This window comes from Erpetoichthys calabaricus, chromosome 15 (assembly GCF_900747795.2).
Source record: "Erpetoichthys calabaricus chromosome 15, fErpCal1.3, whole genome shotgun sequence".
Lineage (NCBI taxonomy): Eukaryota > Metazoa > Chordata > Cladistia > Polypteriformes > Polypteridae > Erpetoichthys > Erpetoichthys calabaricus.
In genome coordinates, this window is record NC_041408.2 from 80,588,344 (window position 1) to 80,660,432 (window position 72,089).

The following is a 72,089-nucleotide window of genomic DNA, read 5'->3' on the forward strand; positions in this document are numbered from 1 at the left end:
ATAACTAATCCTCAGCTCTGTGGAGACTAGAGCCTATCCAAGCAGCTTTAGGCTGAAGGCAGGAAGCAGTCCATTTCATGGCACACTTGGACCATTTAACACACAGTTCTTTGGGATGTGGGAAGGAAAGCCATGTTGCCCCTGCACAGGCTGGGATTTGAACCAAGAACTTTGGGACTGGGGACCACCGCAGTGGCGATACATTAATTTAGTTTGCATTTCATGCCTGATTTAGATTAAGAGGGTTTAGGAATTTTATGTACATTTCAAATATTATTATGCAATGGTATGATGGATGTAGTAGTAATAGTACATAGTACAGTGAAAGGCAAGTTCCATCAAAATGTAACACGACGCCACTCTCTGGTGCCATGATAAGCAAGAAAGTATTAAAATATAGAACTTTAAACCCAAATCAGCATACCTGATGTATTCACTTCCATTACCTGAAACCTTTTGGAAAAAAAAGCTTATTTTGTCATACACTCTTCCTTTTTCCTTATCCAGTGCAGGGTCACAGGGCAGCTGGAGCCTATCCCAGCAAGTATTGGCACAAGGCAGGAGCAACACTTGGATCGAGCAGCAGTCTATTGCAGGCTGAACAAGCTCCCTTTTAGCAACTGTGAGTGGAAAGCCATGCAGAACGGAGAGAATATGAGACTCCATGCAGGGAGAACCCAGGACTTGAATCCCAGTCTCCTTACAATGAGGCATGGCTCTGAGGCTAGGGATCTGCACTGACAATCGGAAGGTTGCAGTTCGAATCCCGTAAATGCCAATATGGACTCTGCTCTGTTGGGCCCTTAAGCAAGGCCCTTAACCTGCAATTGCTAAGCGCTTTGAGTAGTGAGAAAAGCGCTATATAAATGCAAAAAAATTATTATTATTATTAACAGTGCCAATGTGCCACTGTGCCACCAGCATATACTTTGTCATGTCATGTTAGGTTGATATAATGTCCTGATATATGTTTTCCATGGTAAATAACATCTAAAACTACTTACTGATGTAATGTATGCTTTCTATATTTCTGCAGTGTTTTAATCTCCCACATTTACGTCAGTGTTGATTGATCCATATGATTTTATATAGTGCCTTTGACAGCAGGCACAATTCTAGGCACAGTGTGAGTGATTCCATTTTTCTCCCTTTTGAGCACTGGCAGGTAAGGCGTCTCGCTCATGGTGGCACCCTGAGTCAGTGCAGGTGCTTGATTTTATGATTTTATTAGACCAGGGTTTACCTTCTGGGTCCTCCCTGAACGGATTTTGCATGCTCTTCCCATATCTGCGCTCTGGTTTTCTCCCATAATCCAAAGACATGCAGGTTAGGTGGATTGGTAATGCTAATTTGACCCCAGTGTGTGTGTGCGTGTGTGTGTGTGTGTGTGTGTGTAGTGCTCACCCTGTAATGGACTGGTGCCCTAACCAGAGATTGCTCCTGCCCTGAACCCTATGCTTGCTGGGATGGGCTCTGGCTTCCTTGCGACCCTGCTCAGGATAAAGTTTGTTTGGAAGTTGGATGGATGGATCATATAGTAGTGTCTTTAGTTGGAAAAAGAGCAGCATCCAGGTATAGTGTAATCCATTCATTTACTGAGCATGTCCAATTCAATTTTTGGGTCACAGTTGGCTTGATCATCTCTCAGCAGCCCATTATATGTAAGGTTCATCAGGACACATGTAGACTTATTCAGACTGGGTAAATATAGAGCTACCAGTTAAGTTAAATTACATGTTTTGGGATTACAAGTCGGGTCCTCCCTGCATGGAGTTTGCATGTTCTCCCCGTGTCTGTGTGGGTTCAAAGACATGCAGGTTAGGTGCATTGGTGATCCTAAATTGTCCCTAGTGTGTGCTTGGTGTGTGTGTGTTTGTGTTTGCCCTGCAGTGGGCTGGTGACCCGCCCAGGGTTTGTTTCCTGCCATGCGCCCTGTGTTGGCTGGGATTGGCTCCAGCAGACCCCATGACCCTGTGGTTAGGATATAGCGGGCTGGATAATGGATGGATGGATGGGATTACAAGTCATGGAATACAAGTCAAAGTGAATTTTGAAATTGCTATTTTCTGCTTTCATTTGCATTTTCTAGTTGGGGCTGTAGTTGTACAGTATGTGCCAATCAACATGTCTGAGTCAATTGTGAGGACTGGCCCTTATGGTTTAAGCAAACACCATTTTGTGACTCTTTACGTGAATACTATCAGTGTTATACCTGTACTTCTACGCCTGCGGAATAAGCAAAGGGACGTTTTGTGATTTAACTGAGCACATGTAACAGTGGGGCTCAAGCTATGTGACTTTATAGGAACGATATATAAATCACAAATTACAGTTCTCCCCATGTCTGCAGTACAGTACAGTACTCCGATTTCTTCCCAGATCCTCAAGATAAACGTATTAGATTACTCAGAGACTCCAAGCCAGCCTGGTGTTGTGTATGTGAACCTGCTCTGTGACTGCTGGATCTGTCTCTCTGTGACTCAGTACGTGCTGCCCTGACAGAGGAGCTCACACTGTCCACTGTGTTCACAAGCACATTCAGTTCAGGTCAACAGTGTAACATGCTTCTGAGGACACCTACTGGAGACTCTAAGAAATTGCAGTCATAGAGAAACAAGGAAGCACATCTTTAAACATTTTTAGCTCAGATTCAAGTCAAGTTTGGGAGCATGCACTGGTCCAGCGCATTGCTGCACTCACCACAAGACGAAACAACTCGGGATCCCGGTTGGCAACCCCCCAGACAGACATGCGGTCCAGTCCCACCCACCAGAAATGACCCTCTATCTGCCGCAGCCAGGTGTTACGTGGCCTGGTCCAGCCACTCGGGTCCCCAACAATGAGGATCTTACGAGTTGGATCACCCTCTGGGAAACACGCCACATGGCCGTAGTGCCGTAACTGACGTTCCCTCACAATGCAGGTAATGTGCCTCATTCGGGACTCCATGAGCAACACAAAGTCAAACCAGCGGTACCAAAGGATTTTCCGGAGAGACCCAGTACCAAAGGAGTCCAATCTTCATCTCAGGTCACTGGATAGTATCAATGTCTCATAACCGTATAGCAAGACAGGAAGCACCAGGACTCTAAAGATTTGGACCTTCATCCTTTTGCATAGATATCAGGAGCGCCACACAACCCTTTTCAGTGACCTCATGACCCCCCCATGCTCTCGCAATCCGTCTACTGACTTCATAGGAAGAGGTCACCAGAGACATGAATGTCACTGCCGAGGTAAGTAAACCTCTCGACAAGGTCGACACTCTCTCTGCAGACAGACACACTGCTGATGGCCGTGCCCAAGAGGTGATTACAGGCCTGGATCTTTGGTTTTTATCAGGACACTCACAAGCCCAGACACTCAGACTTCTCACTCAGTCTCTCAAGAGCCCCAATCAGAGCCTCCATTGACTCTGTGAAGATCACAGCATCGTCAGCAAAGTCAAGATCCGTGAACGTTTCTTCACCAACAGATGCCCCACAGCCGCTGAACCCCATGACCTTGCCCAACACCTAGTCTATACAAGCATTGAACAGAGTAGGAGCAGAACACACCGCTGACGAACCCCAGAATCAACGGGGGAAAAAACACAGAGGTTCTGCCTCCACTCTGCACAGCACTCACAGTACCAGTGTACAGGCCGGCCATGATAGCCAGCAACCTCAAGGGGACCCCGCAAACCCTCAAGATGTCCCACAGGGCACCTCGATCAACTGAGTCGAAGGCTTTACAAAAATTGACAAAAACATAAATGTCCAGGATCAAACAGTAGTAGAGATGCAGACCTTAATCTGGTCTTTTTCCATACAAGCTCATTAACTATTTAGACACGTTATAAACACAAAATCATCCATTTCTGAATCTCTGTTTTTTTGTTTTTTTTTAATTTCAGGATCAGGGGGAGAAATGAAAGCCCAGTGCAATGCAGGAAGCACAGCTTGTCCAGTCTACACAAGTCCCCTCCATCTGTGACCCTTGAAAAGTGGCATAACCTGCCATGACTCTAAGAGCACAAATAGGAAACAACTGTACCTGTTAATTGGCCAGCTGAGGCTGTTCATGATGAAAGGCACTATATAGAAAATAACAAGTCTGTTTGGTTCCCTGCCTTGTGCCCTGTGTTGGCTGGGATTGGCTCCAGCAGACCCCTGTGACCCTGTGTTCGGATTCAGCGGGTTGGATAATGGATGGATGGATGTTTAATCTCAGTTATTAATTCATTATGTGAATCTTCACATACATATCCTGTCATGATTCAAATGCAAGAAGTTAACAGAAAACTGTGTAACAGATATTTAACAAATGGAGGCTATTCATTGAGACAGGCCAGACATCACAGTCAGTAGGTGGTTTGTTCTGTCAATGAGTGGATGCTAGGTGGCACCATTGCCCCTTTTAAATCCACCAGACAGACACTCTGGACACAGGTTGAAAGCACTAAGAAGACTTTTAATATTTTTTTCTTCTTCAAAAACAGTGCCTCCAAAGCACCACAGCCACAATAAACACAACAATAAAGCAATAAACACAATATGCTTTCTCCTCCACACCTCCCGGCAAGCATTGTCCACCTCCTCTCGACTAAGGCTCACTTGCTGGGTTCACAGCAGTCCTTTAAATAGTCCTTGACCCGGAAGTGCTTCTTTCCTTCAGTCCACATGACTTGTAAGCACTTCCGGGTCAGGTGAAGAACTTTCATTTTCTTCAGCCTGGAAGTACTTCTGTGCCTCCGTCCCCGTGACTTTGGAGTACAGTGGAACCTCGGTTCACGAACGTCTTGGTACACGTACAAATCGGTTTATGACCAAAAAGTTCGACAAACTTTTACCTCGGTTCACGACCACACACTCGGTATACGAACAAGCCAGTTTCCCTTTCGGTTTGTTCGTATATTCTCTACATGTTCAGTCTCTCTCTGTGCATTTCCTGTGCAGCAAGCAAGAGAGAGAGCGAGAGAGCGTGACACACACACACACACACACACACACACACACACAGAGGCAGCGCGAGAGAGAGAGCTGGACGCTGTGAAAGGCACTATATAGCACCCGACCCGGCACAGACTGAGGCAGAGGCACGTGCTTAAATAAAACACACTTTAATTTTTCTTCAGCCGTGGGGCACGCCTTCCCCGTGTCCCACAGGCCCAACACAGTCCCAGAAGCACTTAAATATAGCACACCAAACAACACTTTCCTTCCACTTTGGCACCACCACTCCTCCCAGGCAACCTCGTCCTCTTTCTCCCGATTCTGGCTCTCGAGTGGTGGTGGCTGGCCTTTTTTATACCCCAACCGGAAGCATTCCAGGTGTTTGATCACCTGTCCCTAATTGCATTTCCGGGTGGAGCTGAAGATTCGTCCAGCCAGGCTGCTGACTCCATGCAGCTCCCCCTAGCAGCCATCTGAGCCCCCAACCAGGCTGTGAAGGACTCCATCTTCCATGGAGCCATGCACCAGGTTGGGGAATCATCGTCTGCCAGGGAGGCTGCCACCAAGCGTCCCGGGGAAGGTATTGAGCTGTCCATGGTAGCTCTCCCGGAACAGATGCAGTAGGGGTGTCCCTGCCGGGCATGGAACCCGGCTATCCATTACAACGCATAAGGTAGAGAAGGCAGTTAAAGAATGCACCGGCCTCGATTTTGTTTTCACTTCTGTTTACAGCGATCGGTTCGTAGCGTGCATTGTTGCAATGTTACTTTTCTTGGTGGTTTATTAAATTACGGATTTTTTCAAATATTCATTTTTTTCCCTGTGCTTAAAACTCATTAAAAAAAGTGTTTTTAGCCAGCGGTTGGTAGTGCTATAGCGCGAACTATTGCAGTGTTAGTTTTCTCTGTTGTTCAAGGTTTTCTCAGTGTTATTCAATGTTTTTACATTTAGTTTGCTATTACGCTGTGCATTCTGTGGTTTATTTAACTATATTTGTGCTTAAAATCTTAAAAAATATATATATTTACATACAGTTCATATGGTTTACGACCAGAGTTTTGGGACAAATTATGGTTGTGAACCGAGGTTCCACTGTACTTCCGGACTATGCAGACAGTAGGGACTCCCCAGTCTCCCTGCAGCATCTCCTGGCGGCACCCATGGTACCCAACAGGGCTGTGAAGCCGAACTCCAGATCCCATGGTGCCCTGCAGGAATCCGGGGTACGGCTATGTTGCAAGGAAGCTGCCAACTAGCATCCTGGGGGAGGCAGTGGCCCAAAGCAGCTGCCTTCCCCCCATTCCTTCCATTTCAGGGGCGTCCCGGCCGGATTCAGACTGCATTTTTATCTCTCTGCGTTCTCTTGAGAAAATCGCTTGACTTGGCAAAGGGTATAATGGGACAAACGTGTCATAAACTCTCTGCATTCTGTCCTGTGTGTCAGTGGTGGTGAATGAACTAACATCCTTGTGATTGGGTCTCCTACTCAGACATTTATTCCCTCTTTCTACACTCTAAGCACTGGCAGATAAAGCTATCTGCTCCAGTTTACACAGTGATCTTGTAATAGCACCTTTCATAGTGAATGCCACTCCGGAACAGTTATTTTCATATTTCTTCACTTTGGGCCCTGCCCAGCTTTGTGACTTGCTTAAGAACTGAATTATAAGCCTTTATGATTTTTATAACACAGTTTATAATTAACCTCTCCCTGAGATACTCCAAGTATCTTCATATTTCTCACTTTGGAGCATTGCCAGCCTGTGGGACTCACTCAGGATGACACAGGATGATCACTTACCAACTAGGCCACACTGCCTGCCACAACATGACATGGCCGACATAGACAGTGATCTAGAATGTGTGCCTTCCTTCTGTCAAAACAAGAGAAACCAAGGACAAAAAAAAGTGAGGGAGTAGAGGGCAGGTTCCCAGTTGTGTTTAAAAATGGATGAGCCACGTGGCGAAATGGTGGCTGGCGGTCTATGCACTCGCCCGGCTGCCCACAGCAGACATCTGATCTGGCACGGCAGCACGATTTCTTGTCTAAATTATTAATAAACAGCCCAGGTGGTGATGAAGCGCTCCCTGCCGTAGTTATTCCTCACAGTAATTACATCCCCAGAGCAGCAGGCCTGCATGTCAGTTAATCTTAAGCAGGACTTGAGACACCAAGGCTTGGCACGTTTGTTTAATTAGCAGATGTGCCCCATAGATGCACATGGCCAAGTATTTTCAGTGTAAGGGAGCTTTTTTTTTTTTTTTTGCATGACTTGGGCAGAAAGGAATAAGCATTGTGTAGAGAGCAAACACTGTATAACTGTCCCAAGGTGGGCACAGTACTTGTATGGAGTGGCACCATTAGCATAACAAATTCAAACTTCAAGAGAGTGGGCGGCACGATGGCACAGTGGTAGCATTGCTGCCTCGCAGTAAGGAGACCTGGGTTCGCTTCCCAGGTCCTCTCCGCGTGGAGTTTCCATGTTCTCACCTTGTCTGATGGGTTTCCTCCGGGTGCTACGGTTTCCTCCCACAATCCAAAGACATGCATCTTAGGTGCATTGGTGATCCTAAATTATCCTTGGTGTGTATCCTGTGGTGGGCTGGCGCCCTGCCCGGGGTTTGTTCCTGCCTTGCGCCCTGTGCTGGCTGGGATTGGCTCCAGCAGAACTCCGTGACTCTGTGATAGGATATACAGTAGTGGGCTGGATGATGACTAACTGACTGACATTCAAGAGACAAGGTGGAATGTGGCTTAGTGCTGATTCCAGGCGACTGAATTCAAATCCCAGTCAGGTCAAGGGCATTATGGAGTTTCCATTTGGATTTTCTCCAGGTAATCCAGTTTCTTTCCCTAGTAAAATACATTTTAAGTCACTTGGCATCTTTAATCAGGCACTATATGAGTGGATTTAGAAAGTATTTAAACTTCCTTCACTTTCTACACACTTTGTAATGTTACACATTTCATTTTAAATGGTGTAAGAAGTAGCCCAGCCACAGACAGACACAACAATGCCGTGTCCATAACACACACGTTTATTTACAAGAATATGTACAACACTATTTACAGTTCACAGTCCTTGGTTCTCTCGGCCGCCTCCACTCCTGCCACGCAAGCTCCGTCCTTCTTCCACTCCGACTCTGGCTCCCTGATTAGAGTGAGATGGCCCCTTTTATCCCGTCCCGGATTTGCTCCAGGTGCCTGGCGATGAACTTCCGGCAGCACTCCCCATGGAGTTACTGGAATGAGATGAGTCTCTGGTCCTGCATCTCCTGGTATAGATTTCCTGCAGAGACAGTAGATCAGATCTGATGCATCATTCCGTCACCTGGATCACTCTCCGTAGTTCCTTAATGTTCCGTATACAGCTGTTCACAAACCAGGAGATGATGTTCTGAGTCAAGACACTTTCTGCAACACCAGAGTTAAAGGTCCTTAGGATCACTGGAGAAACCCGAAAACTTCCTCAACTGTCTCAGATGGTAAAGACACTGCCTCATCTTTTTGGACTCGGCTTGAATATGTTCAGTCAATGTCATAGTTTCAGTGATGTGAATGCCCAGATATTTGAAGCTGTTCACCCTCTCCATTGCATTGATATTAAGGGGGGTTTAGGACCAGTGCTGTCTCCTACCGAAGTTCACCACCAGCTCGTTGGCTTTGCTGACATTCAGTTGCAGGCAGTTCTTCTGACACCAAAATGCCAGGTTCTCCACTTCCTCCATGGATGCTGTCTCATATTTGTTGGAGATGAAGTCCAGTAGCACTTTGTCATCAGCAAATTTGAAGATAGAGTTGGAGGTGTGTGTGGCCATGCAGTTGTGACTATAGAGATTGTAGAGAGCAGGGGGCTGAGTACACAGCCTTGTGGAGCTCCTATATTGAGTGTGATGATGCTGGAGGCACAACTACCAACTCTCACCACTTGTGGTCTCCCTGTTAGAAAGTTGACACAGATGGCTGTTCAGTCCCAGATCCCTCAGCAATCCCAAATCCCTCTCCATTTCATAACAATAGCAAATAGAGTTTAGCCTGGAGCATTGTGGTCCATGTATATACTACGTGTTAAAATGCTGTGGCCATATTCTGGCAGTGCATGTTTGTATTTCCAATTACAAAGAAGTGTGAGCTTACTTTAATAATTTGTTTAGACGTGTAGTTAGAAGGTGAACGTTGTGCCACCTCATCTGTGGTTCTGGAGGAGTGGTGTCGTCAATAGTACATTTACTGCTTCAGGTGTTCTGAATACCAAAATCTACATCTTCTGCGGTTCTTCACTATCAATGCAGTGGCAGTCATTTTCACCTCCTTTTGATGAGGTGTGACTGTGAACAACAGAAAGCTCACCCAGCTCCTGTGATTATGTGAATGTAGATAGTTTATTGAATCAGAAGCTTGTTGTTTGTCGGCCCAGGTTTACAAGAGCACAGCTGCTTTTTGCAATACAAAATATCTGCCCCTGCTTTGAGCGCCGCCTTCATGAGGTGCTCGGTTGGTTTAGAAATGTGATACTCAGTGAGATGTCTAATTGTCCCACCTACTGTTAAGGCAAAATCATACATGGTTGTCTCCAGACATATGTATTATGTGGCTGGTTCTGTAAGACTAATCCAACGAAAGTCATCATATAAAATAGAAGATTGCCCTTTTCGTCTCTATTACTGATTTATTATTTGACCCTCAATGAGCTGCTAAACCGATCTCTTAGCGCCCAATGCACCAGCGTGGGAGGAACTAAGTCTAAGTGAAAAGAGCTGCTAAACCTGCCAATATCCCTAGTTCAGAAATATGGAAAATAATATAGTACTAGGGGGCTCTGCCCCCTGCTCGCTTCGCTTGCCAACCCCCAGGTATGGGTAACCGGATGTGCAATTTAAAGCGATTGTTATTTTCATGGGAACTGTTACATATGCATAATAGAACTATTTTACATTACAGCGAGTAAATAACCATAGTAAAAAATAGTAAAACGTAATAAATTGAAAGAAAATTATGATTCATGTTGTGTTGGAGGTATTTGTTGAGTTATATATTTTCGTTCTGTTTGGCTTTGAAATTAAAACGCAAATACTTTTTAAACTTACACTTTTACTGCAACACTTCAGTAAAAACAATATTTGGAATTAACTTTTCGTCAATATCGCATTGAATTTTGATTCCGTGTTTGGAGTTACATCGTGATAACGCAACGTATAACTGCCCGTAAGTGAATATCGTTTCCTTCTCTCTAATAAATAAACCGACTTTTTACATTACAGCGAGTAATTAACCATAGTAAAAAATAGTAAAACACAATAAATTGAAAGAAAATTATGTTGCATGTTGTGTTAGAGGTATTCTTTGAGTTATATGTTTTCGTTCTGTTTGGCTTTGAAATTAACACGTAAATACTTTTTAAACTTACACTTTTACTGTAACACTTCAGTAAAAACATATGCCAAACAACAAATCTTTTAATTCTCATGAATACTCCTCTTCATTGGGAAGAAACCCTACTTTTCCCTGATGGCAACACGAATTTGACAATCTACAAGTCTCCGACTTAATCTTTAAAGCCAAACAATATCTACATACTTCTGTCATATCACCTATGTCCATATATTTGATCTCTTTTCGCTGTTCCGTTAATTCACCGAGTAATAATTTGTTAGCACTAATGCAACCTTTACTATCAGTTTTTCGTGCCTTTCGAATTTTTCTATTATTTTCCGAATTTGCACTTAGATTATTATTGTTCTTTCTTGAATTCTTTTCTCTCCAACGCTTTTGGGCCTCTTTTCGACACACTGCCTTTACTTCTTCGTTTAGTCATCGACGTGTCATCTAGAACATATAGAATTATTGTCCACAAATGGACTATTATGAATGAAAAGAATAGATTGTAACAATACTGTCCAGAAAAACTTCTTTAAAGGATGAAACAGAGGACATTTCATGAACAAATTAAAATGAGGAAAACATAAACATTTATAAGAGCTGAGAGCGCTGGAAGTGTGTCTGACAAAAGCATTCACACAAATGAGAGGTGATTGGATCTTGTGCGTGGTTGAATATGGTTGAGAGGAGTGCGGGACTTCTCCTAGCACAGTGGCTATAATAATCTCCTAGCAAAAGTCTTGTCTCGTGGGACTTGAAAGTATCTCTTTGAAAAAGTCCCGTCCCAGGATTTTCTTTTATAATAGTGATAACTGGGATGAATTAACATCTCTGTGATGGAAAGGCAGCCTGTCCAGGAATTGTTCTTGCCTAGCACCCAATACTTTTCTCTGCGACCCTGCCCTGGATAAGTAATTTAATAAAACTGATAAATGGATGAATCAACCTCTGAAAAGTGCTACTGTATATAAAATTAAACATTTGCCAGTTCAATCATGTCACACCTAACAAGCTAGTAAATCAGCCAGAATTATGATGCCGTTCACTCTGAAAGGCATTATATAAAACTGTAAAGTTGTTAGTTCAGTACCTGCTGCTGACACACTACTACATGTCACCCACTATGTGACTTTAATTTAGGCCACACGTCAGCTGTCAGATTCTTCAAGCAGCTTCGTAGTGAAGTCTAATATGACTTGACAAGTGCTATTTGTTGATGTGAGTCCTGCACACAGATGTGAGAGACCGACCTCAGAGCAGGGCTACACATGTCGCTGACATACCATTCATACTTTATAGACAGAATTAATCTGGAAACAGTAAACATCAGCGCTGAATCACAGATCACGCCCGTGCCTTTTATTCAGCGATTTAAAACCACAGCCAGACAGCACAGTGCCACAATCCAGGCCAAGCACAATAATGTCCTTACTGCCACCCAACTGAAGTCACGGCCAACTTAATCTGCAGGGTGGATTTGAGCCTGTATGGTGTGGCTTAGCTGCTACAACACTGGACTGGTAGTTGATGTCAGTTCAGAACCCACAACTGACATACTGTGTTACCCAAGTCAGTCACTTCCACTGGCAACATCTGTGAAGTGAATAGAGGCTGCATTTACTGTGAAAGGTGCTATATAAAAACACAAAGGTGCTGGTTCAAGCATCAGAATGGATCCTGAGCAAGTTATTAATCTGCTAGGGCACAAAATGTAGCAAAATGGAAACAACTGGACTGTACCATGAAAGAGGCTAGAGATTGTACCCACTGCAGAAGGTGCTATATAACAGCAGAAAGTTGCTCACCATTGACCGTGTCATCTTGAATGAATCAATTAACTTTGTCATGTTCATAAAGTACAAATATGGAAACGGCTATAGTTTAATTGTAAAATGAATATGGACAGAGCTCATTGTGAAAAATGCTTTTTAAAAATAGTTGAAATGCCCTCCACTGACTTGCTGTGTGAAACTGAGTGAGTTACAGAACCTGCCAGCAGTCACAATGCAGGCATTTGGGGACAAATAACGAATACTACAGTATATAACTGTAAAGTGACTAAGGGATTGTGCTCACTGTGAAAGGTACTATTTAAAAAAAATCCAGGGTGCAGTCTCCAGCGCTCAGTATGTGTGACTAAGCAACTCAATTGACTGGCTAGTGGTCACAGTCTATAGGTGTTAGAACAATCCAGAAAATGACAAGCAGCTGTGCTTAGCGTGAAAGGAGCTATATGGTATCATAGGATTGCTGCTTCAAAGACCGCTTGACCTGAGTGAGTTACTGTACTAGGCAGTACTGACAGTATGGCCATGTGAAAACAACAATACTATAATTCAACTAGACCGCACAGAGAAAGGTGTGATATAAAATCACGGAGTTGCTAGTTCAGTCATCAGCCCCCACCGTCTGACCCTGAGTGAGTTAATTAACCTGTCAGTGGTGATGCTGCAGGAATATGAAAATCCATCCATCCATCCATCCATTTTCCAACCCGCTGAATCCGAACACAGGGTCACGGGGGTCTGCTGGAGCCAATCCCAGCCAACACAGGGCACAAGGCAGGAAGCAATCCTGGGCAGGGTGCCAACCCACCGCAGGACACACACAAACACACCCACACACCAAGCACACACTAGGGCCAATTTTAGAATCGCCAATTCACCTAACCAGCATGTCTTTGGACTGTGGGAGGAAACCGGAGCACCCGGAGGAAACCCACGCAGACACGGGGAGAACATGCAAACTCCACGCAGGGAGGACCCGGGAATCGAACCCAGGTCCCCAGGTTACCCAACTGCGAGGCAGCAGCGCTACCCACTGCGCCACTGTGCCGCCCCTATATGAAAATCCCTGTACTGTAATTATAAAATGTCCCTCACTATGAATGTTGCCCCATGGAATGACTTGCCCTGATGATGTTCACAGAGCAGGATCACTGGGATCACCAGGAGCTAGTTGATTTTCCCCATTTGTCCCCCACTGTCTCTAAGCTCAGTGAGCATTTTGGCTCACAATGCTTTTAAACTCTGCCCCATGAACACTTAATGGTCTGGGGCAGCTTTACTGTTATATAGTGCCTTCAACACCATCCAACCACTGCTTCTCAGGGACAAGCTGGCAGAGATGGGAGTAGATTCATACCTGGTGGCATGGATTATGGACTATCTTAAAGACAGACCTCAGTATGTGTGTCTCGGGAACTGCAGGTCTGACATTGTGGTCAGCAACACAGGAGCGCCACAGGGGACTGTACTTTCTCCAGTCCTGTTCAGCCTATATACATCAGACTTCCAATACAACTCGGAGTCCTGCCACGTGCAAAAGTTCGCTGATGACACTGCTATCATGGGCTGCATCAGGAGTGGGCAGGAGGAGGAGTACAGGAACCTAATCAAGGACTTTGTTAAATGGTGCGACTCAAAGCACCTACAACTGAACACCAGCAAAACCAAGAAGCTGGTGGTGGATTTTAGGAGGACCAGACCCCTCATGGACCCCATGATCATCAGAGGTGACTGTGTGCAGAGGGTGCAGACCTATAAATACCTGGGAGTGCAGCTGGATGATAAATTGGACTGGACTGCCAATACTGATGTTCTGTGTAAGAAAGGACAGAGCCGACTATACTTCCTTAGAAGGCTGGCGTCCTTCAACATCTGCAATAAGATGCTGCAGATGTTCTATCAGACGGTTGTGGCGAGCGCCCTCTTCTACGCGGTGGTGTGCTGGGGAGGCAGCATAAAGAAGAAGGACGCCTCACGACTGGACAAACTGGTGAGGAAGGCAGGCTCTATTGTAGGCACGGAGCTGGACAGTTTGACATCCGTGGCAGAGCGACGGGCGCTGAGCAGACTCCTGTCAATCATGGAGAATCCACTGCATCCACTAAACAGTATCATCTCCAGACAGAGGAGCAGCTTCAGCGACAGACTGCTGTCACCGTCCTGCTCCACTGACAGACTGAGGAGATCGTTCCTCCCCCACACTATGCGACTCTTCAATTCCACCAGGGGGGGTAAACGTTAACATTGTACAAAGTTATTGTCTGTCTGTATACCTGCATTGTTATCACTCTTTAATTTAATATTGTTTTTTATTAGTATGCTGCTGCTGGAGTATGTGAATTTCCCCTTGGGATTAATAAAGTATCTATCTATCTATCTATCTATCTATCTATCTATCTATCTATCTATCTATCTATCTATCTATCTACAGTAAAAGGGACATCAGGTTGGAGCTCCCTCTAGTGGCCTGTGGTGCTCCTGCCCTCTTGTCCCATCTATTCCCTTCAGAGGGCTATGATACCATGAAGGGGCACCACTGCCATCCTAGCCTGATCCTGTGTGCAGCCTTCTGCTGGCCAGGAGGTCTTTCAACTATGCTATTGTTCTGGCTTCACTCTTTCTCACACTTTCATTATAAGGAGGGTTAGACTTCCATGTCACTTGCTGAGTTGCCTCCCCTCTAGTGCCCAGTGGGAGTATTGCCTTTTTCTTCCCTTCTCTCTCTTTGTGTTCCCCCATGTGACCCTGCCTATAACCTTCCTATTGTATGTTCAGTCCTTTCAAAAAGGATTCAGACCCCATCACTTTTAAACATTTTGTTATGTTGCAGCCTGGAGCTAAAATCATTTAAATTCATTTTTTTCACCTTAACAAACAACTCTCGATACTCCAGAATAACATAAACACGAGCAGGCTTTTAGACGTTTTTGTAAATGTATTAAAAATAAAAAAAAACTGAAATATCCCATTGACACAAGTATTCAGATCCTTTACTCAGTACTTGAAGATGCAGCCCCTTTGGCAGCGATTCCAGCCTGGAGTCTTCTTGCGTTTGATGTGACAAGCTTGACACATATGGATTTGAGGATTTTCTGCTGTTCTTCAGAACCTCTCAAACTCTGTCAGATGGGATGGAGACCATCAGAGGACAGCTGTTTTCAGGTGTCTCCAGAGATGTTCGATTGGGTTCGAGCCAGGGCTCTGGCTGAGCCACTCAAGGATATTCCCAGACTTGTCCCTACGTCACTCCTGTGTTTTGTTTGCTTTGTGTCCTGTTGGAAAGTGAACCTTCATCCCAGTTCAAGTTCCACAGTGTTCTGGCGCAGGTTTTCATTAAGAATACCTCTGTACTTTGTCCTTTTCAGCTTTCCCTCAGTCCTGATTAGTCTTCCTTCCACCATGCTTCACTGTTGCAATGGCATTTCACAGGTGATGAGAGGTGCTTGGTTTCCTCCAGACATAACTCTAATCTTGGTTTCATCAGACCAGAGAATCGGGTTTCTCACAGTCTGAGAGTCCTTTAGGTGCCTTTTCGCAAACTACGAGTGGGCTTACATGTGTCGTCTAGCCACCCTGCCATAAAACCCAGATTAGTGGAGTGTTGCAGTGATGAAAACCATCAGGTTCTTGGTCACCTTATCTACCAAGGCCAATCTCCCATGATTTTTCAGTTTGGCCTAATGGTCAGCTCAAGGAAGAGTTGTAGCTGTTCCAAGCTTCTTCCATTTAAGAACTTTGGAGGTCCCCGTGCTCTTGAGAACCCTCAATGCTAGGAATATTTTTTGGAATCTTACCCATATCTGTGGCTTGACACAACCCTGTCTCTCAGCTCTGCAGGCAGTTCCTTCCACCTCATGCCTTGGTTTCTGTTTAGCTTCTATAGACAGGTGTTTGTGTCAATTGAATTGGCCACAGGTGGACTTCAAACAAGGTGCAGAAACATCTCAATGAGGATCAATAGAATGGGGTGCATCTGAGCCAAATAGCATCATAGCAAAGGATCTAAATACTGGTGTCAATAGGATACTCCCATTTTTTATTTTAAATAAACTTGTAAGCATTTCTAAAATCCTCTCTTCGCTTTGTTTGATGAAGGGAAAAAATAATAAGGCTGCCACATAACAAAATGTGAAAAAGTGAAGGGGTCTGAAAACTTTCTGAAGGTGCTGAACATGGCTTAGCACTCCCTCGTTGATACCCTTCTTCCTGCCTTGTGCCACCCCTCTCCTGCCTGCAATTTCCTTATCCACTTGACCACCCATTGTAATGTATGTATTTATTTAGTTTTTTTTTAACAGTGGCTATAATGATTTTTGTTTAAGGCAGTTAAGATGGGTGTCTCCAGTTAGTGGTATGACCCCCTGCTTTGATAAAGTCCACATGGTTCATACTCAGTAAATATAATTGCTGGCATATATATTTACCTTTAGGCACTCATGGAACACCACAAGGCTCCCCCACAGGACTACAACTCCCAGTATGCCCTGCGGTTGTGGATCTGGGTGCACCAGCCCAGAAATGCTGTCACCCAGTGCACCATAGGTGCGTGATATGCTACCTCCCCAGCTCCATCAACTACTCTGGTCTCCTGGCCGGACAAGGGTCTTATGTTAAATCCTACCAGGATGCCAGTCTGTCCATGTTGGTGTGGTGTGTCCATAGACATTCGCTAGCCCTGAATATTCACAGCTCTGTGTTCCTGACCAGATGAGGCAACAGGGTTCATCCTGGTAGGAATGCCAATCTTTCCATCACAACAGCTAATTGAAGGGCAAACTCCTCGTGCCCTGACACCTGATATTTTTCTTCCTCCACAGATAATACATTCCATAAGATCATGTACATAATGTCCATAAGATCATGTCCACTTGTCTGTGTTTTCAGGTTGTGAAAATGGGGTTCACAGCCAGATGACACAAACCAAGTCCCATAGAGACCGACAGGACAATGTGGAAATGTTAGCTACAGTGATGACCTCTGAGGTACTGCGTATTTGTGATGAACTGAGAATCTCTGAGTAATTTACATTTACATTTATTTGCTTTGCAGATGCTTTTTTTCAAAATAATTTGCAAAAGAGGCCAACATAATCGAGTAAACATCAGTCTGGGGGACTGCTTGGGGACAAGTGTTACAGGACAAGGTTACAAAATTGACCATAATAAGTGAAGAGCTCAGATGAAAATACAGGCGAGTTACACTTTCCTTATTACAACAGCCTAACTGTATCAGTTATACAGAAATTCACCCAACAAGAGAGGCTTCTCTTCAAACACTTCTTAAATACATTGAGGGAGTCAGAATTTCAAATGTTCCATCAGCTTGGACCTACACATTAAAAGAGATTTTATTGATCTCACCAGCGATCAGCAGAGCTCATTGAGCGAGAAGGAGCATAGGACCTTTCCAGGTGTCTCCATAGGTGCTAATCCATTGACAGCTCTGTAGGCAAGCATCAAGGATTTTAACTCAATATGTGCTGCTACAGGGAGCTGATGCCGTAATCTGAAAAGTGAAGCAACTTGTGAGAGTCTTGGCTGGTTGAACTCCAGACGCTACATGATGCTACATTTCGAATTCTCTGCATCGGCTTGGTGTCACATACCAGTACTCTTACCAGCAGAGAGTTGCAGTAGTACAGACATGACAAGACCAAAACCAAACCCAGGAGCTGTGTTGCATAGTGTGAGACTTCTGAACTCTTTTGAGACCCTCCCCTACGAGACGACATGCAGAAGTGTGACTGCCGTGTCTGTTGAAGGTTGCTTGTACGTCGCCAAGGCAACCAAAGATTTGCAGCGCCACAGAAACAACTACAACCTGACCGCTGCCACGTGCAAAGCGAAAGTTGCCCGATGGGTGATGCAGGGAACATTATAACTTGGCCACTGACCTGGCCCGACTCTGCCTGTTTGTTGTGTCTTTGTATAGTAGTGGGATCTTGCTGTTCCTGTTTTGAGTTGAATAAAGCTGGTTTTGCTAAAGTACTGAGTCTCGGACTCATCTTTGTGGTGCAAGACACCGACTCATACATCATAATAGTCTTTCAGATATGGTCTGATCTTATGGATGTTGTATAGAGTGAATCTGACCATTGCAATGTAGTCAGTGAAGGACAGCTGGCCATCGATCAACACCCCAATATTGTGTGCAGAGTTGGCGAGTGTTAGCAATAATGAGCCAAGCTGAACAGAGACGGGGTGATGAACAGATAGACAAACTGGGCTTTACCATGTTGAGCTGGAGATAGTGTTCCTTTATCCAGGTTTGCAAAATCAGTGAGACATGCAGAGATTCTAGCTGGTATTGTGTGGTACTCTGGAGGGAACGACATTGCAGCAGCATAGTACTGGTAAGCAAGAAACTATAGGACAGGATTATAATAATAATAATAATTCTTTGCATTTATGTAGCGCTTTTCTCACTATTCAAAGTGCTTAGCAATTGCAGGTTAGGGCCCAACAGAGCAGAGTCAGTATTGGCATTTACTAGATTATAGGACCTAGTGAGGAGGAGGTGTATAGAGAGAAGAGGAGAGGTGCTTTGTGGTTAAGGCCACCATCTTGGTTTTCTAGCCTCATTGCTGTATGCCAGCCCTAAGCCTCATTGTTACACATTGTGGAGAAATTGGGGTCTCCTTGAGAGCCCTGTTTAACAGCAGTAATTCTAATAAGGTTCAAATGAAAATGAAAAGAAGGGAAAGACTGACACTTGGATGTAGTTCCTGATTCAAAGGCTTCTGTGGTTTGGTGCAGCCCCAGCAAGTGCTGGTCCAATAATGAATGCCAACATCCAGCTGTCTCATTGCTTCTATAGGGACGGGACTAGAAAGACGAGACTTCTAGGATGATCTGGACGTGTGGTCTTCAATATAACCTGTCCCTGGTGTGTTTTCTTGGGCAGAACCCCCAACGCACTCCGATATCCCACATGCGTGATAATATTAAATATGTCATCCTTTGATTTGACATCACATGTCTCATCATTTGATGTCATGTTCAGGATATCTACAGTGGGCACTAATGACTAGCCTTAGTGGGCACTTCATCTGAGTCTTTCTCTTTGAAGTGCCTCCAAGACACGGCCTGGATGGCCGCTTGTGTTATTCAAGTCACATCTTCAGAGCTGTTCTTAGGCTCCATTGACGTAGGAATGCTCATGATGGTTTAAGACTGACACACTTTTAAAAATACCCTGCTTGACAATTCTAAGAATACTTACTAGTAAGACAGATTCACTTCTATTGCTTGGTAGACATGGTGGAGTGGGCCTGACTGGAGAATCCCATAATAACTGCATACATGATACCGGCTAAAAATATTTATAGTATTTGTGTTTATGGGAAAGAGGCTAGTTTAGGAGGCATGAGGCCTCACAACTCAAGGGATCCAGGTTCAGTTTCATCGTCTATGTGGGTTTCTATGTTTTTGTTTAAAAATACAGCCATTATTCTTCAATTTCACCTTTCGTCCACACTACCCCAGCATGAGAACTAAAACTTTTGAAAATGATGATGATGATGATGATGATGATGATGATGATGATGATGATGATGATGATGATGATAAGAACTTTATTTATCCCGAGGGAAATTCTTTTGTCATATACATGCTCAGTGCAACAAGAGGAATAAAGATAAGGTAATAAAGAGTTAAAAAGATCAGTAGTAATAGTGCAAACAGAATAACAAAATAACTCTAAACAAAGTAACAAATAACTATAACTATAACTAATAGTTTGTATTATAACTGTATAACTAATTTGTGCAAAGCAACAAACAACTATAACTAAAACTATAACAGATATAATAAAACAACAGATTATTAGTGCAAGTGGTTATGAAAATACTCTCCAGTGACGTGTACTGTACTTCTGAAAACGTTGGCTTGACATTACAGCGTGGATGAGTGAAAATAGAGGGTTTTAAAAATGCAGACTCTTCGTGCTCTGATTGGTTTGTGCTTATTACATAACTCTTCCCTGATTGGTTACCACTGATAAGATCTCTTCAGCCACTTGATTGGTGAATTGTGCTTATAGTGGATGCATGTGCTCTACTTAACTTGGGAATCAAGTGGTTCACATGCATGCAAGAAAAGCAATACTGTGCAGAGCAGCTACTTTAATTTGCCAGAAGGTTTGCTGTGTCTCCCAGCACAGTCTCAAGGGCATGGAGGAGTTTAATTCAAGAAACTCCACATTCACTGCTAGGAGTTTGCATCGGAAGCATCTGCGGTAAACGTGGCCTTGGATGACCAAAGGTTTACGTCTGCTCTACTGACGGGTCACCAATCAAAAAAATAATATCTGCTAGAATCTGCCCTCTCGACTTTGACATGTGAGAGATTTCATTTCAAGGCTTATTTCATTTTGTGTGTGTGTCACTGAAAGACATAAATAAAATAAATAAATGCAAAAATCAACTACAAAATATATCTACTGCTCAAAAAATTTAAGGATCACTTTTTAATCAGAGTATAGCATCAAGTTAATGAAACTTCTGGGCTATTGATCTGGTCAGTTAGCAGTTTCAGCTGCTTCGGTGTTAATGAAATGAACAAGAGGGGCACTAAAGGGGCAATAATGAGAAGACCCCCAAAACAGGAATGAATGGTTTAACAGGTGGAGGGAGGCCATTGACATTTTTGCCTCCTCATCTGTTTTTCACTCATTTTGCATTTGGCTAAAGTCAGTGTCACTACTGGTACCATGAGGCGATATCTGGACCCTACAGGCACAGATAGTCCAGCTTCTCCAGGATGGCAGGCACATCAATATGTGGCATTTCCAGAAGGTTTGCTGTGTCTCCCAGCACAGTCTCAAGGGCATGGAGGATATTCCAGGCGACAGGCAGTTACTCAAGGAGAGCTGGACAGGGCCCCTCATAGAAGGTCCTTAACCCATCAGCAGGCCCCATCGGTATCTGCTCCTTTGGGCAAGGAGGAACAGGATGAGCACTGCCAGAGCCTACAAAATGACCTCCAACAAGCCACTGGTGTGAATGTCTCTGACCAAACAATCAGAAACAGACTTCATGAGGGTGGCCTGAGGGCCCGACATCCTCTAGTGGGCCCTGTGCTCACTGCCTGGCACCGTGGAGTTCAATTGACATTTGCCATAGAATACCAGAATTGGCAGGTCCACCCCTGGCACCCTGTGCTTTTCATAGATGAGAGCAGGTTCACCCTGAGTACATTGGACAGACGTGAAAGGGTCTGGAGAAGCCATGGAAAACATTATGCTGCCTGTAACATTGTTCAGCATGACCGTTTTGATGGTCTGGGGAGGCATATCCATGGAGGGACGCACAGACCTCTACAGGCTAGACAACAGCACCTTGCCTGCCATTAGGTATCGGGATGAAATCCTTGGACCCACTGTCAGACCCTATGCTGGTGCAGTGGCTCCTGGGTTCCTCCTGGTGCACAACAATGCCCAGCTTCATGTGGCGAGAGTATGCAGGCAGTTCCTGGAGGATGAAGGAATTGATACCATTGACTGGCCCCCACGCTCACTCACCTGACCTCAATGCAATAGAATACCTCTGGGTGGGACATTATGTTTGGGGCCATCCAACGCAGCCAGGTTGCACCTCAGACTGTCCAGGAGCTCAGTGATGCCCTGGTCCAGATCTGGGAGGAGATCCCCCAGGACACCATCCATTGTCTCATGAGGAGCATGCCCCCCCCCCTCGACATTATCAGGCATGCATACAAGCACGTGGGGGCCATACACACTACTGAGTACTATCTGGAGTTGCTGCAATGAAATTTCTACAAAATGGACTCGCCTGCCTGCCACATCATTTTTTCATTTTGATTTTCAGGGTGTCTTTGAATTCAGCCCCTCTGTAGGTTGATGATCTTCATTTCCATCAAATGATGTGCCATCCTTTCGTTCCTAACACTTTACCATATCAGTAGAGATATCCAGCAGGATTTTTTTCCCATTGAGATCTGATGTGCTTTCAAAGTGTTCCTTTAATTTTTTTGAGCAGTTTATTTCCTGACACATTACATTAACTTCTTTGGCTGACGCCTTCATCCGAGGCAACTTATAACATTTATGATACAATTAATTACATTTCTTCTAGTTTTCTAATTGGAGCACAGGCAGGTCAAGTGACTAACTCGAGCTCAAACAGCATCAGGAGCAGGATTTGACCCTACAACATGCTACACCACACAGCCTGCCAACATTTAATTAATTATACATACATTTGGTGTTGTTATTATTTATTTATTGTTACATTTTTTACAGTACTTTTATCTGTTTGTATTTATTTATTTATTTATTTTATTTTGTCTGAAATATTCCTCCAAAGGTGGCATGGTGGCGCAGTGGTAGTGCTGCTGCCTCGCAGTCAGGAGACCCGGGTTCGTTTCCCGGGTCCTCCCTGCGTGGAGTTTGCATGTTCTCCCCATTTCTGCATGGGTTTTCTCTGGGCGCTCCGGTTTCCTCCCACAGTCCAAAGACATGCTGGTTAGGTGGATTGGTGATTCTAAATTGGCCCTAGTGTGTGCTTGGTGTGTGGGTGTGTTTGTGTGTGTCCTGCGGTGGGTTGGCACCCTGCCCGGGATTGGTTCCTGCCTTGTGCCCTGTGTTGGCTGGGATTGGCTCCAGCAGACCCCCGTGACCCTGTGTTCGGATTCAGCAGGTTGGAAAATGGATGGATGGATATTCCTCCAAAGGTGGCATGGTGGTGCAGTGGTAGCGCTGCTGCCTCGCTGTAAGGAGACCTGGGTTCGCTTCCCGGGTCCTCCCTGCGTAGAGTTTGCATGTTCTCCCTGTGTCTCCATGGGTTTCCTCCCACAGTCCACAGACATGTAGGTTAGGTGCATTGGTGATCCTAAATTGTCCCTAGTATGTGCTGTGTGTGTGTGTGTGTGTGTGTGTGCCCTGTGGTAGGTTGGTGCCCTGCCCAGGATTTGCTCCTGCCTTGCGCCCTGTGCTGGCTGGGATTGGCTCCAGCAGACCCCCGTGACCCTGTGTTAGGATGTAGCAGGTTGGATAATGACTGACTGACTATTCCTCCAAAGGTTGAGTGACAGCTATTTTTTGTACATGCTTGCTTGTAAGCAGCCAACACTGCCCTCTGGTGGTGAGAGTGCTTCCTCACTTCTCAATTTCCTGTGAATAAGCAGCACCCAGAAGCTCATTTCAGTGGCCTGCAAATATGTTATTTGTGCTGAAATGACAATCAAATTAAAATCACCGTTTTTGACTATATGTGCTCAGCCTAATTTCTGTGTTCTTCTGTATAAATGATTAGACAATCATTTATATACACAAGCTGGGAGGAACTCTTAGGATTATTTTCTTTGATTTCTCATGTGCTTTTAACACCAATCCAGCCAGCCAGACTGGGGTGTAAGCTGTCTGCAATGCAGGAGGATGCTCCCTTGGTGTCATGGATCACGGACTATCTGACTGGAAGGCCCAGGTATGTGCAGCTACAGGGCTGTGTGTCTGACACTGCGCTGTGCAGTACTGGTGCTCTACAAAGGACAGTTCTGTCACTGTTCCTTTTCACCTTGTACACTATGGATTTTAGCTGCAACACAGAGGGCTACCATCTGCAGAAATTCTCTGATGACTCCATAATAGTGGGAAGTATCAGGCATGATAATGAGATGGAATATAGGAGGGTAGTGGACAGTTTTACTGACTGGTGGGCACAGAATCAGCTGCATGTCAACACCAGTAAAGTTAAAGAAATGGTGGTGGATTTGAGAAGATCGCAATCTCCAGTTACTCCCCTGTCTATTAGGGGTGTGGATGTGGAGATCATTCACAGTACGTTAGACTGGCCATATATAAGAAGGGTCAAAGTAGGCTGTATTTCCTAAACAGACTCAGATTCTTTAGGGTCTGCAATACTACTGTATGCTGCGGATATTCTATGAGTGCGTGGCTACCAGTGCCATTTTTTTCACTGTGGCATGCTGAGGTGGAGGTCAGCATGAAGGTGGCAAACATGAACAGGCTTAACCGCTTCCCGGTTCCTCCCTGTGTGGATAGCACATTGAGTACTGAGAAAAGCGCTATATAAATGTAATGAATTATTATTATTATTATTATTAACAAACTGATTCAGAAGGCTGGCTCTGTGTTAGGAGAGAAATCGGACCGCTTGGAAACTGTGGCAGATCGGAGAATGTTGTCTAGACTTCAGTCTCTTATTAAAAATGCTAATCCCTCACTTCATTGTGTTGTGGATGCACAGAGGAGCGTTTTTAGCAGTAGACTGACTAGCCTAAAGTGCTCCACTGAATGTCACAGAAAATCCGGCCTCCCCATCACCATCAGACTCTATAACTCCTCTTCCGGTTACTTATCCACACAATAAGCTGGTCCCTCTTTCTTTAATGGAGCTCCCAGAACATTTTTCAACTACTTATTTGTTTGTTGCTTCTCAAGGTTCTCAAAATATGCAATATTTCACTTATACGTGCAATATTATTATGTGAAATACTTCCAGCTCAGTGTGCTATTACTGTTTAGTAAACTAGGGATTTTGTTACAGACTCCGATGTATAGTACTTATTATATTTAATTCACTGCGTACCTGTAGAGTAGGGGGTGGACAATGTTGGTCCTGGAGGGCCACAGTGGCTTCAGGTCTTCGTTCCAACTCAATTGGTTAATTAGAAACCAATGTTTGCCAATCTCAGACCTTATTTAATAATAATAATAAGTTTCATTTATGTAGCACCTTTCATACACTCAAGGACACTTTACAATTCAATAAACATACTAATAAAATAATAGAAATCACATACAGTACAAGAAAATGAATAATACTCATTGAAGAAATGTGTTTTTAACAGGAGCTTGAAATTAATAACAGATTTAATGTTATGGCTTGTTAGTCTGCAATGTTAGGTTCTTATATCGTAGATTTTTTTCTATTCCAACAATATCATTTAAATGATTTAAAGCCTAAAACAGATCATTTTCAGTCTGTCACATTTTTCTATACATTGCCCACCCCTGCTGTTGAGCTTAGTGAATGAAGATTTATTGTAGTTTATTTTGATATTTGTATTCTATTTTACATGCTGTGACAGATGGCTAGGGCCATTACCCGGCTGGGACCGTATTTAGAACATTATCTCCCCCAAGAGGTTAGAGGGCAGCCTCCCCCATGGTTGCTACAGCACCACAGATCCCCGCAGGGCATGCTGGGATTTGTAGTTTGGAGCAGCCCTGTTGGACTCCATGGGCGCCACCAGGAGGTGCTGCAGGAAGAACCACTTCTGTCATACCCAGAAGTGAAGCCGGAAGAAGGTCGAGAACAGAAGCACTGCCAGGTGCACTATAAAAGGAGCCGCCTCACCACTAATCAAGGAGCCAGAGTCAGGTGGTGGAGGACAAAGCTTGCAAGTAGGAGTAAAGGCAAAGAAGAGAGAAAGAAAGGACTGTATTTATTTTTGTTTGGTGCTTTGTACTGTGCTGTTTAGTGGGGAGCAAAAGAAAGACACCTCTCCACTTTAATAAAATGTGCTGTGTTGAACTTGTGTCTCAGCCTGTCTGTGTCGGGGTGTGGGGAGCAGTACACCCCTTGTGGTTCAAAATGCTTATTTCTTATATTTCTCCTCGTGTTATTTGTGCCTTTGTCTGTTTGTACAGTTGTAACCAGAGGTGGGTAGTAACGAGTTACATTTACTCCGTTATATTTACTTGAGTAACTTATTCAAAAAATTGTACTTCTAAGAGTAGTTTTACTGCACCATAATTTTTACTTTTACTTGAGTACATTTGTGAAGAAGAAACGCTACTCTTACTCCACTACATTGGGCAACACTCAACTTGTTACTTTTTTTCCATTTACACATTAGATACGCTATATTTTTGCCAGAGAGAAGCTGCCAGTGGATCTACTGCATGACTGTTTCACCAATCAATAGTAGCAACAATAATCACACGACTCAGTTTCACCAGTCAGACGTAGCAACAATAATCACATGACTTCATTTCACCAATCAGATGTAGCAACAATAATCACACGACTCCGTTTCACCAATCAGATGTAGCAACAATAATCACACGACTCCGTTTCACCACTCAGACGTAGCAACAATAATCACATGACTCCATTTCACCAATCAGACGTAGCAACAATAACCAAATAACTCCGTTTCACCAATCAGACGTAGCAACCATAATCACACGACTCCGTTTCACCAATCAGACGTAGCCATGCAGTCACATGACCACACACAAACTTCCTGCGTCTGCTGCCTGTGAGAGACTTTTTAGTCATGCGGGGCTCCTGTTTACTGATAAACTCCTGCTGAAGCTTAACCAGCACTTCACTGAGTAAAGAACAAGCAGGTTTTAACCTAACATGCACAGAAACAGACAGCCAAGGTAAAGTGAGACTTCTTGTATGTGCACAAGCTGCCTTGTTCTAATATTATTGTCTATCAGCTGTGCTATTTGGAGGACAAGTGAATATGCAGTATGATACTGTCAGAGTACGGGTTATCTTGTCACTGTAAGTAGTTGGCACTGTTCAGATATACATGTTACCTACTGTAGGTATTCGCTTCAAAAGCTTTGTTGTGAAAAACTGAGATTTGGAACTTTGTGTTTTTTGTTCATCTTTATTTTGTAAAGACATTATTTATTTTTCCTCATTTTTTATTTTATTATTTGGAAATAGCAGAATTGGCACATTATATTTTTGTCTGTCTTATTACAACATTTCTAAAAAATAAATCATTTATTATGTTCAAACAGTTACTCAGTACTTGAGTAGTCTTTTCACCAAATACTTTTTTACTCTTACTTGAGTCATTTTTTGGATGACTACTTTTTACTTCTACTTGAGTAATATTATTTTGAAGTAATGCTACTCTTACTTGAGTACAATTTTTGGCTACTCTACCCACCTCTGGTTGTAACATAAGTCATTTCCTTCAAGATTAATAATGTTTTTATGATCTTGACATTTCTGGAATTGCATTACTGCTGGCAAGTGGTTTGAGCCTGTACTTGGTGAACAGCACTTTAAGAAGTGATTGAGTTGATGTTCTACAGGAGACGTTGATCTGATTTCAGAACAAATGTTTTGGATATTTTGCTTTTATGTGTGTTAATGCTCTGATGGACACTGAGACGGTGGACAGTGTTGTGGGGGGCCCTGCTTATTAAAATTTCCTGCCTGTCACTCAGAGCTGTGTCCCTCATTAATTAGCTGTCACCTCAGCTGTGTGGTGTGGAAATGCAACAAACTAGATGTTAGACCAGGGGTCTCCAACACATCTCTCGGGAGCTACCGGTAGCTTGCAACCCTTTTCCAAGTACAGTTAGGTCCATAAATATTTGGACAGAGACAACTTTTTTCTAATTTTGGTTCTGTACATTACCACAATGAATTTGAAATGAAACAACTCAGATGCAGTTGAAGTGCAGACTTTCAGCTTTAATTCAGTGGGGTGAACAAAACGATTGCATAAAAATGTGAGGCAACTAAAGCATTTTTTTAACACAGTCCCTTCATTTCAGGGGCTCAAAAGTAATTGGACAAATTAAATAACTGGAAATCAAATGTTCATTTCTAATACTTGGTTGAAAACCCTTTGCTGGCAATGACAGCCTGAAGTCTTGAACTCCTGGACATCACCAGATGTTGGGTTTCCTCCTTTTTAATGCTCTGCCAGGCCTTTACTGCAGTTGCTGTTTGTTTGTCGGCCTTTCTGTCTGAAGTTTAGTCTTCAACAAGTGAAATGCCTGCTCAGTTGGGTTAAGATCAGGTGACTGACTTGACCATTCAAGAATCTTCCACTTCTTTGCTTTAATAAACTCCTGGGTTGCTTTGGCTGTATGTTTTGGGTCATTGTCCATCTGTATCATGAATCAATTTGACTGCATTTAGGTGGATTTGAGCAGACAGCATGTCTCTGAACACCTCAGAATTCATTCGGCTGCTTCTGTCCTGTGTCACATCATCAATAAACACGAGTGTCCCAGTGCCACTGGCAGCCATGCATGCCCAAGTCATCACACTGCCTCCCTCCACCGTGTTTTACAGATGATGTGGTATGCTTTGGATAATGAGCTGTTCCACGACTTCTCCATACTTTTTTCTTGCCATCATTCTGGTAGAGGTTGATCTTGGTTTCATCTGTCCAAAGAATGTTTTTCCAGAACTGTGCTGGCTTTTTTAGATGTTCTTTAGCAAAGTCCAATCTAGCCTTTCTATTCTTGAGGTTTATGAGTGGCTTGCACCTTGCAGTGCACCCTCTGTATTTACTTTCATGCAGTCTTCTCTTTATGGTAGACTTGGATATCGATACGCCTACCCCCCGGATTGGACGTGCTTTTTTTCAGTTCCACTTGTTCCGGGCTGATAATTACTTTCCTTATTTTCTGAATTTGCACCTCGATTATTCTTATTCTTTTTGTCTCTCCAACGCTTTTGAGTCTCTTTTCTCTGCGCTGCTTTCTTCTTTGCTTTGTCGTCTGCGTTTCATTTATAACATATTGTCCTTATACACTTTATATGCGCTGAGAGCCCTGGATCTGTGTGTGCTCAAAGCCAAAACATGAGTGAGCGAGTGCACAAAGTCTCATGTTTAAGGTCCCCGCGAGACGCTCCGTGGCCAGTCTCTTTAGTCTCGCAGGTCTTTTAAGTGTCTTCCGTGATCTTAACGTGAAGATCACGTATCGTAGCCGTGCTGTTTCTCTACAGGATTGTTTTTTTATAATAGAGAGATGTTAATATTGTTATTTACTTAGTTTCCTTGTGTATCTATGCAGCTGTTGTTAATGTGCTTTGTGTTTTGTGGGTGGTTCCCCAAGAGGTGGGACCACCTGCCCATCATCACCAGAGGCTCCCCTCAGCTCTATAAAGATGAAGGTTTACCACAGTTCCTTGCAGTTCATCTTGAACGCCCTATGGAGTCGGTGAGTGTTTTTGTATTTCTCTGCTTATGTTTATAGTGTTTTATGGACCTTCTGTTCTATTTTTTGACCTTTCCTTGGATTAATTGTAGTAGGACTTTGCCTGGGATTGATTTTCCTTTTTGCCTGTTTATGTCTCTTTGTGTTATTTGAGGGCATTTCTGTTAAGAATAAATCTTTTTATTTTGTAAAGATTCTATGTGGCCCTGTATGTTACTAGCCGGGGTTTTTGATGGGATTCCCCCCTCTCATGAGCATTTTTGCAACTGTTTGGGACTTACATGCGGCATAACAGTAGTCCAGAAGAATAAAAAAAAATGGAGACTAGAGCTGAGGAAGCATATGGAAAAGATAACACTTGTGAGCTAGAGGAAAATAGAAGCAAATAACAAATCTTTTAGGGCTTGACGCTACATAAAAAGCAAAATAAATTCATCTGTGGCAGTGTTTAAGATAAAAAAAAGTTCCATGGAGTACGAAATCTTTGAGAATGGATTATTGTGAAATGAAGGACAAAGATACCACTGGTGGGCTCTGGAAAGCTGGGTGGCAGGGCCGACCCATCTGTGTTGGCGATATGGGCAATTGCTTATAATGACACTTGAGCAAGAGTGGCCAAACGTACCACTTTAAACTATTATATGACCTGTTAGAAACCTGATGGCAGATCATGCCATCTTTCCAGGCTCTTTCTAAACACGCCAATTACAGAGGAATCTATCGGAAACCTACAGCCACTGTGGCCCTCTAGGACCATAACTGAGGATCCATGTCCTAGAATGCCAAAGATGACATTGGGCAACTCATATTTAAATAAGTTGTACTTGAATTCAAAGTCCCATAGTTGTGCCAGGACACCCAAAGACCGGCGGTCATCTTTGAGTTGTCTTTATTCACAATGCACAATCAGGAGGGCACAGGAGGTGTCCCTGGGCATAAGCGAGGGTACATACAATGGCACATATCATACATTTGCTTCTGCTGGGACCAGTGACAGAGGCAATGAATGGTCATGCTCATGGGAAGCCTTTAATTTTCTTTAGATATGCTGCCTCACAGTGTGTGTTGGCTTTAGACAAGACAAGGCCTGCTGATAAATTGCAGTTCTGCACAATTTAATGCCGCTTGAGACATAATGCCCCTAACAACATTATTTTGAATAATTGAGCATGATGCCTAACATCCAGCTGTCTGGCTCATCCCTGAACTCATCTTCAGCCAAATTAGTCGGCTTTCTTTGAGTTGGTATTGCGTGAAGGAGGCCATCTGTTACCTGTGTCCTGTCCTGCTGGGACTCCGTCTTACTGCATCATTTATAAAGTCTAAGAACTTAAACAGAAAGGATGGAATGTTCTTTTGTTTTCTGGGGACGTCCTCATCACAAAGAGTCAATGAGCACACCACTCGCCCATGCACCCCCACCTGCGGTATAAAGCAAATAGTCACATTAAGTAGAATGTATAGTGGCTCCAGAAAGTATTCAGTCCCCTTCACTTTTTACACATTTGATGTGGCAGCCTTGTGCTAAAGTCATTTCAATTCATTTTTCACAGAGTCAATGGAGGCTCTAATCGGTGCGCTCGAGAGACTGAGCAAGGAGTCTGAGTGTCTGGGCTTGCGAGTGTCCTGAATAAAAACCAAGTGCCAGGCCTTTAATGACCTCTTGGGCACAGTCATCAGCAATGTGTCTGTCTGCGGAGAGAGTGTCGACCACGTTGAGAGGTTTACATGTCTCTGGTGACTCTGCCTATGAAGTCAGTAGACAGATTGGGAGAGCATGGGGGGTCATGAGGTCGCTGGAAAGGGGTGTGTGGCGCTCCCGATATCTATGCAAAAATTCAAAGGTCCAAGTCTTTAGAGTCCTGGTGCTTCTTGTCTTGCTATGTGGTTGTGAGACATGGACACTATCCAGTGACCTGAGACGAAGACTGGGCTTTGGTACTGTGTCTCTCCAGAAAATCTTTGGGTACCGTTGGTTTAACTTTGTGTTGCTCATGGCGTCTCAAATGAGGTACATTACCTGCATTGTGAGGGAATGTCAGTTACGGCACTACGGCCATGTAGCACATTTCCCTGAGGGTGATCCAGGTCGTAAGATCCTCATTGTTGGGGACCCAAGTGACTGGACCAAGCCAAGGGGTCGCTGTGGTGTAGCAGGTCCACAGCTCATGTCAAAAAGACCACTTTTTAAAATAAATAATCGCCACACTCGCGGCTTAGCGAGGGGGCATGGTGTGTGTGGCTGAGCGGTTCCCGGGAAATTCGTGATGCGGGCGTTTCTCACTTAAGTGCACAGATGAGGAGTCGTCCGCATCTGTAATTGTTCCCTGGAACTGCTGATTGCCACAGCTGATCCATGTCCCCGTGATAAATAGAAGTGCGAGGCGGCTAGCAGGGAAAGATGAAGAAAGAAAGATGAAAAGATGGACGGAGGTTAAGGTGGCAAGAGAAGAAGGCAGGAAGCAGGGAGAGGATAGCCGGTGCGAGAGAGAGAGAGAGAGAGAGAGCGAGTGCAGACTCACAGGCAGCTGGACAGTGAGCCCTAGCGGGGTGTTTGGCCGACACCTAGGGCAGTTGGTAGTGGTCGCTCCCGCTGAGCATTGTGAGGAGCAGGAATGAGCAGAAGAAGGATGGCTCACCGCGGAAGACAACGGAAGTCGGGAGGTTTGGGAGGTGGATTCCCCAGCGTGAGCATCCTGGCCGTTGGGTGAACCCAAGTCTCGGTCTGGAGAGGACTGAACCGAAGCCAGGGATCAGGAAGCCTCCAGGTCAGAAGGTAGAATGAAGGTCAGCTGCAGGTAGGGTGGCTCCCCTGGTGCATAGCCTGGACGGGAGAAGCAGGGGAGTCACTAGTAGAAAGGCACCGGGCTTTGTTTTAAAGGGACAGCTTCCAGCCGTTGTTTTAAGCTCGTTTTTTAAAGGATTTATTTATTGTTTCTTTTTTAACCTCCACTTTACAACTGTTTTATTGGATTATTTATTTAAAGATCTGTGAAGCAGTGCACTATTTATTTGGACACTTTGTTTTTGGATATTGTTGATTTTTAAATAAAAGCACTTTGCACTTTTTGCACCATCCCCATGCTATGTTGTGCCTCATTGCCAAGCTCATCGGTGACATTACCGACGGTGTCGGGTTCAAGATCTGCCAAAAGGAAGATGGGAGCGTGGAGCAGAACCAACATCGTCACAGTCGCCCACGTAATACCTGGCGGCGGCAGATAGAGGGTCATTCCGGAGGGTGGGACTGGACCACGTGTCTGTCTGAGGGGTTGCCAACCAGCATCCCGAGCTGTTTTGTTGTGTGGTGGGTGCGGCAACACGCTGTACCAGTGCATGCTCCCCAACTTGACTTGACTTTCCCCCTAAAAAAACAACACTCAGTACCCTAGAATGACAAAGCAACAACAATATTTTAGAAATTTTTGCAAATTTATTAAAAGTAAAAGCTGAATATCCCACTGACACAATAACCGCATACTTGGTTGATGCCCCTTTGGCTGCGATTACAGCATGGAGTCTTCTCGGGTCTAACGTGACAAGCTTTACACTCCTAGATGTAGTGATTTTTGTACGATTTTTCTCTGCAGATCCTCACAAACTCTGTCAGGCTGAAAAGGAAACCATTGGTGGACAGTTATTTTCAGGTCTCTCCACAGATTTTCTATAGCTTAAGTCTGGGGTGTGGTTGGGCCACTCAAGGACAGTCAGAGACTTGTCCCAAAGACCCTCCAGGATTGTGAAGATAAACCATCACTCAGTCTGAGGTGATGTGCACTCTGGAGCAGGACCTCTCTATATTTGGCTGCATTAATCCTTCACTCATTCTGCCCAGTCTCTCTGTCCCTGCCACTGAGAAGCATGGCACAGCATGATGCTACCATCACCATGCTTCACTGTAGAGATGGCATTAAGCAGGTGATGAGCAGTGCCTGGTTTTTGCCAGACATAGTGCTTTTGTTGTTCTGCCCAGAGTGTTCAATTATTGTCACACCAGACCACAGTATTGTTTCCCTCATGCTCTCAGAGTCCTTTAAACTGTCATTTGCCTTTTACTCAAGAGTGGCTTCAGTCTAGCCACTTTGCCATAACCACCTGAATGATGGAGTGCTGCTAAGATGGTTGTTCTTCTGACAGGCTCTCCCATCTCATCAGAAGACTTCTGAATCTCAGATAGAATTACTATTGGGTTCCTGGTCACATCCTTGACCAAGGCTCTTCTTGCTGGGTTACCCAATTTGGTCAGATGACCAACTCTTCATGGCTTCAGACTTCTTCCATTTCAAATGGACCATTCAGCAATGGTTTATTCCCTTGTACTGATCCATCTTTCTCCACAATTTGGCTGTGGAGGTCTACAGAGAATTTCTTGGACTTCTTGGCTTGATTTTTGTCCTTACATGCAGTGTAAACTGTGGGCATTATACACACAGGTACATGTGTGACTTTCTAAATGATGTCCAGTCAATTCAGTTTGCCACAGGTGGACTCCAGTCAAGTTCTGGAGACATCTCAAGGAGAATTAAAACAAACGGGATGCACCTGACCACAATATGGGTTGCCACAGCTAAGGACCCAAATACTTACATACTGTCACACACGTGTGCATGGGAAACAACTAAAGGGCCTACAAAATGGTAATTACACACCAGACCAGGGGGCGGCAGAGTGTACTAACTGTCTCTCTTAGTCTCTTGCAGACCATTCTCGGGAAATCCTACTTGGATCCGGCGCTGACAATGACGACACTTCTGGTCAAGAAACGTCACTTCCAGTTCCAGCACCGACAATGACGTCACTTCTGGTCTGGAAGATATTACTTCCGGTGCAGATGACTTAATTTCCTGTTTCATCAGTTAAAACCGCCATCTTGTCTCCATGCAAGCAGTTCTGTTCTGGAATCTGTTCTATGCACATCGTGCTACTTAAATCAACTTTTGCAGCCGGGAAAACAATATACGGGTGTCTGCCCCAAATCTTTAAGATGTCTTTGACTCTTTCTTATCACAAGACATGAAAGATTTCAGTTTTTGATAAAAAAAAGTTATAAATTTGCAAACCTTTCTGAAAACATGTTTTTTACTTTGTCATTATGGGTTATTGAGTGTAGATTGATGGGCTGAAAGGGGTCTGAAGACTTTCTGAATCTACTGAAGCTCCATAAGTGTTCTAGAGAGGACAGTCCATCTACCTTCAGCAGTACACCGCTATAGTGGATGGAATGTGCAGTGTGTGTTACCATCCATGATGCCAGAACTACTGCGTGCCACTGTGAAGTAGGCAATAAATAAGTGAAAGGACTGGGAGAATGAGACTCGGTCAGAAGGTGGCCTTCATTTCTGTTTATTCGTTCATTCATTCCTGTAAAATCATGCCTATCTTTTTACCTAAGCCAAAATTTGCAGTTAGAAAATCAATGCTAGAGGTCAGCATTTTGAAAGCCGAACAAAGAAACAAAATTACAATAGACCACAAGGTCTATTCACAGACTCGAGTATTTCCCGGCCATCTGTGTATAGCGAGCAACACAACAGCAATTCTAAACAAAATGGCCGCCTTCACTAAAACAGAGGCGATATCCTCGAAGGTGGCAAAATAATGTTTTAAGTCTCATTCCTGGAAGAATTCTGATAGCATGAATAGAATCCTTATGTTCCAAAACTCCTAACAGAGTGAAAAAAAGAAATAGACCTCAAATAATGTTAAAAAAAATGAAAACCACTATCGAAGGTTTGGCATGCGCTCACATGTTCTCAGATTTTTCGGAGCTCAAAAGTCATGATGTTTCACGTTCCCACTTCAGTACATTCTTATTAGTTTCCAGTTGGACTATTCGTAGAAAGAGAAGGTCGCTTTTGATTTGTTATTTGGTCTGCATAAAAAAAAATTAAAAGAATAACAGCATGTTTTGTGGAAATGAAGAGCAAAAATAAGTGGCATTTTGTGCTGACTTGGTTATATGTTTTATTTTAAACAACTGACTCAGCTGAAACATCGGTGCTACGTCACATCTCAGGACAATTTGGGTAGCTTTGTTTTGTCTGAAATGCCCAACCTAATTTTTGGTAGAGTGGTCATGTGGAATTTCTGACTCAGCAACTCAGATTTGCCGGCTTTCTGAGACCATGTGAGTGCAGTTTATCTAGAAGAAAATCAAGGGTCAAAATTAAAAAATCCTTCCTCCTCTCCCTGGAGTGTGTGTGCTTGGAGGTGGATGATAGGGGAAGGATGGAAGGCCAAAGTTGCCTTCCCTGATTACGGAGGGCTGCAGCAGTTTTATTTTTAATATTGGAATAAGGAGATAGAGTGAAGTGAGGGAAAGCAAGCTAACGTCATAAACAGGAGATCAGTGGCTTCGTATAGAAAACCTTGCTTAGATTCCATGCTGAAGTTTTACTTATGCTCTGAAGGCAAGAATGGCGTATGCACAAAAAAAAAATCAGAGTTAAAAAAAGAACTCTGCATATGCTGCTTCCCACATCAAGTTCTTTTATAAATCTCAAATTGACTTAAAACTACGTGCGTACACATCGCCTGTCACCGAACATGTGTGGCTTAAAAAGGAGCCTGTTTTGAATATTTGTGATCGAATCACCATATAAATTTCCTTGTGTTCCTGAAGAAATTGAGGAAAAAGACAGAAAATAACACTTAAATGAATATAAACTGGTGGTATTAGATAGATAGATAGATAGATAGATAGATAGATAGATAGATAGATAGATAGATAGATAGATAGATAGATAGATAGATAGATAGAAGTGAAAGGCACTAAATAATAGATAGATAGATAGATAGATAGATAGATAGATAGATAGATAGATAGATAGATAGATAGATAGATAGATAGATAGATAGATAGATAGATAGATAGATAGAAGTGAAAGGAACTAAATAATAGATAGATAGATAGATAGATAGATAGATAGATAGATAGATAGATAGATAGATAGATAGATAGATAGATAGATAGATAGATAGATAGATAGATAGATAGATAGAAGTGAAAGGCACTAAATAATAGATAGATAGATAGATAGATAGATAGATAGATAGATAGATAGATAGATAGATAGATAGATAGATAGATAGATAGATAGATAGATAGATAGATAGATAGATAGATAGATAGAAGTGAAAGGCACTAAATAATAGATAGATAGATAGATAGATAGATAGATAGATAGATAGATAGATAGATAGATAGATAGATAGATAGATAGATAGATAGATAGATAGATAGATAGATAGATACTTTATTAATCCCAAGGGGAAATTCACATACTCCAGCAGCAGCATACTGATAAAAAACAATATTACATTAAAGACTTGATAAAAATGCAGGTATAACGGACAGTAACTTTGGGTGGAATTGAAGAGTCGCATAGTGTGGGGGGGGGGACGATCTCCTCAGTCTTTCAGTGGAGCAGGACGGTGACAGCAGTCTGACTGAAGTGGAGAACTACAAAAACCCTTTTTTTTCATTTTGATGGTTTGTCTGCGGGAGTCACAAATGAAAGGAAAAACCAAGAGTGGGAGCAAGCAACAGCAGCTGAGAGGAGGTGACCAATAGCAATGTGCTAAGACCACCACCAGGGCACGACATGCAGTGCTTTTAAACAAAAATGATCTCCAGCCACATTAAGCATTTTCACAACATTTCTTAAAGTATCTGCACCAACAATCTTCTTCTTCTTTTGGCTGCTCCCATTAGGGGTCACCACAGAGGATCATCTTCTTCCATATCTTTCTGTCCTCGTCATCTTGCTCTGTCACCCCTGTCACCTGCATGTTCTCTCTCACCACATCCATAAAACCTTCGCTTAGGCCTTCCTCTTTTTCTTTTTCGTGGCAGCTCTATCCTTAGCATCCTTCTCCCAATATACTCATAAGAGAAGGTTTATGGATGTGGCGAGAGAGGACATGCAGGTGATGGGTGTAACAGAACAAGATGACGAGGACAGAAAGATATGGAAGAAGATTATCCGCTGTGGCGACCCCTAACGGGAGCAGCCGAAGGAAGAAGAAGAAAGATGTAGCTCAAAATTCTTTTCCAAATGTCAAAGAGAATATTACATAAAAGAAAAACAAATAAGATTAGGCAATTATATTAAAGAATAAATAAGAAAGAAAAAATAAACCTAAAAAATCATATATATACATATATCACATAAAAGAGTATTGTCCTTATATAGAATGTCATGATAAAGGTCCAGTGATAAGGTCAGATGACCGGGACAACAGAAAGAGTCACATAGTTCTCATTCATTTGATTTGTAAACTAAATCATTACCTGAGAAGAAGTCACACAGTTCTTGTTCATTCGCAAAGTGAATTACTGATTAATTACCTGAGAATGAGTAATACAGTACTTGTATATTTATGATTCTTGATTTAAGTGTCATATTTTAGTTATGCATTTTCACTATATAGTCCTGCTTCATGCTTCCAATGAAGTTAATATTTATACAAGACTAGCCAACCCGCGGTGCAGCATACACCACATAATCACGCCACTTTTTTAATGATTTTTAAGCACAGGGAAAAAAATGAACATTTGAAAAATCAGTAATTTAATAAACCACCAAGAAAAGTAACATTGCAACAATGCACGCTACAAACCAACATACAATCATGTATGCTCATGTGCCCGCCCCCAACTCTTCACCTGAGTCGCTTTCGTCTGTGTACAGTCCACATGCACCTGTGAGTCACGTTGACTGTTCATTTTTCAAACTCCGCCTCAGTTGCTTTTCTCTCTGCTACAGTCCACATGCACCTCTGAGCCACGTTGTCTTTTCATTGTTCTTTGCGGTTCCGACTGCTTTTTTATATATAATCCACTGTCACCCGACCATGGTAGTAGCGAGGGGGGTGGGGTGTGTACAAAGGGCAGGGACGTAATCAGTGCGAGCGTGTGACCCGCACTTACTGGGAATTCCTCGTTCGTGGGGAACAATTGCAAGCCCCGGTCTCCATCACGAATGGGTTTCAACGGCTTACCCACGTCTCTTGGCGCCGGGTAGACACACGTTGATCCATTCAGTGTAGCACCCGTGCAGTACCGGACATCCAAGGGCATCACAGACCTGTTAATGCTCAATTTCACATGGCTGAAAGCCACTTGTCCCTCTAAGAAGTTGGACGCTGATCACTCTTGGGTCGCGTAACTATTTAGCAGGCGGGAGTCTCGTTCATTTTCTGAATTAACCAGACAAATCGCTCCACCAACTAAGAACAGCCACGCGCCACCACCCACAGAATCGAGAAAGAGCTATCAATCTGTCAATCCTCTCCGTGTCCAGGCTGGGTGAGGTTTCCCGTGTTGAGTCAAATTAAGCAAAAGGCTCCACACCTGGTGGTGCCCTTCCATCAGTTCTTTTAAGTTTCAGCTTTGCAATCATACTCCCCCCCGAAACCCAAAGACTTTGGTTACCCGGTTGACTGCCCGGCAGGTCATGGGAATAACGCCGCCGGATCGCCTGTCGGCATCGTTTATGGTCGGAACTACGACAGTATGTGACTGTCTTCGAACCTCCGACTTTCGTTCTTGATTAATGAAAACATTCTTGGCAAATGCTTTCGCTCTCGCTCGAATTGTTGTCGGGCGTGTGCCATGGTCGGCTGCTTAGTGAATTGTTGGTGGGCGGGGCTCTGTGTTGTCGGCGGGCGTGGCTCTGTGAGTTGTCATCGTATCCCATGGTCTTAGCGTTGGTGGGTGGGTCTCTGTGAGTTGGCAGGCGTGGCTATGCCGTGCGTATCCCATGGTTGTCTTGCTTGTTCTGTCAGCTTAGTGAATTATACAGTATATATAGATATTATACTGTATGTTTAATATTTAATCTAATAAATATAAATAATATATTATGATTATATGAATAATTAATTTGCGAACACATCCATCCATCCATCCATCCATTTTCCAACCCGCTGAATCCGAACACAGGGTCACGGGGGTCTGCTGGAGCCAATCCCAGCCAACACAGGGCACAAGGCAGGAACCAATCCCGGGCAGGGTGCCAACCCACCGCAGGACACACACAAACACACCCACACACCAAACACACACTAGGGCCAATTTAGAATCGCCAATCCACCTAACCTGCATATCTTTGGACTGTGGAAGGAAACCGGAGCGCCCGGAGGAAACTTACGCAGACACGGGGAGAACATGCAAACTCCACGCAGGGAGGACCCGGGAATTTGCGAATCATTTAAAGGTAAAACAGGTTTTATTTTTTAATCAAGAATGAATTAACAAATCAAGTGAATTGATTCACTTAATTGCGAAGTTCAAAAAAATCAAAAGTATAGTGAATTACAATGCCCATCACTAGCACCAAAATGTGTCCACATGAAGACAAAGGTTAATAATCCCTGCTGTATAGTAAGAAACCAGAGCCAAGCACCCTATATTCAATACCCCATATACAATTCCAATAAAACGAACCTGCGGCTGTTACTGAAGTGCACTAGATGGATTTTAATTTTATCAAAATACTGTAGCAGCTGCAGTTTAACAAATGTTCTCACTTGACACACAGAAGAGCACTCCAGGTGGCACATGGTGAGTTTATGAAGAGCGTCCAAGCACATTGCCTGTTACATAACCCAGAAAGGCACCGAGTTTGAAAAGCGAGGCCATCCGAAATCTGGGAATGAAGCTCAGATGGATCCTCACAGGCTGAATGTTTTCCGTCTTGGCAGAGCAAACACGCCGTCTGTGTTTTTGACAGGAGCACAAGGCTGGTTTTTAGCATCGCTCAATTACTTCCCGTTTTCTCACAGGAGGGACGCCAGCCACTCGGCTGCTTTCTACAGCTGCTTTCTACAGCTGTAATAAACACATAAGAGGAAGATTTGACTGACACAAAGAATTACCTAGGAACGTTCAACAGAATGCCAGCACTGAGGAAGGGGATCAATGGCAACAACTGCACTCCTCACTAATTGAGCCGGGACTTTCTCTGTCTCTTGTTCATCACTGGCTTCGCTTTTTAGTGATTAGTCACTCTGCCTTGCTAACAGATTGTGTCAGAAATGTATTGAGAGCTCGCAGTGTTCTGGGACTCCATGTGCTAATGCGCTGCCCTTTTCACGTCGATAAAGCAAGAGACCGCTGTGCTGAAGAAGAGCCTTACTGCTGCTGTACTTAAGGACCACTCATCTGGGGTCTGAACCTGCTTGTCCAAAATCACCATCGCTGGATTGGCATCACATGTAAGGTAGGAACCAGCCCTGGACGGGATACCAGTTAATTCCTGGGCACACTAACAGACTCACTCAGTTTTAGAGTCAAGCTAAACTGCATACGTCTGGGATATAGAAGAAAAATCTTGGGGGGTGGGGGGGGTGCATGACAACATAAGGAGAACAAGCAAACTTCATATAGATGTTGACTTTGTTGGGACTTGAACCAAAATCTCCTGCAGCTGTGAGGGAGCTAACCCCATTGCCACTATGCCTCCCAGTGCTTAAGGCATTGAGGTTACAAGTGTTGGAATTTTTTAGCTGGCTATTAAGTTATGCATTTGTTAATTATGTATTTACATCTTGTGGATTGTTGGGGGCACTCCAGCTCCCCGAACCTGACACAGAAAAGGCTCAGACACTGGTATTAAATGAATAAAGTTTTTATTGTGGGAAATACTTCCTCTTAAGTGTTTCCCACCACAGTCACAAGTACAAACACTGCAGCAGACAGCAACTCTTTTTCTCTTCTTCTCTCTGTCTTCAGCACCTCTCTGCCTCCTCCACTCGTCCCGGTAAGCTTTGTCCTCCTTCCTCCCAATTCTGGCTCCCAGAATGAAGGCAACGGGCTTCTTTTATGCTGCACCGGGCCGGGAGTATACTTCCAGTGGCCCTTTCGCATGGTCCAGAAGCACTTCTAGGTGAGGCAGAAGCCCAAAGAAGTAGGGCTCTGCAGTCCCCGCAGCACCCCCTGATGGCACCCATGGAACCCAATTGGGCTGAGTCAGCAAACTCCAAGTCTCAGGTTTCCCTGAGAGAATCCGAGGCACCGCTGCAACCCAGGGGGGCTGTCATCTAGCAATCCCAGGGAGGTAATGCCTTGTGCTCGTTTTCTCCCTTGGTGCATCCATTTTGAAGGTGTTCCCGCTGGGGCCCTTACCCGGCTGTCCGACACAATATGTTATTTTAATTGTTTATTTCACCAGCTTTATACTACAGTTGTCTGACCTCTTAACCAATGATGGAATAAGGGTGCAGATCTCTTAATCTGATTCTGATTTATTCTTAGTATTTAAAGGTTACTTTACTGTAAGTTATGAATTAATTATAAATTACACTAGCAAAATACCCGCGCTTCGCAGCGGAGAAGTAGTGTGTTAAAAAGGTTATGAAAAAGTAAAGGAAACATTTTAAAAATAACGTAACATGATTGTCAATGTAATTGTGTTGTCATTGTTATGAGTGTTGCTGTCATATATATATACATATACACATATACACACACATATACACACATATACAGATATATTATATATACATATACACATATATTTTTTATATATATATTTTTATATATATATATATATATATATATATATATACACACACATACATACATACATACATATACACACATAGATGCACTTACAATAACATAGAAATCAATATAAACAACATTAACATCATTATCATATGAGAATATGAAGTAATATATAAGAAGCACATTTCATATAAATATAAATAATTAAACAGTAAAATCTTCTTGTATAATTTGCTACCGTGGCTTTTCGTTGGTCTGTCCAGGATTTTAAATCACCTGTAGCTTGCAAACTGTTTCACCTATTGACTTGAAATCTGGTACACATATAATACGTCACGTCTGCTATCCGCTTTATGGGTGATGATTGTATTACTCTTTTTATGTTTATTTTATTTTAGAATCAACTCCTATCTGCGCACACCAGGGCGGCCGTGGGCAGATGCGTATGGTGTATTCACTCCATGTTATCGTGCATTGCGCTGTCACTGGTATTTTGATAAAAGAATTTGAACAATATATAAGAAGCGTATAAATTATTAAACAGTAAAACATTAACATTTAAGAAGTAAAGTTACATTGAGTACTACTGCAGTGCCTTCGGGTATACCTCATTTTTTCTTTGCCCATTACATGCTTAAATGTATACATTTTTTGGTGTACCTACCCGAGAACACGCGACATATAACCGACCGTGGGAGAAGCATGGATTTTAAAGAAGCGTTCAGTTCATCTGCTGGTCTCCCTCGTGGAATAACTGGTAATGTTTCACTAAAATCTACAGCGAGTAAAACGACATTACCTCCTTTTTTTTTTGTACGATCTCTGAGATGTTGCTTTTTTCGGTTCAAGGCTTCATAAGCTCTTTTATGTTCCATGGTGTACTTAATAAGTACTAATTATCCCAAACCATCATCTTTGAATGTTGCAAGACTTTCGCCTTGTATGTAGATCGGGGTAATTACATTCATTGCATTCCTAGTCTGAATCACAATCTGATTGTATGGGTGGTTACCTGGCACTGTAGGGTTGCCACCCGTCCTTAAAATACGGAATCGTGCCGCGTTTGACAATGAAATTGCGCGTCCCGTTTTGAATCAATACTGGACGGGATTTATCCCGTATTTTTTTAATCATTTTTTTTTTAAAGCAGCGTCTCATGCAAATCATCCCACACGCATTTTATGAAGATGCCTCCTTTCCTACTTTTGATTGGGTAATACTTGATGTCATCGTTAGTTTGATTGGTGTTTTTAACTGTCCAGTGAGGAGGGCGTGTCTTTTAAGTACAGTCTGCAAAGTGTTGGCACTAAGATGTGGCGTCAGCGCCATACTTGAAGCCCCTAACGTTGCGGTCAGCAAGTCGGCTAACATCCGCCATGTGCCGTCTTTCAGTTGCGAGAAGCAGATCATAGAATGGTTGAAACTGTTGCCCCTAACGTTGCGCCACGGCGTGTGGTTCGTTTATACCTCGTGTCTTCTCATTAAACTTTTATCTCGCGAATATGTTATTGCAATCCGCAGCGGGAGCGTTTCTATAAACTTTATTTAAACTTACGTTTTACACCGTGGTTTGTTTCCCTTATGAACATGCTTGTATGCTTAACTCGCTCTGTTCTCAATTGTTTAATTAATTTTTTGCTCTTCGCTGTTTGCGGCTGTTCCTCCATTTCCCCCTACTTCGTTCTTTTATCTCGCGAATATGTTATTGCAATCCTTAACAGGAGCGTTTCAATAAACTGATTGAAAATAGTTTTGCATTTACCTTTTTAGTAAAAGGCGAGCTTTTAAGCCTGAGAAATCACCCCGTAAATGCACACGTTTAATTGGACATGTGTTAATATGTATGGTTACACAGTATTAAAAGACAGTGAACAACGTCAGTTACCTTTGTTCCCGCGTTTGATAAAAGGTGAGCTTTTAAGCCTGAGAAATCACCACGTAAATGCACACGTTTAATTGCACATGTGTTAATATGTATGCTTACACAGTATTAAAAGACAGTCAAAAATTAACGTCATTTACCTTCGTTCCCGCGTGCGACTCGTGCTGTAAATCTCTTCCTTGTTTTTAGTTCACGTGATTACGTAGGAGGCGTGATGACGCGATACGTGACTCCGCCTCCTCCATTACAGTGTATGGACAAAAAATATGTTCCAGTTATGACCATTACGCTTTGAATTTCGAAATGAAACCTGCCTAACTTTTGTAAGTAAGCTGTAAGGAATGAGCCTGCCAAATTTCAGCCTTCTACCTACACGGGAAGTTGGAGAATTAGTGATGAGTGAGTCAGTGAGTGAGTCAGTCAGTCAGTGAGGGCTTTGCCTTTTATTAGTATAGATTAACATTTGAGTTAGTATTGATTTACTATCATTTGCAAAGCTTTAGGTTATATAAGCTTAGCAGGAAATATGATTACAGCTAATAGTCACCTTTTATGTTTAACCTCAGAGGTTAAGCGCTGTTTAACTACAGTAGTGTGTGCTTTATAATAAAACCTCAGGGGCTAAGTAACTTTCTTAGCATGTGTTACATGAATAACAATATGCAACTACAGAAGCAAAGCGTCATTTCTTAGCATGTGTTTTAGAATAAAACCTCAGGCACTAGGCAGTTTAACTTAACATGTGTTACATATGACCACTATTAGAAAACTCACCAGTTATGAATATTCAGGTGGTAAACCTCAGAGGCCGAGTTTCTATTGTGTGTCCACAGTTGAATAAGGTTACAGCATTTCAGCATTAACATTCACAAGAGCAAAGTCAAAGATAAGATGTGGTTTACAATAATTAACAATTTACTATCCAGAAAACTCAAAACTACACTCACCTACCACTTTCTTAGGCACACCTGTTCAACTGCTTGTTAACGCAAATATCTAATCAGCCAATCACATGGCAGCATTTTGGCCTATAGACATTGTCAAGATGACCTGATGATGACCGAGCATCAGAATGGAGAAGAAAGGGGACTGAAGTGACTCTGAATGTGGCATAGTTGTTGGTGCCAGACGAGCTGGTCTGAGTATTTCAGAAACTGCTCATCGACTGGGATTTTCATACACAACCATCTCAAGGTTTTACAGAGAATGGTCTGAAAAAAGGAAAGAATCCACTGGGCGGCAGTTCTCTGGGTGAAAATGCCTCATTGATGCCAGAAGTCAGAGGAGAATGGACAGATTGGTTTGAGCTGACAGAAAAGCAACGGTAACTCAAATAAGCACTCGTTACAACTGAGGTATGCAGAAGAGACATCTCTGAACACACAACACATCAAACCTTGAAGCAGATGGGCTACAGCAGCAGGAGACCACACTGGGTGACACTCCAGTTAGGATTCTGATGGTAGAGTCAGAATTTGGCATCAACAACATGAAAGCATGCATCCATCCTGCCTTATATCAACAGTTCAGGCTGGTGGTTGGGGTCTAATGGTGTGGGGGATATTTTCTTGGCACATTTTTGGCCCCTTAGTTCTAAAGAGCATTGTGTAAATGCCACAGCCTACCCGAGTATTGTTGCTGACCATTTCCATCCCTTTATGACCGCAGTGTACCCATCTTTTGATGGCTACCTCGAGCAGGATAACACGTCATGTCACAAAGCTCACATCATCTCAAACTGATTTCTTGAACATGACAGTGAGTTCACAGTACTCAGATGGCCTCCACAGTCACCAGATCTCAATCCTGTAGAGCAGCTTTGGGATTTGGTGTAAGGGGAGATTCATATCATGGATATGTAGCCGACAAATCTGCACCAACTGGGTGATGCTATCATGTCAATATGGACCAAAATCCCTGAGGAATGTTTCCAGCACCTTGTTGAATCTACGTCACAAAGAATTACGGCAGTTCTGAAGGCTAAAGGGGGTCCAACCCGGGACTAGCAAGGTGTACCTAATAAAGTAGCCAGTGAGTGTATATACAAGAACAAAATAATATACAGTGAAACCTTGGATTGCGAGTAACTTGGTTTGTGAGTGTTTTGCAAGACAAACTAAAATTTTTAATAAATTTTAACTTGATAAACAAGGGAGGTCTTGCAATACGAGTAGTACGTATACGTTTTGTCCGCCGGGCATCACGTGGGGATTGTGGGTAATCGTCTCCCATGCTCTGTCTCAGTTGGTGTGCCTCACTCATACAGTCAATGTCCGTACGAGCATATACTGTTTACTATAGCATGGTGACCACGTGTGTGTTGTAACGTGTGATGCACCCCAAAACACGAGGCTGAGTCTCAGTACTTTAGCAAAACCAGCTTTACTCAGCGTGAAACAGGAACAGCATGGTTATTTATTGTAGTGGGATCTACCGCTCTCCTATACAGAGACACAGTAAGCAGGTAGGGTCCTGACCAGGTTAGTGGCTAAGTGATACTGTGCTCTTGCATTTATAATGTTCCTTACATCACCCATCGATGGCAGGCGCTTATAGTTTGACCGCGATCTTTTCTGATTCTCTTTTACGGCGAACTGCTACAGCGCTGGTAGCTTATAGTTGCTTGCTTCGGGACGCTCTTCTGTGTGCTGTTCCATTTTGGGGGGGGGGGGGGGGGGGGGGGGGTTTAGAAATCTTACACTGCGTAAAGCATTTTTTTTATTTTGTGTCCAAGTGTTGTGACTCTTCAGGCAAAAGCAACTGTCATTGGGTAGGTTTCCTTGTTAAAGTCGCAAAAAAAAGAAAAAAGATTCCAGTAGAGCCAACAGATAGCAGGGATTCCGTTAGTTAGAGTGAAGATTTTGTATTCATCATTTTTATATAAATATTTGTGGGTTGTGAAACGAATTATCTGAGTTTCCATTAGTTCTTATGGGGAAATTCGCTTTGATATACGACTGCTTTGGATTACAAGCACGTTTCTGGTACGATTTATGCTCGCAATTATTATTTCTAATTATATAGAAATGGTGGATAGCTGTAGAGAACTCAGACATGTTTTAGGAAATTGCCTGAAAGAATCTTCCAAATTGGTCATTTTGTTCTTTGGTACAGCCCGAGATAAAGTTATTTGACCTGTTCGGAGCACCAGTTGACAGTTAAATCCTTTGTGACGGGTTGTATTACAGAGTTGGTGCCTCTGAACAGGAGAACTCATATGCAGGAGTTCATAGATATATATTATATATTATATATTGTGATAGTTGCCCGGACACCACCAGTCAGAGACCACATCTTTATAAAAAGCTCACGTTTATTTTCCATTAATAAATTGTGTCACACAGCACACAATGCACAAAGCAATAATCACCACTGATTCTCTCTTTCTCAGTCCTTGGCCGCCTCTACTCTCCTCCTGGGAGCTTCGTCCTACTCCTACTCCCGACTCTGGCTCCCCGATTGTAAGAAGGCGGCCCCTTTTATTCCTGCCCGGATGTGCTCCAGGTGATAGTTTATGCCAATTTAAGAAGAACATGTACATAATAAATAAACTGTACAACCCCCCCCCCCCCGATCATACGGACTTAGTCACCTCCATCCCCCCACCCCCCCCACTGAATGTGTTGCTATATATTGCCTTTGATTCTTGTAAGTCTAAGCATTATCCTCTGATGAAGACCCCTGATAGGGGTTGAAAGTTCAGGAATAAAAAACTATTTTATGATACATGATTCTTTTTTCTCCCTCCAGCTGCAAATATGCAAACCGTATCACAGACCTTCTCTTCCATATATATATATATATATATATATATATATATATATATATATATATATATATATATATATATATAACCTTCATTTGGATCTTGATCTTTGTTTGTCCGTGAATGAATTAGAAGAAGAACCACTAGATGGCAGTAGAGAGACAGCTAAAACATAGGCATTGCATTAAGAATCTCCTCCAGGCTTATACTACTGAAGACTGTAGTACTCCAGTCACACCTCAAAACACAGACATTCAAACTAAACAAATTGTTGTGCTTTAAATTAACTAATCTTTATATATAATCTTCATTTGGATCTTGATCTTTGTTTGTCCGCAAATTCCACGCATGCGTAGACCACCTTCTAGTTTAGTACGTTGTTGTTACTCACGGATGTCAACAATGTGCCAGAATAACGAAAGGGGTGGTGGACAGTGTTACACTGGTTAGCTCCTGAGGCCTGGTTAGAGAATGAGATTGCCGAAGATAAAAGGTACGTGCCTACGTAACATATGAATGAAAGAAAGACAGTGGGTAAAATGAATGACAACGTAACAGCACGTTCCGGAAATTATTATTGTTACATTGTAGCGTCTCACAGTTGTACCTTGGCTTGCTCACATGTCAGTGAAGTGATCCCTATTTATGCTTTAAAGAGCCTGGATACCTATGTGTCCCCCTTTTATAACCATTGCTCCGTGTATATTGCCTTACTCTTTGGATTGCCACAAAGCAACCTGCGAGATTGGAGAAAGGTTGAGAAGAGATCGTGAGAGGAAACGACAGCGTCGTGAAAACGAGACGGACTGGACGGAGAGAAGCAGAAATGCTCCTACACCATCACATAATTACTATTCGGACAGTGATTCCAAGTAGGCTGTTCCTATTGAATCAATGTCCAAGGGTTTTGTTTTGTAATTTTGTTTCCCTTATAAAAAATCATAATGCTGTGCGACGAAGGGCCCAGTTCACGACTGGCAGCCGCGTTTAAACAGGGAGCCCTTCACAGACAACTTTAACATGTGCAACGTAGTTGGGCACACATGGCTAGTATATATATATAGTTCTTTCCTGATTGAAGCACATAGCGTAACTTTTGTGAAGACGCTGGAAGCAGCTGGAGAGGTGGCAGCAGGTATAACAGGGCAAAATCCCACGGTCATAAAAATCAGGAAAGCTGACACTAGAGGTCGTCTTTTTACCTCATGTCTGTTGTCAGTGGACGTGCCTTGAAGTCCTTCTGAACAACCTTTATGAGAGCAGAGCGTGCACGGCTTTCAGTATTATCTCCCCAGCAGAAAGTGGGGGGTATTCTGGTAAGCTGGATGGTGGTTTGCTTGTGTCATTTTGTGTCATTTTTTTCTTTTGGAGATTGTTTTGCTTTCTTGAATAACCTGACAAATGGAGAAGATAAAAGATTTAAGTTAATGTTGTGTTATCGTCTCATTTTTGTTTTTTCTTTTATAGTTTTTTTACTTATTTACCATGGGAATAATATTTGATACACTTGACCGATTTTTTGTTTTGAACTTTATTTTTAATATTTTCATGTCACTTTTTAATCAAGAACGGTCATTTTTTTTGTACCATCTACTATTTTCATCTGTGTCTCTCTACTACCCTGGTATGATTAACAGTCATTAATCGTTTCTTTACATTTTTGACAGAGTTACTGTGGACAAGAAAACCATTGCTTTCTAATACATTTCTTTATATTGTTTACGAGTTTTGATAGAGTTCAATTTTTATCATATATGCATACACCAACACTGAAGTGTCCTGGTAAGAAATGGTTCAGCAGTCACTGTGTTAGGAAACATGATATGAAATAAATACAACAAAGAAAAAAAGAAACCAAATGGAAACTAACAAAAAATATGCAAAATAACATTAAAAGAAACAACAAAAAGATTAAATACAGAAAAAGCATACTTGAGCCAGATATAAGAGCCTGGCGAGAACATAGTCAGTCAGTCAGTCATTTTCCAACCCGCTATAGAGTGATCCCTCGCTATATCGCGCTTCGCCTTTCGCGGCTTCACTCTATCGCGGATTTTATATGTAAGCATATTTAAATATATATCGCGCATTTTTTGCTGGTTCGCGGATTTCCGAGGACAATGGGTCTTTTCATTTCTGGTACATGCTTCCTCAGTTGGTTTGCCCAGTTGATTTCATACAAGGGACGCTATTGGCAGATGGCTGAGAAGCTACCCAGCTTACTTTTCTCTCTCTCTCTCTTGCGCTGACTTTCTCTGATCCTGACGTAGGGGGTGTGAGCAGGGGGGCTGTTCGCACACCTAGACGATACGGACACTCGTCTAAAAATGCTGAAAGATTATCTTCACGTTGCTACCTTCTGTGTGCAGCTGCTTCCTGAAGGACATGCTGCACGGTGCTTCGCATACTTAAAAGCTCAAAGGGCACGTATTGATTTTTGACTTTGTTTTTCTCTGTCTCTCTTTCTCTCTCCCTGCTCCTGATGGAGGGGGTGTGAGCTGCTGCCTTCAACAGCTTTGTACCTGCGGTGCTTCGCATACAGCCCTATTGATTTGTTTGCTTTCCTCTCAGTTTCCTTTGAAGAGGAAGATATGTTTGCATTCTTTTAATTATGAGACAGAACTGTCATCTCTGTCTTGTCATGGAGCACAGTTTAAACTTTTGAAAAAGAGACAAATGTTTGTTTGCAGTGTTTGAATAACGTTCCTGTCTCTCTACAACCTCCTGTGTTTCTGCGCAAATCTGTGACCCAAGCATGACAATATAAAAATAACCATATAAACATATGGTTTCTACTTCACGGATTTTCTTATTTCGCGGGTGGCTCTGGAACGCAACCCCCGCGATGGAGGAGGGATTACTGTATTCTAACACAGTGGTCTGCTGGAGCCAATCCCAGCCAGCACAGGGCGCAAGGCAGGAAACAAACTCTGGGCAGGGTGCCAGCCCACTGCAGGGCGCACACACACACCAAGCATACACTAGGGACAATTTAGGATCGCCAATGTACCTAACCTGCATGTCTTTGGACTGTGGGAGGAAACCCACACAGACACGGGGAGAACATGCAAACCCGTGTCTCCTTACTGTGAGGCAGCAGCGCTACCACTGCACCACCGAGCCGCCCAGCAAGAACATTTACAAAATGATTTAAAAACAGAAAAACACCCAACCATATACAATTAAATATTAAAGAAAAGAAACTAACAAAAACATTTACATTAATAAATACTCCAAAATAAATTACAAAAATCAGCACTTCAAACAAAGAGAATGGAAATGATTTTGTCGTGGTAGGGTCCCAAGGGTCAGACTATTTATCAAGTGGGCCATAACATGATGTCCCAAATCTTATACGCTTGCCCCACTGGATCATATCTCAGACGTTTTTTTTTTTTGTTCTTTATTTCGCCTTATACAATTTCTTGTATTAGGAATTTGTTAGTTTTCGCATACCCGTTGGGGTCAGAGCGCAGGGTCAGCCATTGTACAGCGCCCCTGGAGCGATTACAGGTTAAGGGCCTTGCTCAAGGGCCCAGCAGAGTAGGGTCTCTTTTGACAGTGACGGGGATTCGGATCGGCAACCTTCAGGATACCAGCGCAGATCCTTAGCCTCAGAGCCACCACTCCGTCCCATGGCTGGGGTTCAGATTCATTTTTTTTAATGTCTCTTTTGTCCATTTTTGATCCTTTGATCAAATGATTCTGTACACTATTTTTTGCGTTTTATTTTGTTTATATAAGTAAGCTGCCTCTGTTATGTTCCATGTGTTTTTAGGTGGTCCCCCAAGAGGTAGGGCCACCTGCAAATCATCATTAGGAACTGCTCTCTGCCCTACAAATCCAGAGGTTCTCCCACACTTCCTGGCAGTTCCTTGTGAATGTGCTAGGGAACTGGTGAGTTTACTTGTGCTTATTGTTATTTCTGGAGCTCTGATAAGGTGACTTTCTGCTCTGTTTTTTGACTTTCCTTTTGCATTGGACTTGGATTGCCTTTGTTACAGGCTATTCCAGTTTGCCTTTGTGCTCCATAGAGAGAAATGTTTGTAAAAATCAAATCTTTTAACTTATAAAGTTTTGGTACTTGTCTTTATTACTAGTTGGGGCTTGATGGTGATGTCTCCACTAGAGGACATTAGTGGAAGTGCTTTGGAACTCTTTAGTGCTTGGGACTTATAGTTCACAACACATGGTTAATCCATCCATCCATCCATTTTCCAACCCGCTGAATCCGAACACAGGGTCACGGGGCTCTGCTGGAGCCAATCCCAGCCAACACAGGGCACAAGGCAGGAACCAATCCCGGGCAGGGTGCCAACCCACCGCAGCACATGGTTAATGTTGACTATTATTGTTGTTCAACACTTTAATTTTCTTTTACATTCTATAACCACATGCAATTAGATGGAGCTCCAGCAGGGAAGCGAGAAAGTTACACTTTTATTCATGTATTATAGATAGGCCCCAAATATACTGTAAGCAGAGTACAGATGTGAGTGCTGGAAAAATAATGCAACCTGATAATAAGCAGTTTATATTGCATCCAATATGCTTACTACCAGGTGGCTCTTTGTCATAGTAAGTTGAATTCGTTTCTTGCCTAACCAAGTCCGACATGGCCCTTGATGACCTCTCTTGAGGATGGAAAATGGCAGAAACAGGCAGCATGGCGTGTCTGTATAAAGCAGCCAAGAGAGAGAGAGAGAGAGACCACATGACTTTGCAGGCCTCAGTGATCCAATTCTAATGGTCCTTGATATGCCTCTTGCAGAGTGGGGTTGTCAATGGTTCAGCTCAGGCAGATTCAGTCTCATTCCAGTCCATGCTTTTCCTCTTTCTGATTCTCTGTGCAAGAGAGGACAGAGCCGACTATTCTTCCTTAGAAGACTGGCGTCCTTCAACATCTGCAATAAGATGCTGCAGATGTTCTATCAGACGGTTGTGGCGAGCGCCCTCTTCTACACGGTGGTGTGCTGGGGAGGCAGCATAAAGAAGAGGAACGTCTCACGCCTGGACAAACTGGTGAGGAAGACAGGCTCTGTTGCATGGAGCTGGACAGTTTGACATCCGTGGCGGAGCGACGGGCGCTCAGCAGGCTCCTATCAATTATGGAGAATCCACTGCATCCACTAAACAGTGTCATCTCCAGACAGAGGAGCAGCTTCAGCGACAGACTGCTGTCACCGTCCTGCTCCACTGACAGAATGAGGAGATCGTTCCTCCCCCACGCTATGTGACTCTTCAATTCCACCCGGGGGGGTAAACGTTAACATTATTCAAAGTTATTGTCTGTTTTTACCTGCATTTTTATTACTCTTTAATTTAATATTGTTTTTTTGTATCAGTATGCTGCAGCTGGAGTATGTGAATTTCCCCTTGGGATTAATAAAGTATCTATCTATCTATCTATCTATCTATCTATCTTGGAGTGGAAAGGAGTTTCATAAATTGTATGTATCCCTTCCAATCCCACTTGGGTTCAGATGAGGAAAGTCGTATTTCACTAATATGATGGAATCTATGAGGAAACAACAAAAGCATATGATCAGGGAAGTGCTTATGATATTACTTACGTTGATTTTCAGAAGGCTTTGGATGAAGGGTTAGTGACCAAACTAAAAGAAGTGGGAATGCAGGGCATGGTATATAAAGTGGGGGCAAAATTGGTTCAAAAACAGGAAGCAAAGGGTTATAGTGAGCAGAACGTTTCAGAATTAGGTGACGTTAAAAGTGTTGTCCGGCGCCAGATTTGGTGGAAAACAATTCAAAATGGCTTTAAATTAGATAGATAGATAGATAGATAGATAGATAGATAGATAGATAGATAGATAGATAGATAGATAGATAGATAGATAGATAGATAGATAGATAGATAGATAGATAGATAGATAGATCAGTGTTCTTTTTAAATATACTAGGGGACTTCACCCCCTGCTCGCTTCACTCGCCACACCCCCACACGGCCTGCGCTACGCACCAGCCACTTCTCGTCTCTGCCACTTGCGTTGTGAAGAGGGGGGCTGAACGCACCCCAAGGAGATGCGGTCGCTCCTCCGAAATCCCCTCTTAAACAGTGATACAATGGGAAACAAATAGAGTTTTTTATTTACCTCCTCTTTGCTCGATCAGCTGCTGGCTTGCTGCTGCTGCTGCCACGCCACATGATCTGCATCTTGCATGGCATTTTGAACATTTAAAAGCCTGTACAGCAGCTGTCCTTTTATCTCACTGCCTTGTCTCTCTTCTCCCCCAGACATCCTTTGCTCCTGTTGGGGGTCCCGCTCCCGAGGCACGCCCCTGTGAAGAGGAAGATTTTCTATTCTTTTAATTGAGAGACGGAACTGTCCCCTCCGACTACACACAGAGCTCGATTCACTCCTGAAAGAGACTTATGTTTGTTTGAAGTGTCTGAATAATGTTTCTGTCTCTAAAATCTCCTGTGTATCTGTGCAACTCTGTGACCCAAGAGTGACAGCGTATGTGGATTTCACTTTCACTAAATGACAAATATTTTAATTCTCGTAGATAGGCCCCTTCATTGGAAGAAACACTACTTTTCCCCTGATGGCAACATGAATTACATGACCTACATGTCTCCGACTTAAAGTTTAAATCTGAACAATAAATTCAATCTCTTTTCGCTGTTCCGTTATTTCACTGAGTAATAATTTCCGTTTGTTTGCGCTAATGTGATCTTTACTTTCATTTTTTGGAGACTTTCGAATTTTCGTACTTCCATTATATCTAACCTGCTAAGCATGTGTCTCGCGCCGTTTTTGAATTCTTTACGACGTTCTACTTTGTCATCTACTCTTTGTCTTGCGGGACATGAAAGTGTCTCTCTGAGAAAGTCACGTCTCGTCTCTCAGAAAAAGTCTCGTCTTGTCCCAATTTTTTTTATATAATAGAGAGACATAAATGATCTGGACAAGAATATAATCAATACGCTGGTTAGGTTTGCAGATGATACCAAAGTAGGTGAAAGGAATCCACCCTTTGGACTAGAATAAACTCTCTGGATTTATAGGGTGGAGGGCAGTTCTTGGCGGTATCTGTCAGGTGGCCCCACCTCTTGGTAGACCACCTAAATTGTTACAGAGGAGATAAGAAGATGGGAGAGGCAGCCCTCGAGATCAGAGCCAAAGGGCAGACTTGAGCTCAGACCACCCTCCCATTCTCCACGCTTCATTCTTTAACTTGCTGAGCTATTGTGATGATCCTCCCTCACAATGCTTTCCAATATAGAAAAAAACGAAAGCATCTCATAGATTGCAAAGATGATTATAAAACAAAAAGACAGACGGTCCTATGACTCAGTGGCACTCAGAATAACGCCTCAGTGGGAACAAATCTATATTGAGTTCCTCTATTTGAAGTTTCTGTTCAGCCTTTTGGAAAATGAAAGCAATTTCTCATCTGAAGGCTTTCTCTGAAAGGCCATTATGCTTGTCTGAACTTCAGACTTTATTCTAATTTTGGGCAAAGTGAACACTGATACAATATAAAGATATAAAAATACAACAAAATCAAGCAAGCTGCGCATGAAGTGCTTTTAATTGGGTAATGTTGGTGGCAGAGACTGGCCGTGCCTGTCAGTGGGTGCCCTCGAGGAGAAGCGACTTGTCACAGCTGACCTGTTTGGCTCGACCCATCGCTCAATTCAGCAGACCGCTGTTGGAGTGCATTAATATGCAGTGTGGTTGAGTCTAACAGCAGGGGCAGCCTGTCGTGTGCCAGACGCTTTTAGAAGAGGAGACTCTGAGACATCAAAGGACAAGAGGGTGATCACTGTATAATAATGGAGCCCAAGTAGGATCCACACAGTTGATTTGAGTCCTTCTGGATATGAGCAGCACGGCCGCTAATCCCAATGAGAGGCCTGTTAAGACGATTATAGCAAATATAAACTTGGAGGATTAGAACAAAGGAACAATTGGCAAAAATGAAAGCGTAAGCATTATCAGTTAAAGAGACATGCATTAACTGCCTCAGAGTAATGCATTGGCTCTAAGTATCTTAAAACACAGGGACCATTTTTATGAATATAAAATAAACAAACCTGACAGTAATTTTTAACTTGCTGAGCCTCATTCATCGTCACAATAGGTAGTGCTGCTGCCTTAGCTCTCCAGAACTCAGACAATGGTCCTACTTGGCTTGAGTTTTCACACTCACCCTGAGAAAAGTGGGTTTTCTCAAGACACTTCGTGTTATGCTGAATGGCAGCTTGAAATTCACACTGTGTGGGTGTGTGCATGAATGGCAAACCATCCAGTGTCGTTTCTTACTGTGTGCCTCATACAGCCAGGAGAGACTCCAAACTTCCATTAGTGTGAAATGGATGGATGGATGTGTTTTAGGTCATAATTCTGGGCAACAAGCCAGCTCCAATTTAATTCTGCTTTCCAAGTCTTCTGGCCCAATTGGTCTGTCTGCATGTTACACATTTGGGGCGGAGTGGTGGCTCTGAGGCTAAGGATCTGTGCTGGTATCCAGAAGGTTGCCAGTTCGAATCCCCATCACTGGCAAAAGAGATCCTACTCTGCTGGGCCCTTGAGCAGGGCCCTTAACCTGTAATTGCTCCAGGGGTGCTGTACAATGGCTGACCCTGCGCTGTGACTCCATAGGGTATGCGAAAACTAACAAATTCCTAATACAAGAAATTGTATAAGGCGAAATAAAGAACAAAAAAAAAATTCTTGTCTAGTTCAGTTCATCATGTTCAGGGCATCTCTTGAAATGGCCTGAGTTTACTGTGTTTTCCCTGCTTGAATCTCAAGTTGCTACTGCAGGGCCCAGTGAGAACATGCAAACTACACAGACAACAACCAGGAAAGGGATTTGATTCTAAAATGCTGGATCGGTGATAAAGCAGAGCACAACCAGGGGGTCACCCTGCTCTCCACACTATAAATATGTCTGCACAAAATAGCATCATTGTACTTATTATGGATGTTCCTTTGTTAGCAACACGTTAAAGAGGAACATACAGCCCCCTCACTTTCATTCATACCACTTCTTCAAATTTAATTTGTTCATTTAGGTTTGTACCATTTGCACCAGTTTTGGTGGAAAACAATTCAAAATGGCTTTAAATTAGATAGATAGATAGATAGATAGATAGATAGATAGATAGATAGATAGATAGATAGATAGATAGATAGATAGATAGATAGATAGATAGATAGATAGATAGAAGTGAAAGGCACTAAATAATAGATAGATAGATAGATAGATAGATAGATAGATAGATAGATAGATAGATAGATAGATAGATAGATAGATAGATAGATAGATAGATAGATAGATAGATAGATAGATAGATAGAAGTGAAAGGCACTAAATAATAGATAGATAGATAGATAGATAGATAGATAGATAGATAGATAGATAGATAGATAGATAGATAGATAGATAGATAGATAGATAGATAGATAGATAGATAGATAGAAGTGAAAGGCACTAAATAATAGATAGATAGATAGATAGATAGATAGATAGATAGATAGATAGATAGATAGATAGATAGATAGATAGATAGATAGATAGATAGATAGATAGATAGATAGAAGTGAAAGGCACTAAATAATAGATAGATAGATAGATAGATAGATAGATAGATAGATAGATAGATAGATAGATAGATAGATAGATAGATAGATAGATAGATAGATAGATAGAAGTGAAAGGCACTAAAGAATAGATAGATAGATAGATAGATAGATAGATAGATAGATAGATAGATAGATAGATAGATAGATAGATAGATAGATAGATAGAAGTGAAAGGCACTAAATAATAGATAGATAGATAGATAGATAGATAGAAAGATAGATAGATAGATAGATAGATAGATAGATAGATAGATAGAAGAAGTGAAAGGCACTAAATAATAGATAGATAGATAGATAGATAGATAGATAGATAGATAGATAGATAGATAGATAGATAGATAGATAGATAGATAGATAGATAGATAGATAGATAGAAGTGAAAGGCACTAAAGAATAGATAGATAGATAGATAGATAGATAGATAGATAGATAGATAGATAGATAGATAGATAGATAGATAGATAGATAGATAGATAGATAGAAGTGAAAGGCACTAAATAATAGATAGATAGATAGATAGATAGATAGATAGATAGATAGATAGATAGATAGATAGATAGATAGATAGATAGATAGATAGATAGAAGTGAAAGGCACTAAAGAATAGATAGATAGATAGATAGATAGATAGATAGATAGATAGATAGATAGATAGATAGATAGAAGTGAAAGGCACTAAAGAATAGATAGATAGATAGATAGATAGATAGATAGATAGATAGATAGATAGATAGATAGATAGATAGATAGATAGATAGATAGATAGATAGATAGATAGAAGTGAAAGGCACTAAATAATAGATAGATAGATAGATAGATAGATAGATAGATAGATAGATAGATAGATAGATAGATAGATAGATAGATAGATAGAAGTGAAAGGCACTAAATAATAGATAGATAGATAGATAGATAGATAGATAGATAGATAGATAGATAGATAGATAGATAGATAGATAGATAGATAGATAGATAGATAGATAGATAGATAGGTCAGTTTTGTCTACATTCTCTTTTCCACTGTAACCTCTAGGAAGTTCAGAGGGTATCCCATAACTGAGCCTTTCTTTTTTAATTAGTTTGTTGATTCAGTGGACCTCTCTTGAAGTGATGTTACAGGACCACCACACTTTGAATTATACTGCTGAGCAACCTGTTCTCTGTGTCTAACTCTTTCTGCATGAAAACACAACTTATGCTTTGCTGCTTTCATTATTGACCCCATATCCTTGGTGAAGAACTCACTTGAAAGTCTCACCCATCGTGATTTTATGACTTGTTTCATGTCTTCTCTGATTGGAGCAAGGATTGCTAAAAATCCTGGCCAGGTTGCAGCTCCTTCCATGTTGTCCTTCCATTATAGCCACCCTGTTGGGTATGATATCTATCTTCATCCCATTTGGAATGGTAATCCCGTTATGTAGGCATTTAAAATATGCAATACATTCTTAGCAGTCACTTAGCGGTCTGCATTGTTTTTAGTTGTAGACATGAATTAAAATGCAAAAAGCTTTTGTATTGCATTTGAAAGTGAGATTAAAGTTGTGTGCTGTTGTGAAAAGCAATCAATCATTTTGTTCATATGTTTTTAACTAAGACACAATAAAAAAAATACCAAATAAAATCCTCTACATGCATATGCATCAGATTGCAATGCAGTTAACACATTTGATCGCATTTCATTTTGACACAGATAATCTTCCATAGATAATATCATTAAGCATTCCATTCCAATGTCAAATAAGCAAGCATGTTAATAATAAAGCCTTGTAAAACAAAACCACGCTGTCACACACCCTAGTCCAATGGACCCTGTTTAATCCAATTCAGGGTTGCAGAGGCTTCAGCCTCTTCCTGCTACATGAGCTACAAGCCAGAGGACAACCAGTCCACACCCACAGTCACTAACACCAGGCTGATGTGTAGTTAATAGTTACATGAAGCAGTAAGCTTTTGGAGATGTGAGACAGAAACTGGAGTGACTCAAGAAAGTCCATGCAGACATGGGTAGAACATTCAAATCCCAGAGACTGGACGTGTGAGGTAAGAAGCATTGGCACACTGTGCCCTGTTTAAATAAATGCATATGTTTATTTCTTTTAGTTTCCAAATTTTGAGAAATGAAAATTGTTTTTTTGCCTTCATGAATATATCTATTGTTTTATTACTCCACAATAATATGTATATGGAATGCATTTACTTCAGGTTTCCCTTCGATCAGACCTATGAGCCAAACCGTGCACAAGCCAGGGGAGCGCGTTTATCCACAATAACTTGAAGTGACATTGATTAATGATGAAATCCACTGCTACAAGTAGGCTCTGGAAACAGACTAAATCAAAAAGTCAACTCACTTCATGGGCTCTCCAGATGGAAGCTTTCTTATTTGTTGGTCTTTCTAACTGGGGCATGGCCTGTTCTGTTTGTATTTGCTGTCTTTTTGTCACTTCAATTAGACTCAGGAAGTCAAGAAAAGTTCTTTGTTCAACAATGTTTTGAATGTCCCTATCATAGTTCTCTGTGTTTTATGAATTCTGTAGGAGCTAGTTATGTTAGGTAAGCACTCATTTTGCAGAGAGCAAAATGATTATGGTCTTTGTAGCTGCATTTGTTGAGGATTTACAAAATCCCACAACTCCAGCTTGTTGCATAGACTGATTCAGGCAACACATGTGCTTTGGAGTGATTGGGACTCCACAGCAGTGCCCCCTCCCCGTTACTTTGACACACACTTTATGCTATCAAGAGGGCAGTGATGTTAAGTGTGGTGTGGTGCAGTGGGACAGTAAAGCCAGACAGAGGCTTGTAGGAAACTAAAGAATTCCAAGATCATCACACCTCATGCACCATGACCCTAGCTAAGTCTATATAACACTCATGTCTGCAGATACTGACATTTTGACTCGCTACCTACTGCTTGGGTAACCTCTTAGATAAAATTTCGCCTTTATCTGAACTCTTCAAGCTTCACTTAATCTGTCAAGATCAAATGAAGAATCCTTATTTTTAATCTGTACTATCACAAGGTAAATATCTGCTGTCATATCTGGAGCCCTGGGTTGTAGCTTTCAGAATCTGAAAGAGTAGCAATTTAGATTAATGGCTAGACCTGGTCACAAATACCGCAATTCAAGTAGTATTCTACATTTTGCTTTTCTATAAACTTCAAGCCATTAAAAATGCTTTCAATAAAAGAAGGCTTATGGTAGACATGGGAGATGGGGGCTGGCAGGGGCCGGGGGGGGGGTTCTTTTATTTACCACTTAATCTTAGACTCTCAATAAGCGCAATAGGGGAGCAGACCAGAGTCAATTACAAATATTTAGCAACCTAGCAAAAACTATTCCAGTTTAATAGAAAGTGAAGAAAGAATCCCTTTATAGGAAAAAAAAACTCAACAACCAAAATGGACCTAGGAGAGAAATAAAAAATATAGAAAATGGTGGTAGCTGGGCTATTTCCATTTCCATTCCACACCTGCTGCCTCTTCTGAAAAGGAACAAAAACACACTGAGTGTGCGTGTGGCTTCGAAAGGCTGCTCAGCATGCTCTGTGAGATGTAAAGGGGATGGATGAGGCATGGACAAGTCATTCTTTCATCTCCTAGGGACTTAAAAAGGTTTGAGTCTCACGTGGTAATGTCTGTAAGCTAAAAGTAGGAATGTGCATTCAAACAATGCAAAAATAAAAAATAAAAAAAAACAATAAGCAGAAAACACCTCAAAGAAGCAAGGTGACATCACTGATGGTTACAAGCATAAGACGAGTCTACTTTAAAAACAATTGAGAGATTAATGTGCATTATTTAGTCTTGAATTAGACTAGATCAGGGGTCTCCAACCTTTTTTCCCCTGAGAGCTACTTTTAAAAAATGAAAATGACTGAGAGCTGCTCATGTTTTCTAACGTTTATTCTCATAGCTTATTTCAACCCATACAAACTGAATAAGCTTGTTTTGCCTGAACATTTACAAAATGTTGGTGTCCACAACTCACATTTTGCATTGAAACATCACAAAAAAATATTGAGTTCCCCTGCAAGTGCATTTTGTGTGTCTGTATGCATTTTCTAGTGTATCTCACACTATTGAATTAAAACATGAATGCTGTCAAAACAAAACAATGCAACTCCAAATCCACAGATCTGACTTATTCCTTTGTCATTTTGTCACATGTCACTGTGTCACTTTATTCACAGGTCCAGTCGCATGTGTGATGTGTTGTTTAGTTCATCAGAAGACTGGCACTGAGGTGTCTGGTGGAGTGGAGCCACTGAGGTTCACTCTTATGGAGTCATTTCAATGTTTGTCTGTCAGTCTTGGTCTGAACTTTCATTTCATGACATTCATGTCAGACTCACAGAGGTATGGAGACCCAAACAAAGCAGACATTTTCAGAGTTGCTTGGTGAAGATTCTTATAGTTATCGGGCTCTACTAAGCTCCAGAAATGCTGAGTATGCTGTTGAGACTTTAACTGCACATTATTTTGAAGGTTTACTAATACAGTGCATCTGGAAAGTATTCACAGCGCATCACTTTTTCCACATTTTGTTATGTTACATATAGAGCTCGTGCAAAATGTAAACCAAATAGTCAGAGAAAATCCAGTTATAGTTAAAAAGGAGCCCAAGCCTGCTTCGTGAAAGTTTATCATTGAGGGGAGGCAGAAACCAAACCTAGATGAGGTGCCAGTGAGAAAGAGGGCACATTGTCACAGCAAGCTGATTTAGATTCGCTAGTTAACCTAACACAAACGTCTCAATTTGTAGAACAGGTAGTCTTCACGCAGACTTGAACTCAGACTCAGAGAGTAGTGCTAGGTGAACGCTAATCACAGTGATACTGTTCTGTCTAAGGCTGACAGCATGTCAGTAAAAAATGAAAGTCAATTGAAATCAAGGCAACACAGTATACAGTACCATTATCATTAGTAGTTGGTTAATAATGGAGAAAGTAGCTGAAACAAAAATGTGCATCCACTGCAGCCCACCAGGATCTGAGTTTGTCACTCCTGCTTTGTAGTGATGTGAAAAACTGTTATTGGAGTACAGAAATCATTTGGTTGCAGTCAGTGCAACTAAAGGTGGCACAACCAGATATTAAGTATAAGGGGGAAATCACTTTTTCACACAGTGCTAATTGCTTTGACATAACTTAATTCATATAATAAATCATGAAATTTAAAAAAGTGTTACTAGTCACTCGGGTGACATTCATCTAATAATAAAACTTTGGCTAAATACCTTAAAATATTCATTTTCAAAACTTTGCAATAACAGAGAAAACCAGGAAAAGGACAAATACTTTTTCACTGCAATTTTTCTCTATCTATCTATCTATCTATCTATCTATCTATCTATCTATCTATCTATCTATCTATCTATCTATCTATCTATCTATCTATCTATCTATCTATCTATCTATCTATCTATCTATCTATTATTTAGTGCCTTTCACTTCTATCTATCTATCTATCTATCTATCTATCTATCTATCTATCTATCTATCTATCTATCTATCTATCTATCTATCTATCTATCATATAGTGCCTTCTCTATCTATCTATCTATCTATCTATCTATCTATCTATCTATCTATCTATCTATCTATCTATCTATCTATCTATCTATCTATCTATCTACCAAAATAAAGCCTTATCAGTTAGGCCAGAGTAGACTACATTTTGAACAATCTGTCTTTTTTCTATTTACTTTCTAAATGTTAGGTCCCCAGTATCAGCCTTCCTCTGTTTACACTAAATATTTGCCTTCCTACTCTGTGTCTCACTGCCAGTTGTAAAATGAGGAGAGTGACTGCACAGCTATCTTTGCTTTTCACACTGTTTATCTAAAAAGTAAATTGTCCCTCTTTGCCAAAGGCCCACTTCAGGTTGCAGTCACATGAAGACAGGATGTGTGCTCCTCATGAAACAAAGCAGCAGTGGCCATTGTCATGTCATGTCACTTGAAACCTTTATAAACATCTGACTAAATGTAATCCTAAATTACCACTTGAGTTGCTTTCGGCAAATTAGTCTTTAAATTTTAGAGACCCCAAGGATTGCTGAGGCTGGTGTTTACCCCAGGGTCCTTTTGTCAGCTTCAAAGGCTTCATATTAACATCATCTCAGAATGGATTTTGTCATTATCTATGGACTGTTGTAGAGAAAAGCCAAGTCTATGGACTGTTGAAATGCTAAATGATAAAGAAAAAAAAGTAGATTGGGCAGCAGCTCAGGCAGTATTGCCAGGTCCACAGTTTTCCCGCCCAATTGGGCTATTTTTGCAAGTTGCGTTTTTTTTTGGGCTATTCTTTTAAAAATGAAGCAGTATTTTGGTCTATTTTTAATAATAATAAAAAATAATTCATTACATTTATATAGTGCTTTTCTCAGTACTCAAAGCACTATCCACACAGAGAGGAACCGGGAAGAAAACCCTCAATCTTCCACAGTCTCCTTACTGCAAAGAGCAGCACTACCACTGCGCCACCTGTGAGGACAATTTTTTCAAACTCACTCCTCTGTATTATTTGCATTTTTAATCAAATGGGGACCCCCTCTCTGCTCTGTGCACCTTCATATGTACTAATATCTCCCCAGGCACACTGCCCTCAGCTGTATATACCCATTCTATCACTCTCAAATCTCAGAGGGGGACAAACCCCCACTCCTGGTCTTTGATGGCATGTACATAATCTGTTGCTCTTAACACCCCCCCCCCCCCCCCATGACATTTTTGATTTTATATAATAACTTTCTATAGAGCATACCATTCCAGAGCACTTAATAGATACTGTGGTCGAGTGAAGAAAGACAAGTCCAGTTGATAAATTTTGATGCACCAGGCCAGTTGTCTCCATTTAAACAAAGGAGAAACTTAAAGCAAAACATGTGCTCTGTGACACAAAATAGAAATCAAAGAAAGTAAAATAGTGAGTCGCCAGGCTTCATTCTGATCTTCCTTTCTGTAGTAACAAAGTTGAAGCTCCATCCTGTGGTGTGTTCTGAACCAACGAGTGATGCCTCCTTCCAGCCACCAAGTGATTTATAAATGGGGGGCAGCAAATGGCTGAGTCATTTACCCTTACTGGGTGTCTTCTCAGCACCATAGAGGGAATGGAAGAGGATATGACCAGTGCCAGTGCCCCCTCTTGTCCTGGAGTGGTATTACATACTTCAGACGACATGCATGTCCACATGCATGACAATACATATTCAGTGATGGTGATTGAACAAGCATCTCCTTGGCTTTATATAGTACCCTTTTATTTTAAACACCAATCTACATACAGTAGTGTTCACAGAACTTAGGCACTCATGAAAAAAAGGCTGTAAAGCGGAAAAGGTTTCAAAATCATGCCACAAATAGTTTTTATTAATCAATGAATTTCCTAGAAAGTGCAGTAAAATGAAAAAAATATAAATGAAATCAGTAATTGGGTTGACCACCCCAGCAATTCTCTTAGGTCCATTGTCATGTAGGTTGTGCAGGTCCTCGCTTGGTCCGTTGTTCATTTTCTACAGTTCCACTCTAGACTTTGACCATCTTATTTGTAACCCCAGACTGGCTTGATGATGTGGAGATCATGGCTCTGTGGCCATCATACCATCTGTTTCAGAATTCCCTGTTCCTCTTTTTGTCGTTTTGGCTATGTGCTCCAAGTAATTTTCATGCTTCAGAATGAAGTTCTGACTGATCAGATGCCTTCCTGATGGTATTACATGGTGGATAAAAACCTGCCTGTACGTTTTCAGCAGTGAAGGGACCATCAATTTTGATAAAATCACCAACTCTATTTGTAGAAATACAGCCCCACACCTTCAGGAAACCTCTACTCTGCTCCAACTGTTGCTTGTAGACACTCCCGCATGTGTTGTTTTCCAGTTGTTTGGCAGACCAAACTGCCTTCTGGTAGAGCCAAAAATTTCAAAATATGCACTCATCGATCCAGAGCTCCTGCTGCCATTTTCTGCACTCCAGTCCTTGTGTTTTTCTGCGTAGGTGTGTAGTTTGGCTTTATTTCCAAGTGTGACAGTGGTGAGGTCTGCGGTAGGAGTGACGGATGCATTCAAGGTGGAGGTGGGATTACATCAGGGATCGGCTCTGAGCCCTTTCTTATTTGCAATGGTAATGGACAGGCTGACAGATGAGATTAGACAGGAGTCCCCTTGGACTATGATGTTTGCTGATGACATTGTGATCTGTAGCGAGAGAAGGGAGCAGGTTGAGGAGACCCTGGAGAGGTGGAGATATGCTCTAGAGAGGAGAGGAATGAAGGTCAGTAGGAACAAGACAGAATACATGTGTGTGAATGAGAGGAAGGTCAATGGAATGGTGAGGATGCAGGGAGTAGAGTTGACAAAGGTGGAGCCATTTAAATAATTGGGATCAACAGTACAGAGTAATGGGGATTGTGGAAGAGAGGTGAAAAAGAGAGTGCAGGCAGGGTGGAATGGGTGGAGAAGAGTGTCAGGAGTGATTTGTGACAGACGGGTATCAGCAAGAGTGAAAGGGAAGGTCTACAGGACGGTAGTGAGACCAGCTGTTATATGGGTTGGAGACGGTGGCACTGACCAGAAAGCAGGAAACAGAGCTGGAGGTGGCAGAGTTAAAGATGCTAAGATTTGCACTGGGTGTGACGAGGATGGATAGGATTAGAAATGAGGACATTAGAGGGTCAGCTCAAGTTGAACGGTTGGGAGACAAAGTCAGAGAGGTGAGATTGCATTGGTTTGGACATGTGCAGAGGAGAGATGCTGGGTATATTGGGAGAAGGAATGCTTAGGATAGAGCTGCCAGGGAAGAGGAAAAGAGGAAGGCCTAAGAGAAGGTTTATGGATGTCATGAGGGAGGACATGCAGGTGATGGGTGTAACAGAACAAGATGATGAGGACAGGAAGATATGGAAAAAGATGATCCACTGTGGCGACCCCTAACGGGAGTAGCCGATAGAAGAAGAAGAAGATGTTTGCAACAACTCTTCCAAAAAAAAAAACACTTCTAATAAGGGTTTTCCAGACTGTATGAGTTTCAGGGTCCCGTTGGTTACCTAACATTCTGAGCTGATGGGAGTGCTGGACAACTCCCGATTTTGAAAGGAAGTAAGACTGATGCATTTCTTGTTTGTTGCACCCAGTTTCTGTGGTCGACCATTTTATTTTCAGACCTCAACCTTGCTTGTTTTTTGTGCTTCTGCATAACAGCATTAACAGCACATCTGAAAGCACAATTCTGCTGGGGAGAGACCTTGATGGTAACGGATGGCCACTTTGTGTCTTGTCACTATGTTCACTTTTGCCATGATGCAAGATTTGCCGGTTAAACCTCCAAATCTACCACACCGTCCCCATTTTGGTATGGCTGTCCTTTACCCAGTTTTGTTCTCTCTGGGCAGCTCTTCCTGTTTCAGTTTGGGATATTTACTCACTTATTTATCTACCAATTTATGCCTGTATGTATTTAAAGAGCTTCTGCAGAGAGCCAAATTTCACCATGGGGACAAATATCTATCTATCTATCTATCTATCTATCTATCTATCTATCTATCTATCTATCTATCTATCTATCTATCTATCTATCTATCTATCTATCTATCTATCTATCTATCTATCTATCTATCTATCTATCTATCTATCTATCTATCTATCTATCTCTCTATGTTTTAACCTCCACTGACTTCACTGATCTTGAGCAACTCATTCAAACATTGGCCTGTATGCCTGCAGAGATCTCATGTTTTTAACTTGAAACTGGTTTGTTACTATGTTAGTTTCTTTCTTTAAAGGTATTCAGATATCTATTGTTCTGATTTACTTTTACAAACAAAAAATGTGCTCATTTCTATTGATACACAAATGCAGAAAGCATTTAAAAACATGTCAAACAAATATTTTTGTGAACTATCTAAAGAACCTAAGACATCTGCACAGTACTACATATAGTACCATTACATTTTGAAAAACCGGAATGTGGGCAGTTTACATGACATATTCAGAAACTCAAAGTGAGTGGTGAGGACTGAAGTGGAAGTCTTATGATTTTATATAGTGCCTTTAATTATAAGCACTATCCTCCAGCTCCAACCCCTGCTTCAGAGTGTGATTACATTCAGTCGAGCCCTGAAGTTGTCTCCCAGTCCCAACAGGAAAACGTAAGCGTCATATTAGATATACAAACATTGTCAGGTCAAATCAATTTTAAAAATCTGTGGCTAAATATGTGTACAGGTACACAAAAAAAAGAAAAAATCACAAGAACAACAGAGTTGCTGTTGCTAAAAATACACAAAAAAAATCCTGAAGTCAATAGAGCTGTGGTTACTAAACACACGTATTAACATCCAAAAATTCACAGGGCTACTGTTACTAAACACACCTCAAAAACATATTGATATGAACAGAGTGACTTATGTTCAACATGCAAATCAAAAAAGATATTTTCCTTTGCTCAAAAATAACAGTGATGGCTTAATGTGTCCATGAATGGTAAATGTCCATTCATTGTTGTGCATTGAAATGGACTGATGAACCACCTGGAATAAGTTGCAAAAGTGGAAAAATCAAATAATCATTTTTTGAAGACGTTCCAAGGCCTATTTAGTATTTAGACTCAGAACATTTTCTCAGTGCTATAAGAAAATATGCAAACGAATAATCAAAGGCAATTTATTGCCAAATTTTAAAGTACAAGGACAGGTGTATCAACATTGTCTTTGTAAATTTCCCAGGTGAAGTAGTGATTTCATAGAACACCTTTCCAGTTCTACACAAACCCACGTATAGTACTACAGTTTCCATATTTCTAGAAAATAGAGAGATATTGTGCAAATCCAAAATATGTCTTTCTAAAAATGGCACTCTGGAAGATTAAGTGAACTCATTCCAGGCTACACATAGAGTGGTGAAGATATAACGGATGCTTTGTGACTTTATACAGAGTGATTTTCATAATGAGCACCACCCCAGTGTGATACTATCGTGTCCATATTTCCAAAAGAGGAGCACTGAGGGATCAAAGAAATTGTTCAGGGTCACAGATTCAGTAATGGTGGTAGCTAAGCCTACAGTCTTTCACAGTTCATAGTTCCTAATACAGTAACATGGACTCTACATTTGTACCCCTGGAGGTCTGGACAGATTAAGTGACTCACGTTAGGTCACATACTGCACTCGTGGTGAGAACTGAACTGGCAGCCTTCATATTCTTGTCACATACCTTAGCCACTATGCCATGGTGTCTGCTCCTTAATTTTGCTTTTGACAAAAGTACTTTCATGCATCTCCCAGTCAGGAAGGGTGTCATGCTGTGAGGAGCTGAAAATGAACAACTAGAGCTGAATCTTTACAAATGAATGGCACTGATTAAACAAATTCAATTACTATCAGGCCTGGTTAGTGGCTAAAGCAGTCCTGTCTCTGCAATTTGATCAAATGAATGTGCACTTAGTTCTGGCATCTCTTTACATTTGAGCGAGTCACGGCTAATGAATTAATCCATTTCTTTTCTTGTTCACTGACTACAACTGCATTCATTGTGAAGTGTCAAATAAGATTATTTGAACGTTTAAAGGCATAGCACCAAGAATATGGACATTTGCGAAATGTCATTTGGCAAAGCATCTGGGAGATAGAGCAGAAGCTGTGTTTACCCACCAGGCACAGCAAAATGAGTAGATGTATTCAAACTCTGCTCTTAGTCAGAATACCAGCAGGAGATGTATGCAGTGACTCTGGATGCGATGTTCCAGAAGCTTTTGATTTATTTGCTATGGCATATGAACACTGAGAATGTAATGCAGCAAGTCACAGTAAAAGCCATTTTCTGGTGACTGTCAGTGGAACTGAAATTGCTTGAATATCATAGCTGCTAGGCTTTACAGTGTGTATTCTTGCAAATCATACCACGATTCTCTGTGCACTGTGCTTCTTTACCTTACATTAGCAAAGACAATACTAGCAATGTTATAAAAGAATCCATTCTTCCATCCATTTTGTGAAGGAATTGTGTTAATCCCAGTAACATCTGCCATAAAGTGGGAGCTAACACTTGATTGGGTTGGCCCTCATGGACTGATTTTATTGAAATGTGTCACACATATTCTTTAAATAAAATGCTAAGACACTTCAATATTCGTTGCAATATCCAGAACAGATCACGCTGTACAAAATTTTACAATTTCAAAATCTGCCATTGGAAAGCATTGGCGAATCTGCAAACTCCTCTATTTTAAAACAGAGGAACATTCTTTGCAACTTCAACTACAAATTAGTTTACTGTTTCAGTTTTACCTTGGCAGCATTTACACCAGCCACTTAGATTCACAATTCCACACCAGTATCTCATACAGCAGCTTTAGGTAAGTTAACCACAAATGTACAAAAAAAGGTCGCTTCTGTGGAAATGAATGGAAGATGAAAGCAATTATGAAAGCATATATAAGACTAAATTGACTGAACTAATATTATCTGCAGATTATTATTATGAGAACCGACTTTATCAACCGGCAGCTAAACACTGTTTGAACAAATTAACTACATGAGAAGGTGCAGCTCCCCTAAGTGATATAAACATATGCATGGTTTATAAAGGAATTACAGACCGCGGCCTGATATACAGTCTCTACAGTGTATGAAGAGGTTCATTGTGTCACAAACACCAACGACAGGGCAAGATTTCAGTTAATGTGTGCTGTAAGAGTCGCTTAGCAGTAAAGAAACTAAACTGGGATTATGGTGCCCATGCCAAAATCTGACCTAGGGGCTTTGCAAGATGCAAGAGATGCAAGATACCTTTATTGTCACTGTACAATACAATGAAATATCATTTGGAGGCAAGCCTATAGATGCCTTAGATAAATGTATATAAGAGTAGGTAATAAACTAAGTAAACATTAAACTATAAGAAGCACAGCTACTATTAACATTTCCAAATATACACAGAGTAAATAAAGGTAAACAGGTAAGCATAAACAGATAATAAATGAAGTCACAGTGTAGATTACAGTCAATATAATGGTCATGAGTTTCACATGGGTTATATATAAGTGTGTGTCTATGTGTGGTTGATGCAGATGTTCAGTTCAATCAGTGGTGGTCTCTGTTATAGGAAGGGGCAGTGTGCAGGGGGAAAGTGTGCATTTAATAGGCTGATTGCTTTGGGGTTAAAGCTGTTCTTCAGCCTGGTAGTGAAGGCCTGCAGGGCTCTGAAGTGCCTGCCAGAGGGCAGAGGAGTAAAAATGCTGTGGCCGGGGTGGGTTGGATCTCTACAAATGTTCTTTCCTTTTCTGCTATAGCGGGAGGTGAAGATATTTTCCAGTGATGGTAGCTAAGTGCCAGTAATTCTCTGAGTCATTTTGATGATACGCTGGAGGGTCTTCCTATTCTCATAAGTGCAGCCAGAATACCACACTGTATGGCAGTAAATGATGACAGACTCTATGGTGTACCTGTAGACGTTAACCAGCAGCTGTTGTGGGACTTGTGTTTTCTTCTGACTCCTCAGAAAGTGAAGCCCCTGAAGACCTTTTTTTGGCTATTGCTGTTGTGTTTGAAGTCTATGACAGATCCTGGCTGATGTGGACTCCCAAGAATCTGAAACTCTGGACTATCTCCACCCTCTCGCTGTTAATGCTTATGGGAGGGTGACCACTGGAGTTCAGTCTCCTGAAGCCCAGAATCAGTTCCTTTTTTTTTCTTGGAATTGAGTGCAAAGTTGTTGTTCTGAGTCCAACTCTCCAGATTCTTGACCTCTTGTCTACGGGCCACTTCATCATTATTGGAGATCAGGCCTATCACTGTGGTGTCATCTGCAAACTTTATTATGATGTTAGTATCATGGGTAGGTTTTCAGTCATTTGTGAAGAGGGAGTAAAAGAGAGGGCTCAGTACACAGCCCTGCGGTACCCCAGTGCTCACTATTACTGATGAAGAGAAGTGCTTACCCATGCGCACAATTTGTGGTCTGTTAGTGAGAATATCTAAAATTCAGTTACACAGGTGTGAGTTGAGACCTAAGTTGTTTAGTTTGATAGCCAGTTTGTTGGGGGTGGTGGTGTTGAAGGCACAGATGTAGTCAATGAACAGCATCTGCACATAGCTGTCCCTGTGTGATAGGGCAGTATTAAGGGCAAGTGAGACAGCGTCTTCAGTTGATCTGTTTGCCCTGTAAGCGAACTGGTATTGGTTCAGGGAGCTGGGGATATTTCTTTTAATGTGTCTAAGGACAAGTCGTTCAAAACACTTTATAACAATAGGGGCAGGGCCACAGGGTGATAATTGCTCTGGGATCTCACCACTGCCTGTTTTGGAATAGAAGCAATTGTAGAGGACTTGAGGCAAGTGGGGACAGTGGCCTATTCTAAAGAGATATTAAACTGGTTGGTGAACACTGCTGTCAGTTGTTCCACTGTCAGTTGGAGCTGTGAGTTTGTTTTTCTAACCACCTTATCACTGTGCCACCCTAAAAGGTTACACGTTATCAATTCACTGAATTTACTGGACGATACCTTTCCAGTTCAGGTCATGTGACTGTCAGTCTAGGACATCAAGCCACACCTGTTTTCGAAAAGTTCTTTGAAAGTAAAACAAAAACAAATCATAAGGGGTTGGGGCACCAGCAAATGATGCTCGTATACTTTTTGGTAAAAAATAACAAAGCGATTTAAGAAGGAGAAGCAAAAACAACTTTCTAGACACAAGTCCAAAGTCTGACTGCTCAAAGATGATGGTATGAGGTAGGCAAGGCAGAAAAACTAGGCTCAGGTGACTGGAAACCAGTAGTAATGTTAGTCATAATCCTGCTATAGATTCTTGGATCTCCAGACAGAATTAGAGTAGAGGCATTAGGTGACAGCACCAACTCTTGATTCAGGGTGGAATTACCATTTGACAAACCCTGAAGTTGCCAAGTTGTTTGTCTGTTTGAGGTCATTGTAGTATACGTGATATTTTTTGTGTCTTTCCATGACATCATTTTGTTTTTTATAGGCAATGTAATTTTGAGGACAGTTATGTTTACAGCTGCTAAGCATGGACAGCCAGAAGTGGGCATCATATGATGACACCTTGGTCAGTATCATGTACTTTCTGGTTGTCCAAGTTTACGGATGAATCCAAACTTCATACACAATCTCCAGCAATTTAGCGTTTCTGGTTTCTGTACTTTGCTTCTGATATCCCGACTATGATTTAGTTTTGTTCTTTTGGTTCTGATGTCTACAATTATGAATTTCCTGGTATGAACATTTATTTGAACACATCTGTTAAATTAAATTAGATTAGATATACTTTATTAACCCCCAAAGG